Below are 58,491 nucleotides of genomic sequence, written 5' to 3' on the forward strand. Positions count from 1 at the left end.
AAACTCCGTCCACGTCAGTGTGGGCAAGTGAACTCCCCAAACTGCACCCTCCCACCAAAGGGCTGCATCCCCTCTCATCATGTACGTCGCACAGTTCACCCTGTCGGTGTCTGTGATCCCCATGTAATCAAAGATGGACTCAAGAGAGCGAATCCATCCCTCAGCCACCAAAGGATCGGTGGTCCCAGCAAACTCCTTAGGTCCCTTCTTCTGGAACCTCTCAGCCACGTCCTCCTCATGGGATAGTCTGGGACGTGCAGCCTGCTGCTCCAACAGAGTAGTAATCCCTGCCATCATCGTAGCACTGGCCTGCTCCAGTGCTGTCATAGGGTTCTGCGGAGGTGGCGGTGGCGGTGGAGGTCTTCCGCGTCTATTCATCTGTCTGGGAGGCATTCTGTACCACCACATATTTCTTTACGTAAATCGCAATGCATAACTAAGGGTTTCAAAAATCTTACTGAACATGAAATACTTAAAATTAATACATATGCTCCTTCTAAATCTTATTAAAACATTTAAAACTTACAGACCAGTAGCAGGATTTCTGAGCTTCACGTGGCAGATGGACACCCTCCGAGGACCGTGCTCTGATACCAAATGAAACGCCTAGTACTATTAAATGCGGAAAAACTTTTTTTTTTATTTTTTTATACTATACTATATACATATACGCCCATACATATATGTATAAACTTTAAAAATAATATTACAAATAATAACTCGCTTAATAAAATAATAAACCTTTATTTGATAAAATCTTGAGTCATGCAATAGATAAAATAATGTCTATAATGAAAATTTATAACTTATGTCTACTAAAATCATGAAAAATCAATAAGTAATCATAACCACTGAAAACATAAAAATATCCTGAATAAATAACTCATGCATAAATAAAACTCTAGCGAGACGGTCACGGGGCCACTGCCATGCTCGCTCATACGTCCTCGCCACCGGTAGGAACTACATCATACTCACCTGCACCATATAAGCGTAGTGAGCCTAGAGGCTCAACATGTCTAATCCTTTATAACAAGGGTTAAAATAATGCATCACGTAGATACTAATACATATACATGTACATGAGCATGCATGTAAACATTTTTCATAACATAAATGTTGAATCATAAATCATAAACATAACATAACAATCTTCAACATACATAACATAATTGAGCATGTCATAAACATAAAAACTGAGTATGGTCATATCCATGAATGTGACTAATAACTGTGCCGACTGATCAGTCTAAAGAACCATCGTACGTGGCGGTGGAATAATCCACCTCTATGCTGGTAGTAAACTACCCCTGTGCCAGTGGTAAAACCACTTCTATGCCGGTAGTAGAACTACCTCTGTGTCAGTGGTAAAACCACTTCTATGCTGTCACATCACTTCAATTTCCATAAAAATATTTTTCATGCTCAATTCTTAATCATAAACACATCATAAAATATTTCATGTATGCATGCACTTAAAAATATGTCCGTAATATATATTTAATTAATTTTAATAATAAATATACTTTTACTTAAAATAGACTTCATGCATAAAAATAATTAAATATATATTCCGGACTCAGTTTATTTTCATGGATTGGTCCCGACTGCTGGTCTCTCTACTAAACCCCTTAACTGACTTAAAGCCTGTTAACTAACTTAAAGCCCATAATTAAATAACTACTTTTAAAAAATATAATTTTTACTAAAATAAAATACTTAAATGTTATTGGGCTTAAATAAAAATATTTAGGCCCAATAACTAATTAATTCATAAAAATTCCTAGACTGGCCCAATAAAATCACTGACTAGCCCAAAAATTCCGATGGGCCCACGGGCCCATAAAATTATTGGGTTAACTTAAAATAAATTTAAAAAGCCCAAATAAAATTATTTGGAAGCCCAAATAATTTTATTTCTAATTAAATGGCCCAAAAATCCAATTAAAGCATTAAACATTTTAAAATTAAAATACTCGAGCCCGGCCCACCTAGCCCGGACCCGAACTACCTGACCCGACCCTAGACCCTACTGACCCGACCCACTACCCTGACCCGACCCGGAACCACCCAGAACCCCCCTTACCCGACGCCCCCTCTCCTTGCCCTCGGCTGCGCGAGCAGCAGCCCTTTAGGGGCTGCTGCCGCCTCGCTCCGGCCGCCTCTGGCCGGAGCGCCGCCGGCAGGACCTTCCCAGGGTCCTGCCGGTTCGAACCCAACCTTGGCTCGGCTGGGTCATGGCCTAGCATGACCAGCCGAGCCCTCCTTCCACTAAACCCTAAACTGTGAGCCACCCTTGACCAACATGTTTCCAGCCTTGTACCCGGTGAACCTAGCCTCTAACCAACCAACCAGACCATCTCCCAAGACCCTTACGCACCCATGACGGCACGGACCAGCAGCCATGCCCCCCTCCATGAGAGAAAACGTGATAAATGTGCATCTAAACCATCGAATACATATACCGCAAGGGAGAAATCATTATTTTCTAACATAAATCAGAAACATGAACGTAACAATCTTTCAAAATCTGTCCATGAATGCATACATAGCTTATATGGTGTTCAAACGAAGGAAAAAGACATGCCTTTGATAATTTTTAAAGAAGACTATCGCGTGTACGACACCCGGACGACGAACCAACGGACAACTCTAAATTTTTCCTTGAAGAACACGGCTATGGAGTGAATTTTCTGCTGTTGGATCGTGAGAATGGTGGTGAGGGAGAGGATGAAGGCGGCTTAGACGTGAGTTTAGAGTTTAGGGTTTGGTTTAGGATAATTTTTGTATAATAAATATTAACTAATTAATATAGATAATATACCATAGAAAAATATAATTTAAAACTCTCTAATAATAATAATAATCTGATAAGATATCTCCAAATCTCGAAATTATTAAATAGGCAAATTTTAAAAATTAATAAAAGTCAATAAAGAGACTAATTTTTGCTAAAAATAAACCCTTAAATAAATATATAATTAAATACTAAAATTTTCTTGATTAAATACCTTAAAATATTATTTTAAGGCTCATAAAACTCATAAAATATTTTTGGCTAAATATTTTGGCATCTCGTCCGTCCACGGTCCCGTCTACGCGATCAAAACCAATTAATTTCCATAAATCACAAAATCACTAATTTTGGGTTAAATGCTAAAATAACTTAAATCATGCATATAAATCACATAATAACACATAAATTCATTTAACCCTTATTTTAAAATTAATTTCTCCTAATTATGCATGCGAATTTACGTATTAAAATTTCCGGGTGTTACATACGGAAATACTGTTGTTGCAACATTGTCGTCTCCTTCATCGTCATTTTCTCCATTGTCGTCGCCGTCTTTCTCATCACCACCGTCTTCTCCATTGTCGCCTTCTCCGTGCTTCACATTGTCGTTGTCTCCATCTTTTCCATGGTCTTCACCTTACTGTTTTATATCGTAACCTCTCTTCTATAAGCGGCAATCAGTTCTTCCTTCTTCTCGGGGAACTTTTTCACCCAAAATGTGAGTTCATCTTTGGCTGGTGAGTTGAAGAACTCTTGATGGGCAAAGCAGAACCTTATGCTTAGCTTAAGAAGTTCTCGTAGTTTAGAACTCTCATCTGTTTGATGAAAAAATCTTTAAAAAACAAAGAAATAAAAAATCAACTCAACTACTCCCTCCTTCCCAATTATTGAGTGGAAAGGAAAACCAAGCAAAGTCAACTAGAGATGTTGAGTGGAAAGAAAAACCTTCCCGTAGTCCCATCTTCCTCCAACTACAATCGTCCGAATAATCAACCTTCCCGTAGTCCCATTCCACTAAAGTCAACAAGAGATATTGAGTGGAAAGGAAAATCAAGCAAACAAAATTCAAGCAAAGAAGCTTGTCAAATTTGTGGTCGAACTAATCATATTGCTCCAAAATGTTACTATAGGTACGACTACACTGAAGATGGTGAAAACACTCGGCATGCTTTGGCTGCTATGAGTCTAAACAATAATGATGATCTCAACTTCTATGTTGATTCTTGAGCCACTACTCATATGACTAATCAAGGAGTTAACCTCCAACATATAAAACCTTATTTTGGATCTAGCTCTATTTATGTAGGTGCAAGCTTTACCTATCACACACACAGGTAATGCGTTGCTCAATACCTCACAAGGTAAACTTTCTTTAATAAATGTTCTCATAGTACCCAAACTCAAAAAAAATTTATTATCTGTTGGTCAAATTATTGATGATAAATCATGCATCTTTGAATTTAATTCTTCTGGTTTTGTTATTAAGGATCACAACCAACAGATCATGGCCAAAGGACATAGACAGGAAAAACTCTACACCCTTGATGAAGGACAACTTGAAGCACTCACTGCTGTTAAATCTCAAGGATCTTCCTCAAAAATCTGGCATGCTCGATTGGGGCATCCAAACCTCCAATTTTTAAAAATTTTAGATAAGAATAAAGTTATCAATATTTCAACTTGGTTATCTAAGGACGTGTTATGTGTTAGTTGCAAACTTGAAAAGCGAAGTAAACTTCCTTTCAATAAATCAGATTTTATCTCTAAATTTTCTATTGAAAAAATTCACAGCGCTTTATGGGGTCCTGCCCCAATTTTATCTTCTCAAAAATTCCAGTTCATCTTTTCTTGTAAGCGGCAATCAGTTCTTCCTTCTTCTCGGGGAACTTTTTCACCCAAAATGCGAGTTCATCTTCGGGTGGTGAGTTCAAGAACTCTTGATGGGCAAATCAGAACCTTATGCTTAGCTTAAGAAGTTCACTTAGTTTAGACCTCTCATCTGTTTGATGAAATAATCTTTAAAAAACAAATAAATAAAAAATCAACTCAACTACTCCCTCCGTCCCAATTATTGAGAGGAAAGGAAAACCAAGAAAAGTCAACAAGAGATATTGAGTGGAAAGGAAAATCTTCCCGTAGTCTCATCTTTCTCCAACTACAATCGTCCGAATAATCAACCTTCTCGTAGTCCCATTCCACTAAAGTCAACAAGAGATATTGAGTGGAAAGGAAAACCAAGCAAACAAAATTCAAGCAAAGAAGCTTCTCAAATTTGTGGTCGAACTAATCATATTGCTCCAAAATGTTACTATAGGTATGACTACACTAAAGATGGTGAAAACACTCGGCATGCTTTGGCTGCTATGAGTCTAAACAATAATGATGATCTCAACTTCTATGTTGATTCTGGAGCCACTACTCATATGACAAATCAAGGAGTTAACCTCCAACATATAAAACCTTATTTTTGATCTAGCTCTACTTATGTAGGTAATAGGCAAGCTTTACCTATCACACACATAGGTAATGCATTGCTCAATACCTCACAAGGTAAACTTGGTTTAAAAAATGTCCTCATAGTCCCAAACTCAAAAGGAATTTATTATCTGTTGGTCAACTTATTGATGATAAATCATGTATCTTTGAATTTGATTCTTCTGGTTTTGTTATTAAGGATCGCAACCAACAGATCATGGCCAAAGGACATAGACAGGAAAAATTCTACACCCATGATGAAGGACAACTTGAACCACTCACTGCTGTTAAATCTCAAGGATCTTCCTCACAAATCTGGCATGCTCGATTGGGGCATCCAAACCTTCAATTTTTAAAAACTTTAGATAAGAATAAAGTTATCAATATTTCAACTTGGTTATCTAAGGACGTGTTATGTGTTAGTTTCCAACTTGGAAAGCGATGTAAACTTCCTTTCAATAAATCAGATTTTACCTCTAAATTTTCTCTTGAAAAAATTCACAGCGATTTATGGGGTCCTGCCCCAATTTTATCTTTTCAAAAATTCCAGTACTATAGAATTTTTGTTGATGATTTTACTAGATATAGATGACTATTTCCTCTCAAGAAGAAATCAGATTTCTATGATTGCTTTTTAAAGTTTCAAGCATTTGTGGAGAATACTTTTGACAGAAAAATCAAGATTTTTCAAAGCGACGGGAGTGGTGAGTTTACTTCGAATATCTTCACAAGTCATCTCACCAGGTGTGGCATCAAACAACAAATTTCATGTCCACATACACCAAAACATAACGGTTTAGCAGAGCGTAAGCATAGACATATTGTCGAGACAGGTTTAACACTTCTCTTTCATGCGAATGTTTCTCTCAAATTTTGGGTAGATGCTTTTCTAACTGCAGTTTACCTTATAAACAGATTGTCCATCTCATCTATTGGTAAGAAAACTCCATATTTCCGTTTATTTAACAAACAATCAGATTATTCCGGACTTAGAGTTTTTGGAGCTCAATGCTCTTTCCCTATTTAAAAACTCCAGGAATGCATAAATTTTCTAGAAAAACAATCCCTTGTGTTTTCTTTGGATATAGCAGTTTACATAAAGGTTATCGTTGTCTTGATCCAAATACTCATCGTATCTATATATCGCGTCATGTTGTTTTAAATGAAAACCACTTTCCCTATTTATCCCGACCATTTTCTAAATCTTCTACCTCTGAAAACTTATCTATCACCACATTTCCTCCCTCTGATGAATGGTTCACCAAAAATCTGTCTGCCCTATTGCCACCAAAACTACAAGCTTCCCAACCATCAATTACTTCACCACCAGCTTCAAATTCACTTTCTGAAAAATCAAAAAATATTATTTTTGATGAGGATCCTCCAGTTCCCTCCCAAAAACCATCTGCCAACCCAAAATCATCTACTGCCTCTATCAATATTTTAAAGTTATCCCCTTCAACTACATCAAATCCCACTTCACCTCATGACACCCATTCTCCGTCCCATCAAGATAGTGTAGACTCCTCCACTTCCTCTCCTCTGTCATGTGATATACCAACATCAAATCCTCATCCACGCCCTATTCGAGCAAAACGTCCCCTTTCCTACCTTAGGGACTATGTCTGCTCCACTACTCATCAAACTATCAACTTTAATGATGCTCTTCTTGTTCATATTGATGAACCAAAAACTTTAAGTCAGCCCAAAAATTTGACAACTGGAGAGCTGCCATGTTAGAAAAAATCAAAGCTCTCCATAAAAATCACACCTGGACGCTTGTCTCTTGACCCACTCATACTAATATTTTTGGGAGTAAATGGGTTTATCGTACAAAATTTAAAGAAGATGGTAGTGTGGATCGATTCAAACCCCTCCTTGTTGCCAAAGGCTACACTCAAATTTCGGTCTTAGACTATGGTGAAACTTTCAGTCCCGTTGTGAAACCCACAACAATTCGTGTCATTCTATCTCTTGCAGTCCAACTTCAATGGCCTCTTAGAGAGTTAGATGTCCAAAACGTCTTTCTTCATGGGGTTCTCAATGAAACCGTTTACATGGAGCAGCCACCTGGTTTTGTGGACCCACAATTTCCAAATCATGTTTGCCTCTTACACAAATCCCTCTATGGCCTTAAACAAGCACCGCGTGCTTGGTTTGCTCGCTTATGCTCTAGCTTGTTATCTCTTGGTTTCCGCTGTAGCAAAGCTGATTCATCAATGTTTATTTATCACACTTCTACTCACTTTATCATTTTACTCGTCTATGTCGATGATGTTATCATGACCAGAAATAACTCCGCATTTATCTCTCAAATCATATTACACTTGAATAAAGAGTTTAAACTAAAAGACTTGGGTAACCTTCACTATTTCTTAGGAGTTGAAGTCAAGAATTTCTCTAGCGGTCTTATGCTTTCACAAAGAAAATATGCTCATGATCTTCTCACCAAAGCACACATGCTGGAGTCCTCCAAAATTCGTACTCCTATTGCTCAAAAACCCAACTCGCTTTTTGATGATCATGAACTAACAGACCCTACCACCTATCGTCAACTATGTGGATCTTTACAGTACCTTACTTTCACTCGACCCGACATCACACATGCAGTAAATCAAGTTTGACAGCATTTTCAATCTCCTACAATGAAGGATCTACGTGCTATAAAACGAATTCTCCGATACATCAAAGGAACTCTTTTCTATGGTTTACGTTATTTATCTCAAAGTGCTCTTGTTTTAAATTCTTTTTGTGATGCAGATTGGGCAGGTTGTCCTGACACTCGCAGAAGTACCACGTACTATTGCATTTTTCTTGGTTCAAACCTTATTTTCTGGGCATCTAAAAAGCAACTGATTGTCTCTCGATCTAGTGCTAGCTGAATCTGAATATCGTGCCTTGGCCTCGAATGCTGCTGAAATTACATGGCTTCAACACCTTTTTCAAGATATTGGGATCAAGTTTCAACGTCGTCCTATGCTTCTTTGTGATAATAAGAGTGCCATATCCATGTCTCATAATCCTGTTTTCCATGCTCGTACTAAGCACATTGAGATTGATTATCATTTTATTAGAGAAAAAGTCACGATTGGTGCTCTCCATCTCCGATATTTACCTACTCACAAGCAAATTGCGGATATTCTCACTAAGGCGCTTCCACGAGACGCATTTGAAGATTTTCGATACAAGCTCGGCGTTCACTCACATTCACTGCCGACCTTGAAGGGGGAGTGATAAGAATCAACACTAGGATGATATCGCACAATCAGCAATAAGATACGGAAAGATTTCAAATTAACATGATTGTCTCTATCACACAGCTTAATATTAAGAATTGAAGAAATCACTCTTAATAGTCTATATTTAGCTTTATGTACGTGGAATTATTTATTATATATACTATTGTATTTTGTGGAAAAGTCAAGGAAGAAAATAATAGAGAATACGCTTTCTTCTTTATTGTCTGCATTATTAAATTCGATAGTATTTTTCCAGCTTTGTCTCGCCATCGGTGCTCTTCGGTGTAGTATTCTCTACTGGACACGTTATCCAACTCAAAAATGCATCGTCTAAAGGGGGCAGATAGTCTATTTTACCTGGGAAGGATCATTGCTTGCAATTAGGACACCAATTGACAAAATCCCTGTGCTTAATTTTTCATAAAAAAATGTATATTTATTTATATGAGATTTTTTTTTGGTAACTAATCCAAATGGGTGATACGAAAAAGAGTTGCATGTATACTATATACTATTACTAATTAGTTACCTGCAGTATTCTCCATTGTTGATACCACACAGCCCACTTGAGCTGTAATCTGACAGAGCATACCAGTATAAGCCCCAAACAATTGTGATGTATCTTTTTGGCATATTATGCATGTGTAAGTGTCGTAATTTGTGGCGGATAATGCACCAGAATACATGAGAGAAAGAGGATGACGATGATGTTCAACTCTTAGAAAGCTGGGCAATAAGGCATAATATAATCCTGATGAATCAAGAAATTACATTGGTGACAATGGAAGAAAAATCCCCTATGTTCTCTTCCACACACGTCACACTGCAACAATGATTCCTTGCAAATGGCAACCATCGGGTGTTCCTCGTGACTTACGTGTTTGATCCAGATATCCAAAGGGTGACCGCATAAAACGTGGAGATTAAATTCAGCACAAGTACTACTGTCACAGTGGTAGGTGAAACTCTTGCATAATTTCCCGCATTTACTTGCAATTCTCATGATCATGTGGCTTGGCAAGCAAACGAAGGTCGTGTAACTCTTAATTTCCTCACACGATGACTCAATCGGTCGGGAAGGCGGGTGGTGCATGGTTCGTGGAGATAAAATCTACTGCAACCTTCAACGGTGCAAATGTAACAAGGGCTCGACAACACACGCAACCCACATGCATTGCAGCAAAAGGGAATGATTTCCTCTGATTCGTGATAAATCAAAGGATGCTCATGAGAAAAAATGTTTAATTTTTATCTCCTCGTCTCTTTCCGACATCTCTCTATATATGTATCGATGTGTAAATGATTTTATTTTTGTCCAGTGATGGCATTTCACATTTTCTTAATATATGTATATACATAGGCTTGGATCGATCAACAGAATCATTCGCAAATTCTTTGAGTGTGATACCGGCAAATCAAATTCCTCACACTTTTCTTTTCTACTTTTTGACTGGAAAAAAGATTTTAGCTAGGCTGTTTTATTTGCCTCAAACTTCAGATACAATATTAATGGCTTTTCTCCTTTTTATATCTTCTTAATTTTCTTTCCTTCTAATTTAATAACTATTTTAATTTGGTTGTGATTAACAAGACAAGTGTTTTTTTTTTTTGCTCATATATTAATCATTTTTCAATTACTTGTATATCTTCAAATACCAATAAAATTGAGATTGACTGATTATATAATTTATAATTTGTGTTCTAATCGTGGTATATATATTTCACATTTTGTTGATGTATATAAATATTAAATAGGCCTTGAATCAAGGGTTTTTTTTCTTTTTTTTCCTTTCAAGTTTTAATATGGGCTAACCGAAAAATATTCCTTAATTAACTTGATTTATTTGTTACTTGTTGAATTGAGAAATATTATTAAACTTGTTTAATTTGCCTCAAATCTTCACTCACGTTAATGGATTTTCTTGTGCTTTTTATTTTGATTTATAATCTTTTTTATTTTATTTTTGTTTAACCTTCTCATCTGGAGGGAGAAAAAGAAAACATTGTTTTGCACATGAGATATAATGCTTATATACTAAGGCATAGTTTGGTACATAGGATAGGATAAGTATATGATATATAATATAAGGATAAATTAAGGATAAGTAAAATGATATGATATTATAGTGAATGTTTGGTATGATTTTAATAAAAGTGATTAAATTTATATATTTGATTTTAATGACAAAATTAACTCTACCGTAATGTGGAGGAGAATGAGGCGTGTTTAGAGTTTAGATGTTTTTATATGTAGATGGTAATCATGTCTTTTTGTAGTATTTTTTAGTTGTATTAAATTTATCACACCAAATCAAAGGGATACATAGTCCACTTGTCAAAGCATTTATCAAAGGCTCATTGAATTATCATGGGCTTTTTAAAAATGTACCAAGCATTAGATGGAGAAGGATAATTTATTAATCACTCTCTTATCATGTGTACCAAACTATGCCTAAGTTATTCATAAACTTTAAGATATAATAAAGTTTCACGAATTAATTCCAATGATGACTTCATGTCTTTATAACTTTTTACGTGAAAATCCGAAATTTTAGTTCAGTTTTGACCAAATTCTCAGTTGAGCTATAACTGCTGATTCAAAGTTATAAATGATGCATTAACTCGAAATCATAGCAAATAATGTGTTGAATTAAGTGTGTATAGGTGAGAGTAGTACTCGTATAAATGACCTCCTGAAAAGCTCTAAGGTGTCAAGTTGCTGACGTTGCGCTGTTTGATCTGGTTGGCTAAGTGGACCGTAAAAAAAACACTAGCTAGATTTTAACAGGTAATAATGTCTCTGTTAGAGACAAGTCGGCAGTAGAAAAATATATTTTTTGACAAAATATGTTACAATTGGGATTAAATTTAAATAAATGTTTTATCGAGCCACTCGGTAAAATATATTTTTTGACAAAATATGTTATAAAAGATGCAACAACCTCCTTAAACAACTATCTAATTATCATCTCGAATCCCTTCGAAATCAGTCTTATTATTTTTCTACTGTCGGTCCTGTCTCCAGCATATATAGACAATATATATATTACCCGTTCATATGGTGTCCCTCTTTTACGGCCCACCTAGCCAACCAGATTAAACAATGCAACATCAACAGCTTGACATACTAGAGCTTCCCAAGAGGTCAATCATCTCAGTACTACTCTCACTCATACACGCTTAACCCAACATTCTCCCCAAAGAAGTATAAAAATATGCTTCTTAGAAAACTCAAACTTATAATCATATTAAATTAAGCGTCGCAATTTGCGACGGTTAATTACAACCATTGCGGATTGTTGCCACGGTGTAAAATAACCGTAGCAAATTGTGATGGTTTAAAGAACCGTGGAATTTTTTTTGCCACGGTGATTAAAAAAACCGTCGCAATTTGCGACGTTTAAGTCAAATCGTGGCAAACATTGCCACGATTACAAATAAACCCTCGCAATTTGCCAAAAAATTTTGTTGTGCGTGCGACGCACGTGTATCCTACTAGTATATATATATATATATAAGCGTATATAAAAAATAATAAATAATAATAATAATAATAATAATAATAATAATAATAATAAATAAAAAGGATGAGTAATAGGTATAAAGACCGTAGAGCCCTTGAAGAGGATTTTGGTCCCTCTTATCTCCTTGCAACCAACATTAATTCCCGCGCCAAATTAACCATATAAGCATATGAATCTATCGGAATGTCCGAAACCTACGCTTTGCCTTCCATTTCAAGAAAGGTCGATCCTTCCAACAATAAACCCTAAAACCAACCGTTCGTTTTGGTCTTTAGTTTCCCAAAAAATTTCATCGAGTTTTCTGTCCAAATTTCCTGATTATCAAGGGATCGCTGCAAGGTTTCTTGATCTGCACTTTTGTGGGTTTTGTTCAAGGTTTTTTCTTTTCTTTTTTTATTTTATTTATGGTGAATTCATCTTCCCATAATATATTTGGCTAGAGAGAACAAACTAACTGGAAGGTGCATATATACGGAATCTTGATTCGCATGTTTCTTGATTCAGGTAATGTTCATTGATTCTGATGCGTCTCATCATGTTGCATATATGGTAAAAGAAGTACTTATGATTGAAATTGGCTTCTTATTATCAAAGAATAAGTATTATATTATGATCCATATGATTTTGCAACTTGATTATCAAGAAACCCCATTAATAGGCATTCTTATTATGACATTTTATATATTGCATGTGAATCCTGAATGGGTGTTCATTTGATTATTATCTTGTCATTTTTTGTTTTGTATCAATGCAAGTGTATATCTACTTTCATTGTGTATTCAATGTTTATTGCCTCATAATTAAACAAACTGACTTAAAAAGGTAAGATTTTTAATTTGTTTGAATTTGGAGTCTCTGTTCCTTTTTCTGCAACAGATTTATATTTAAGCTCGTGAATGTTACTAAAAATGGAATGTTACTTGACTATGCATGCAGTGTTACAATGGAATTTGAGCATGTAAAAGTAAGCAATGACCATGGAAAGAAAGACTCCGAGGTTAGGCATGATGAAGGAAAACCAGTTGTAGGAAAGAATAATGAGGTCTCCTCCCCGCGTTCTTCCTCTTCTTCTTCAAGATCGTCACTAGAATTTATTACCGGTGTAAAGGGCCGCGGTCTTGATGATATATCAGCAAAATCTAAATCAGACGGGAACTTGCCGTCTTCGCCTGAATTCATTTCTTCACCAGATACTAGTACTCATAGTATTTCCCAGACGAGCCCGGCAGGCTCTTGGCAAATGAAGTCTCCTCCAATCCAAACAATGGGGCAGCCGGCGAATTATGATCCCAACCGCATTCCATCCCATATTTTTTCGACAAAACCTACAACTCCCACAGAATGGAGTGTTGCCTCGAATGAGTCGTTGTTCAGTATTCATATGGGGAACAACAGTTTCTCCAGAGATAATGCCATTCTTTTTGGCAAATCCGGAGAACTTCCACCTTGGCTTGAAGAATGGAACAACAACTCATCTTCCAATCTTCATTACGCTTCTGAACCAAAACCTAGTGAATTTAGCAGCAGCCTTCCACCAGTTATGGAAGTCCCGGCACATGAAGAGAATGATGTGAAATCTGTTAAGGTCTCCAAAGTACTCGAAAAAGGAGACTCTGATAAGGCTCCAAAGGTTCCCGTTGGTGCAAATGTTGAAAATCATCACCAAACAATAGCTCCAGTTGAAGAAGCTCGTCCTTCTGCTGCGGCCACCTCTCCGAGCCTGCCCCGCCTTTCTGATGAGAGTGGAAACAGCGGCAGCTCTTTTGCATTTCCTGTGTAAGACTACTGCATTTTCTTGAGTGATCTTTCTTTGCTGATAAAATGTGAATAAGAGAATCTTTAGCTTACTTTTCTGCATCAGATTTTCAAGAAAACGATCGAACTGGATGTGAAACCAATCTATTCTCTTTTAATGTCTCAGATTTGCAAGTGAGAGCGCGAAATCGAGGTCCATGAAGTCGAGGTCCTTGAAGGTTATAACGGAGAAAGAAGAGAAAGTTCAGACGCAGTCGCATGGTGCCTACGCAACGACCCCGAAAGCATCAGAAACAAGATGGTTTTCTTGCGTCTTTTGTTGGCCTCGGTGCTGTTAAGTTTAGCTTCTGATGAATTCATCTTGCTGAAAACAAATGATCAGTCTAGCTTACAAAGAATAGTTTTTTCAACTGTCATGTAAAAGACAGATTTCAAGTCTTGAACCTGATTGTCTATCTTTTCTTTAATAGATTCACGACACGGTATAAAACTTGAACTCCGCCGAGATCAACAAACCAGACAAGACAAGAAGGAAAAAAAACTAGATCTCCAACTGTTTGAAAAGAATAATCAAGCTGTCTCCAAAATTTGTCAAAATTACAAGGTCAACTATTCTCGTAAATCAAGACGAATACGAAGCTATTAACCATTTTCGCAGCAGTGTATTTCAATAAACATCAACTACAAATGATATCTCTTCACACCCTTTTAGAGGATCATGAAGAATTTGGTGGAACATCTTGTTGTATGAGAAATATCTTTGAAAAAATTATAAACTGCAAATGGAATGAAGTTACATAAAGATAAGTACACGAAGACTGCATGATGGTTCTCAAGTTTCTGATGTTTCATTTGTTTCTTCACAAACATGAGTAGACGTCCGACGCGATGTCAACATTATATCCTAATTAAATCTATGAAAACTAGAGTTTAAAGAAAAACCCTTTTTGTTAAGGGTGTTGCGACAACTAAAAGAAAAAGGTCCAATTACAAGAGAGGAGAAGGATTAACAACTATGTGCTTCAACGGGTGCTCCACATCGCCGCCGCCGCCGTGTTTTACGAACTCAGCTGGTGAAAGAAACATACCATGGCAAACGCAGACGATTCTAACATCCTCTCCCTTCTTGTATCTGTACAAGAATCCATCTACTTTTGTACCATTTGGTCCATATGCCTTTGTGGAAACGAAGGGCATATCTTGCATTGCATTCTGATGCGCTATGTTTGGTCCTTTTGCTCCCCTTACAGCAGCTTCACTGGTATCTTTTTGTTCGTTTCGTTCTTGCACAGATTTACTGCCGGAAGAGCTCTTCACCTCAGCCACTTGTTTTGCTCCTGTCGAATGTACGAGGAAAGCGAGTGTTTTTAGCTTTCATTGTGCAACTCCGACTCTTCTAATAAAACTAAGTGCATAATTCCACACACAGAGAAAATGGAGGTCTGGTAAGGAAAGACACAAGGCGCTAGAGTTAACTGCTAACCACATACTCTGGGGAGGCAAAAGAGTTAAGCAGTAGCTCGTATCAACATTTCTGGCAGTTTAAGACACAACTTATATAGCTTTCATAACAAAGTAAACCGGTTTTTAGGTGCCCGCTAATCTGTTCTCAAGTCTCATTAGAATGGATCGACTACAGAGAGCAGCCACTCGATTAACGACAAGGGAAAAGCTCTAGATTTGATAAGTGGGAATGTTCTCCATCTTAAATTGTGTGTGTTCAATGAGGGAACAACTCGAGATTAATCGATTACGCATTATCGCCACCTATATTCATTGGAAGATAGCAATCAAAATGAGCCATGCACATTTCACTGTGAATGTGATGATATAATTCCAAAAACACATGTTTCTTCATATTCAAAAGGGAGTACGCGGATACAATTAATGCAAAAAGATAGATTCTTGATATCAATCCCGGAAACCAATGCGGCATTTGATGCCAACAAGATAGTTAAAACTGCGATCTCGTAAAACCCAATTTACATAGACATAGTAAGCAAGGCAAAACTGTTCAATAAGCATAAAAAACTCAGATCACAGGTTTTATCACAACAGAGCTTCAAGAGCTATGTTTACAAAAAAAGATCTTTTATTATTTTATTATTTTTATTTTTATTTTTTGCAATTTTCCCAAATAGCGCCATAGCCAAAGCCTAAGATGAAGAAGTTAAGGTGAGAAAGCAAAGAAAATATACCCTCTGTGGATTGACTCTGACCATCGGAAATTCCAGAGGAGCCACTCCTTTGTGATCCAATTGATCCTTGCGATGCTTGCTTTACATTTTCGACCAAATTAAGATTCCCATTACCAATAATTCGAACATTATCTTTCACGGTCGCAACATCATTCGATCCATTATTACCTTCTTCCGCATAAATCTCCACATCTTTCACCATTCTCACATTCTTCAACTTCTCCATTCTCTTCTTTCTAGCCTCCATGCTCCTCGTCGACTCCAACGCCTTCCGGTGGCGCCAATCCTCCGGTTGGGTGGGCAGGGAGCATGTCCTGGCCAGCGACGCGTGGGCCTCAAGCGCCGCCACACGCCCTTTATGGCGGCTCCCATTATCAGCTACGCCAACTGCGAAAACCAAATTCGATATAGAGGAAGCGCGTCTCAGCTTTTTCCTCGCCGGGTCGACTCCGAATCTGCCGTTCATGGAAAGCCCCAAACCCAGCTCTATTTCCCCATCTTCTTCCTCTTCCAGCTTCACATTCTCATTCGAAAAACGATTACGGCTCACGAATTTGTTCTTTAACAGATCTATCGAAAACCCATCCATGTTTTCTCCGTTCCCTTCAGCTACTATCAATTACTCGCACAAAAAAAAGGCGCAAAATCACCAAATTCCTCGGAACCCAGGTGAAAAAAAAAATTCAATCTTGGAAGTAAAAACTCAAACGTGCCCCCTCCTTTCCCTCAGAAAAAGACACTAAAAAAAAATCCCCAAGAAACAAGAAAACTTGGCAAACTTAAAAACACCTCATGAACAAATCAATCATCACACGAGGAAAATCCCTCAAATCCGCATCTTTTCCGGGTTATTTCGCAATTCGCAACACAGAAACAGCAGGTGAAATGGATAAAAAAAGCCATGGAACAGGAAAAGGTTGTCAGTAAAAAAAAAAAAAAAAATCGTTGGAACAGAGATGAACAAGAGTTGGAAAAGGAGGGGGGAAAGATGAAAATGGTAGCGTGAAATTGACACGTGATGAATGGAAAAAGGTTGGGTTCGTCCACGTGGTTGAGACAACCAGTTTTCGAGGATGACTTGCAAACAACTGTCTCCACTCCCATTCCAAATGTCCTTTTTAAGCTTACCCCCCTCCCCAACTCATATTTCATTTATTATTATTAAATATTAATTAACTACAATATATACATATATATTAAAAAATAAGCAACCTTCTTTTATTGAAATATAAAATTTAATATCTTTATCTTCTAGATAGTGATTAAAAAAAATACTATAGTAAATCCACCACCGTCCACCATCAAAATTTTATCAATGGAATAAACTTCACCTTCTGGTTCCATCTATTCGATAACAAACTTTAATTCCAATTGAGAGAAATTGGGAAAAAAACCTCCCCTCAATTTACTTCAATTTTGTTATAAAAGGAGATCCCTTGACAGAATTTTTAAATATGGAGAGCGAAATATCAAATTATATTTTAGTACTTAACTAGATTTTAACAAATACTTTAATGTTCTTGCTTATAAATTTCGCATACTGTATTTTAAAACTGTCTCCAGTCTCATCCTCGCTCAATCAAACACTATCCAGAAATTTTTAAAATTAATCTCATTGTTATCATAAAACTATATTATAAAATTTAATTATCGAATGATTACACTTAAAATATCAATACATGTCTCGGACAACCTTAGTTTGAGATTATAATAAAATATAACCTCTTCTTTTATTATAATTAAATTCCCATCAATTAGCACGAAAGATAATATAAATAAAATAAATAATTTATTTATAACATGTATTTAATTTCGTGGGGAAAAAGGAAGGACAGTCGGATCAAGTGGATGTGATAACTTGATTAACTAATCAATCTTATTAATAATGCCATTTTGACCAGCAAACATTAATTAATCCCAATTAAAAAATATTTAGGCAGGTTAATGCTCAACTTGCAACACTAATTGCGTCTTCAGCTATCGAGGTACATCCTTTGTAGTTTGTATAATGATTTATTTGGATAATATTTATTTATTTTAAAATAAATGGAGATCTGCATTTGGATTGTTGTGGTACCGTTAATATTCAATATACTTTGAAGCCGTTACAATTATTTATATAAGATGTTAGCAGCTATTTTAGATCTTCCTTAATCAAAACACCAATATAGTTACAATAATATTTTGTACAACACAATATTTAAAAATTTGGAATCTAAGTATTTAAAATTATATTTTCGAATAACTCAATTCAAATATAATTATTAATACGTAGATTGGTAGCTAGCTGGGCCACATAAAAAAGGTCGATTAAATTTATGTTTTCATAAATCATATCTACCACCATTTAATTTCTGAAAAATAATAAGCTCAAAGCGGCCTGTAGATTATAACAGGGGATCGCATTGGGTTATCGATTTCGAGCTCAAGCATTATGCTCTATAGTATAAATATATTTCAGCCTTTTATTTCCAAGTAGATGTACACAAATACATTTAGTTGAATTTGAATTCGAACTGAATTTTAGTAAAAATAATAATTTAAAATATTGATATCAGAAATTTCGAATCAAACACGAATCAAAATACATATAATTCAAGTTTTAAAAAAAAATTCTTATATTTCAACTCAATTTAATTATTTTACGATCGTGATCAAAAGCGAGTTCGAGCTCGAGTCTGCTCGAGTTTTGTGAAAAATCACGAGCTGGAAAGCATTGTTTGATCGAGCGGTTTGGGCAAGGGCAAATTAGATTTTTAATTGAATCTCCCAAACCTAATACAAATTAAGGGTTTGGCCACAATTCATGAGAGAATCTCCGGAAAATACGCAAAGAAACAGCCGTAGAAAGTGGGGCCCAGATTATTGATTGGGTAATTACAAGTTGCATTTAAAAATGGAGGCAAGTTGTTGGACACGTGTCGCATTCTGGCGATACAGCCGATGGGGTGACGTGTAAATCAGAGAAACCAAATGATTACGTCATGCGTCGTGCGCACGCATGTGACGTGTCAGATATATCTCCGTACGAGGATACAGTCGTCTATAATTGTGAGGTGACTTGGATATTTTCTTCCTTGAACCATATTTGGGAATTGGGATATAAATATATATATATATATATATACTAGCTAGGTGCACACGCATTGCGTTTGTATTGTAAAATTTGAATTTTATAATATGTTAGGAAAATATAAGATAAATTTTCTTCGCGAGTTTCTGAAAAATAATAAAAAAAGAAGATAAATGTTGGAGTTGCATAGGTTTATGAGAATAAGAAAAAGGAAGATATCCAATGGACCTCTGACTCATGTGAAATGGAGTTCCCTTCGGGGTCAACCCTTTTAGAAAAAAAAAAAAGAAGATAAATGATGGAGTAGTGGGGAAGCCAAAAGACGTGGGAGAAAGAAAATGAGTTGTGATCTTTCAGAATTAGTTTTTTTTAATATTAAATTTTTATTATGCTTTTTTTTATTTTCAAAAAGATGACAAAATAAATAATGGTATTTTTGTCCACCCACATTTTGGACTAAATTTAGTTAGTCTAATGGGTTCGTGTATTATAAGATAGTAAAGATATATTATGGCTAAAATTTAATTTAATTATTATTACAAAATACAAACTACTAAATTGAAAATTAATTTAATTATTATTTTATTTTAAAAACAGGCTTAATTTGAAACCATACATGCAATTTTACGTGGTATGAAGGTTGGTTTTTAATCGGGTTTATATATATATATATAGGGAGTTGATATTTACACTCCAACTTGTGTTATCTACACTTCATTTCATGTATAAAATATGTGTCCAATTTACTCACAAATGGAATGCAAATAACAAAAAATAGAGTCTAAATATTAACTTATATATATATATAGCATGAATTTAGTTTATGGTAACAGGCCATTGAATCGGGCTTGCGTTTTTTGTAAGCCCGAGTCTATAGGGTTTTAGGCTATTGGCCAGTTTTGTCATTTCTCGTTTACGGCTCCGCTGTATTGTATGGTCCAAACTCCAATATGGGCTATTAGCCCGTTTTGTCTTAGCCCTCTTAAAAGAATGCTGTCTGTTTGTAATTTTTAGATAAAAATGTTATATATATTAAAATTAAAGAAGATATAAATTAAAATTAAATTTTTGAAATTTATATGACGAAAATATATTCCACGGGGTAAAAAAACCAGTGGAAAAATGTATTAATAAAATTTAATTAGGAAAAAAATTGGCCCAGTTATACATCTATTGAACGAAGTCCAGAATTGATAGCAGCCCATGAGTTTGCAAATGGGCCCATTACGTATTGGGAGTGGATGTGAAACCAGTCTACTGCACTCTAGTTTACGACCAAATGTATTACAAAATACTATAAACTGATCTTATAAAAAAAAGGAACTAATTAATACTTTAAATTCAATATACAATATTTTTAAACAAAGAATATAGTCAAATACATATTTATATATTACCAAATCTATTTTTCCACCAAACGCTAAAACACAAGAAAGAGCGTGGGAACCCCAAAGAAATCACGCCATCTGAGTTTTGTTAAAATCCGTGTATTCCAATTATATTATATATCTCACGCATGCATCACCATCGGTGAATTCATTCTTATTTTTCGAATTTAAATTGTATATTTTCTATCAGATTTTGTTTTTATTTCTGGTTCTGTACATGCTATTTTTCGTCATTTTTTTTGAGGTTTTTCCGTCGATTAAAGAGTGTTGCTCGTTGTGTTCGAACCTTATGACCAGTGGCGGAGCTACATGGTCCCGAAAGTAGGCGACCGCCTCTCATGAAATTCTAAAAAAATTTGGTACTATATATGTAATATCTTTTTAAAATACAAATTTTAATGAGTGATGCTACAGGTATAACGAAATTTGTACATCAAATCTTACGAAATAAAAAATCCAATACAAAAAATTTAATTTATCAAAATGTCACGATACATTAAATAAAAAATCTCGCGATAGCAAAATCTCACGCTATTATTGTTATAAATATCGTTTTACACGATATTTGTTGTACCTTTAGCATTTTCAAATTTTAATTGTGCAACCTTCTCCTCAATAACAGAAGAGTCACATCTATCTTGACTATCAGTGAAAAAAAATCATCTTAAATAATATTGTTTTGAAAGATATTATGAAGTGACAGATTTTCAGAGATTTAAACATATATCCCTTTAACTGGATGAACACAATTTTTTTTTTGTCATGTATAACATGTTTTGATCCATCAAATTCAATTTTTTTATTTATGATAAGAAAAATTATTTCAATTTTCTCAGTTTTATCATCTGATTTATCTTTAATAGAGTTAGCGCATCTTGAGCACCAACATCATATCTTTATTTGAGATATGAAGTATCAATCAATTTTCTGATTTCGCATAAATTAGAGAGATTGTTAAAATAATTGTTTAATAGAAAAAACATCAATTATATCATTTGATATATTTACTTTAAAAATTGGCATTGTTATATATCCGTTGTAACTGCAATTGTAGAGAACATTTTTTGAGTATTGAAAATTATTAAAACATCACTTCGTAATCGGCTGAAAGATGATCAAATAATTGTTTGGTATCTTATGTGTTTGATACAGTTGATAAAGAAAATATTATTCATTATTTTCAAAGCATGAAATTTAAGAGAGTTCTATTGTAAAAAAACATATAAAGTTAATATATGATATTTATTGTACAATTTTTAAAATCTATTGAATTCGCCCCCTCTGATCGAAAAATCTGGATACGCTACTGCTTATGACACATTATTTCTGACTCTCGATTAATCAGTGCTATTTGTTTTCGCTCAATTAATTATACTATATTGCTGCCTATACTAAACCAAAATTCTGACTCCGCTTCTGGACTGAATGATATATATACAATATTATAGTTTATATATAATATATCATATATATAAATTTTGTCATTATAAGTTGTTTTGTTTTGACTTTTGATCTTGTAAGTTAACAAAATCTAATTAACCTGTATTAATATAATATAATAAATCTTTCATTTAGTTTTAGCAATTTTTCATCATAACAATGTCATGAAAATCATATATCAATTTGCAAGATCTAAAATTTTACAAGAAGAACTTATTTTGGAGCCGACAATTGCTCTTTGCATCGCGGCACTATCTTGTGTCAGAGTACAGAAGAACTTATCCAAAAGTGGCAAGGTAGTAAACTGATGAGGGTAAACTGATGAAGTCAGTTTAGCTAGGTAAACTGATAAAGTCGGTTTAGCGTCTTCGGCCAGTTGAGCGAGGCAGTTTAGCGTGAAGCAGTTAGCTTCATAATTCAGTTTAGTGCTTTTTAGTTGCTCGATCAGTTTAGCCTTTTTTAAGCTTTGTAATTGTAAACACCAAAACTTAATTTTTCAACAGGTTCAACGCGTCTTATCCAGTAATAACAACATGAAACCACATGCAAGCACATATCGTATAAAATATCATGAATATAGCTTATACATGCACTATCTTAAAAAACATTAACATTCTACTGAATCATGAATATTATCATCATACATCATCATAATCATCATTCTTAATACATATCATAATATGACATGTCTTAAATTCTTGAAACATTATAGGTTGTATCCATGATGATGACATTAAACATTAATGATTGATCGATCATAAAACCAACGTACGTGGCGGTGGAGTCTCCACCTCTTTACTGTCACTTCACCAGTCCTTATCGTTGGATCCATAAGATCATTATAACATTAACAGGAAGATCACCGGACCCAGGTATCCCGGCCTCCAACCACATCACTTTTCAACTTCACTTCACCTTCCTTAAAAAAATTATTTTCTTTACATGCACTTAAACTTTACGTTAAAAATACTTGCATGATGCATGAACTTAAAAATAATCATTATTTCATGATTTCATGAAAAATGGCCCGTAAATATATATTTAATTCATTCATGTATTTTTTATATATATATAAGTATAATTTTTATGAAAATTAATTAAATATTAGATTGTTTTGTATGTTTTTAATTTTGTAAAATTATTATGTTTATTATTATTTAATGTCTTAAATTTCCTTGTCAAATGCAATCAATTGTAGAAAAAAATAAAGTGCTATATTTGTAATATGCAAAAATATCACGGGTCATGAGATAAAATTAGGTTAATAAAAAAAGAAGACAAACACGAAATGAAATAAAAAAATTTTAAATTAACTTGTGATACTAATTAATTTGATACATGCACCCGATTCTCCATGAGTTTCTCTCGCACTATCAGCCTTCAAGGAGAACATTTAATGTATATAGAATTTAAAATATTTAAAAATGATGACTATGAAAACGAACTAATTTCGGATTTTTAAATTCAAAATCAATGCAAGAAAAGCAGGGCCCGCGATATACACAACTCGCTCACTATCAGCATCGCCTTTACAAATTCGGAAGTCTTGTCCAGTTAGCATATTTAATGTGAGGCGAATAGGATGATGTGGTCTAAACCGAATTAAACGAAAATCTAGATCGAGGAAATCGAAAAGCAAATCGAACCATAATCAGAATTTATTAGTTTGGTTTAATTTATAACTTAAAACCAAAATTATTATGTTTGGTTATGACTTTATGTACTTCAAAACCAAATCGACCGTTTTAAATCGTATTTTAATAAAATAAATTGTTTATTCATAATTAGTCTATTATTAAGCAATATAATTTTAATAATTCAAATATAAATTATTGTATATATATATATATATATTTATTTATTTATTAAATGTGTATAACTACTTATAATTTTACTAAAAAGTTTATTTAAAAATATTTGCATACATTTTAAAATAATTTAGTGTATAGATAGTATATAAATTAAAAACACATTTTAAATAACTTAGCTTTACTAAAAAAATTAAATTGAATTAAGACAATTCAACTATCAAATTTTATAATATGGTAAATTCGAAAAACCTAATGAAAAATATAGAAATTGAATTTAAAATTTATATTTACACATGGTATATATAATGCTACTTGATCAATCAATTGAATTTGCTTTTAAAACCGCAAAAACCGACAGTATAAACCATAGTATAAACCATACCGTGGTGTTGTAAAATCGAACCAAATCATAATTAAATAGTTTGATTATCGGATTATACATTTAAAAAATTATAGACTGAAAAAACCAACCATAGATAAAACCGAAACAAACCAGTTGTTGCGCATTCCTGAAAGCGAAGGTTTAAAAATATTGGATGTTAGTAGTTGTTTTTTCGTTTTATATATAATGTTTGTCTCAATTATATATGTTGCTTTCAATACGTTAATTAAATATTTAAAAACGTACAATAATTTTTTAATTAATTAAATAAAGCAGTACGTTATTTAAATATTGAAAAGCACAACAATTATTTAATTAATTAAATAAAAACAAGAAATTCATTTATTTGTAAATTTTACTTTTTCAATAATCCGTGTTTATGTGAGTTCCTCTTTTTGCTCTCGAAATAGAGGTATACTACATGTTTTGAAGTATGCTTTTTATTTTTCCCTCTGAAAACGAATTATTACTTTTCAATATATATATATATATATATATATATATTATATAAGTATATATTTTGAAATATAGTATATTACAGAAAAATAATGAAAAATTAAAGATCCAAACATGTGAGTTAGGATATTTTACAAAACCCACAAATGAGACAAAAAAATTGATCCCTTCATTCGAGTAATTTGGCAGAATTGTCTCATCTTCTGTTGATGAAAAAGACGTAAATTTATTTATGTATATTTGGGTGTATATATACACACACTGCCACACACACATATGTAGGTATGTATGTATAATGTATGGGTATTTACCTGATATATAATAAGTATTTGAATGCTAGCAGTACTGAATATCAATGCGTCACTGATTGGCAGAGAAAGCTGCGAAGAATTGCAGATCACCCTTCACCATGCCAGTCAATTTATACCATCATTATGATAGCGATGAAGATTAAAAAAGATTAAAAAAAAAGGTTCGAAAATGATTATTTTTCGATTTTTAAAAAATTGTTATCAACAACGACAACAACAATAATAATAATATTGTAAATTTAATCTCATATAATTATCTCTTTCTGCTTCGGTTTCTTTATAATGTAAAATTTCAATATTAATATCATATCTTTCAATTTTTAACAATTTTAATATTTTTTTCTCGAGTCTTCACGACGTATCAATGCATATATAACCACGGATAATTTCATCCTATATCTACAGGTACTAGCCCATTAATCATGCATTTGAGGGTGAAGATTTATCAATATTTGTGTGGTCTACTGAAAAATTTGTTGGACTCACATGTATTGATATATCTCAACCCTTAAAACTGCATGCATTCAGGCAGTGCCTCTACAGGTAAGAGGACGACCATTTCAAAAAAGAAATAATTAAATTGAAACAAAAAAAAAAACAAAGATATGTAAACTAAAACTGAGAGTTAAAGATACTCAGCGACAAATACACATAATTAACTAAAATGGTTTTTCGCTCTATAAACAATTAAGAAAAAATAAGTTTTTTGGTCCAGTAACATTATCCCATTTTGGTTTTGGTCCATTAACTTTTTCGATGTGAGTTTTGGTACATTAACTTTTCACTTTCAATGATTTTTGGTCCAACTGCATACGTGTCAACTTCTGATTGGTCCAAAATGATGATGTGGACCAATCAAAAGCTGACACGCATGCAGTTGGACCAAAAATCATTGAAAATAAAAAGTTAGTGTACCAAAATCACATCGAAAAACTTAATGGACCAAAATCAAAACATGAACAAGTTAATGGACCAAAAAAAGTATTTCCCCAACAATTAATTAATTAGTTCGTTCTTACATACATCCATGAAACATTAGAATTCAAATGTACGCAGCTCGCACGCAACGATTAGATATATAATTTCTACAAGATCTTGGTTTGCATGCGATCGCTTTCCAATGAAAAATATATATTAAAAAGCTAGTTTGATGCTTTAATTTTATTTAATTTTCACAAAATTCTTGTATGCGGATATCTTATTCATCTATAAAAAATATTATTTTTATATAAAAATTATTACTTTTTGCCCTTTAATTACACAAATCTGATCGTTCCCGTTTTATAGATAAATATTCATGAGATCGTTTCATATAAACCTAAATTTTAATTAGTTTTATGTCCAACAATAAATAATAATATTATTTTTAGTTTATTTTAATTTTAGGGCCATCGATTGATTTTTTTTTTCTCAAGATTATATTATTGTTATATCTCAACTTATCACATGCACGTACGTACATGCCAAACAATATTCAGTATTTATTTTTGTTGATGTTACTATTAGTTTTAACGAGAACTACAATATTAGTTATTTATTTTCTATATTGTCAAATTTTGAATTTAGTATGTCAAATTTTGATAAACTTTAATTTTTTTTTTTACTTGACATTGACGTGGTGTCCATATGACACTGCTATGACATCGACTTGACGTTGATATACGTTATGCCTACACCATTAAGAAACATATCAAAAAATTTAAAAAATAGAAACGTACATGATTAAAATTAAAATTCGATAATAATAATCAAAATAAAAAAATAAAAAAAATAAAGAGTAGGAATGTATCTTAATTTTGAGATGATTTTACAAATTTATATCTGTGAGATTAATCGATCTCAATCCATATCTATCGATCGGATTGGAAAAATATGATCGATAAGACCGAGCTGTAAGAGTTTTTGCAGGCAATTAAACGTGAAGTATAAATTTACAATTTTACCTTAATTTTATTTTGTTTTTCTCACATCTTATACAACATCTAATTCCCACTTTCAAATAGTTATTTCAGCATTTTTTTTAAACGTAACAAGAAATGATTCGGTCGTGTAAAAGTGACTGATCGAACTAGTAAATACTTCAAGTTCTGATTATATATTTGAAAAACACAATAGGAGATTAATGTATAGAAGGATAAAAAATTAAGGGACTTCTAAAAATTAAGAAGTTTGCTAAAAAAAAAAAGAAAATAAAAAGTAGAGGAAGAAAACTAAGAGGTTGGAAACAAATGCTAGGATTTAATTTATCACTTCAGTCATAATTTAAAAAATAAAAATATATATGCATGTCTAGGATCTGCGGACCATTTATAAGTAATTATGCAATTGGGGCCTCTTATAAAATAAAAATATATATAGCTTATACAATTAAATACGCTTCAAATAAAGGGCCAGAATGGTCGTCAGTTTTAAACAAGTGAGCATTTGAAATTTTATAGTATTTAAAATGCAATATAAATACAAATTTTATACGTATAATTTGAATATTTTCAAACTTGTAGTTGGGCTAATTAAGTGATAAACTCATAAAAGAATAGCTTTAATTAGGTGGGGGTATTAAATTTCTTATATTAATTAGCCAGAGACATTAAATATGCCAAAATTAAACAACGGGCAGCTTGTTCAATAATTTTGGCAATTGAAGATTTTTTGTTTCGATATTTTATTATATTAAAATCATTATAATATGCTAAGCAATTTTTTTATTACTATTTTGTTGTCGAGGGAAATATTTATTTTTTGAATATTTGTCGAGGGAAATATTGATTGGGCCATTTCTAACAAGAAAACCAATAACATAATATAAAATATATTTGATTTTTAAAATGTGGTCCATTTTGATAAAGAAAATCTTAGCTGCAAAAATGTTTCATGTAGCAGATTTTTTAAAATACATTTTTTTTTTTGAAAAACCATCCAAAAAGCATGTTAATTTATTTTAGATAATATATATGTTTTTTTAAAAAAATAAATACATAAAAATGTTTTATAATTACTTATTGGCACAATAAATTCAGCTCATAATGAAGCGTGGCATAAACAATATATCTGGTTGATATACATATATATAGTATGTGTAAGTATATATATATGTTTTTTTAAAAAAATATATACATAAAAATGTTTTATAATTACTTATGGGCACAATAAATTCAGCTCATAATGAAGCGTGGCATAAACAATATATCTGGTTGATATACATATATATAGTATGTGTAAGTATATATATATATATATATATATATATATATATATATTTAATGACACCTAGGACCCTTACATCTGACATCTGTATATACAAATTAAATTTAAAATAAATTATAACTTAAAGTTTTGTAGAAAAAAAATATAATTATTTCGGAATAATTTCTTTGCCATCAAATATTACCCTATTATATAGCGGTAAAACTGAAATTTTATTATATAAAAGATCAAAATCATAATATAAATATTAATATAATTGGAATATTAAAAGGGTGTGGTCCTCTTGTAATTAATTAATGAAATGGGAGCTGCAAACAAATTGATGGTTGGTTGGTCCCTCACCACAAGTGAAAAAATGATAAACGTGACGGTAGTCTGGACAAAGTCCACAACTTTTAAAGCTTTATTTAATCGAATTATTTGAGTCTTCACATGTATGTTTTCTGTCACATTAAGTTTATATACTTGTATATATACATTTTAAAAATAATTTACATATGCAACGTAACTGCTATTTATGCCCTAGTAATAGTTATCTACCACATAATTAACATATCTGCTCTATAAATTTTCCAAATTTCACTTTCTAATTTGCAATCCTCTTGACATCTATAATAATATTTGTCAAAACAACAAACAATGAATCACAAAAGAGGAATAATTAAGAGGAAAAGATCGATCCGAGCCTCCTTCGAATTACAACTAGCCATTTTTAGAGAGTGTTTGCAAAAGATTATGGTTTTGTAGAAGTGATTAAATTTATAGATTATAAAAAAGTTAAGAAAATCAAAAGTTGGTAGTGTTTGAAAACAAATATGAAAATCTAAAAATCAAAGTTGGGTAGTGTTCGATAAATAAGTGATTGGAGTGATTTTAACATTAACCTTTCTATTAGAATCACTTTTGGAGATTCATAATCATCACATAATTAGCTTTTGAATTTCAATTAAGTTAAGTATAAGCTAACACATCTGGTCACACACAAGTGATTTTTTAAGCCAAAATCTAACGATCACTTTTTTTTAAGTAATTAGAGTGATTTTAACATTAACATTTCTATTAAAATCACTTTTGGAGATTCATAATCACAACATGACTAACTTTTGAATTTCAATTAAGTTAAACATAAGCTAACATATCTGGTATAATAAAACACAAAAGTGATTTTTTTAAGCCAAAATCTAACGATCACTTTTTTTAGTGATTGACTGATTGCAAAAACTTCCTTAATGGTAGATTAAGATATAATTATTGTAGGCACAATTTCCACCACACGATCAAAAGCGAGCCAAGAGTTGAACTCTTTTTCTTTAAGACAAATTTTGCCCCGCCTAGGTGCTAACGGGATTGTGCAAAGTGTCTCCCAAGATAGAACGCTTCCCAACTTTGAGTAGCAGCACTGCAGACTCAAAGAACTTCGAACAGAAGTGCTTTAAGAAAACTCAGACTCGATATGAGTATGCAAGAGAGAAGAAAGAAAATCTGAATGAGCGAGTTGAAATGAATGCAGGGGCCATCTATTTATAGATGTTGGACGGCTGCCTCGGACGGTTGCATCCCTTCGATGCATGCATGGCCGAAAAGTTGCAATGGTTCGGTCTGAAGAGATGCACTGGTTCGAGCCCAAAAGTCACGTCCGTTCACAAGGAAAGATGCACTGATTCGGATGAAAGGACACACTGTTTCTGCATGCACTGTTCTGACATGCAAAATAAATATTTAATTTATTTGTCTAAAAATTTAAACATGTGCCAAGCCCAAGCCCAAGCCCGTGACCGTGCCGAGCCGGCCAGTCGGACGGACGGCGGCGGTGGCAGCGCGCGCGCGTGTGGCTAATGGTTCGAAACTAGCCTAGACTAGGTCCGCTTCCTTTAACAAACATGGGTATCCCTTGGGACCCCAACCCATTGTTCAAACTTGAGCATTATATATTGTCATCCTTTCCCTTATTTTACCAATGTGGGACAATGAGCATTTATCTCATTCACCACTTTCCAACACATTTTCCAACAATCCCCCACATGAATGTGATTTATGCGAATATGTATGCAGATGCTAAAACAGAGTTTCTTACGAAAAATTATTGCATGGGGAGAGGTAGCTTGCGGCTTTGAACCTTCCTTAGTGAAATACTATCGGATTTACTAAGCTGCCTAGTGAACGTGATGTCTTGAACTATTCAGCCGTTGATGTAAACCAAGACAACAGTATTCACACAATAATTTTTCTCACACTTTATTTGTTCTCATGGTTTTGTCCGTTTTGGCCCTGGACAACATCTTGGATTTTTAAGTGTTTCGTTGAAGCGGCCCGTCTTCACACTTAAATAGGTGACCTCCTAGTATATGAGTATCCTGTCATACCCTATTTCTTAAAGAAATATAGGAATCATTAAAAGTTTTGTTAAAACTTAACCTCACTACTTGCACAGGTTGCACTTTTATCCTAGGAATGAGAATAGAACAAAGTTCTGAGTGCACGTGAACGTTCATAACTTGATTGTCCCATTGAACCAAGATCTTGGGATCTCCAATCTACAAGGTTGGGTTTCCGCTATGAATATTCTTTAATTTTGTAGGTTTTAATCCCATTCCTCTTGATAAGCAGTTAACTTGATCTCGTCCTAAACCTTTTGTCAACGGATCGGCTAAGTTATATTTTGATTTTACATAATCAACTGCGATAACTCCATTTGAGATCAACTGCCTAATGGTATTATGTCTTCGACGTATGTGTCTTGACTTACCATTATACATACTACTTTGTGCCCTACCAATAGCCGCTTGACTATCGCAATGTATCATAATTGCTGGCACTGGTTTCATCCAACACGGAATATCCTCTAGGAAATTACGAAGCCATTCCGCTTCTTCTCCCGCTTTGTCTAGAGCTATGAATTCCGATTCCATAGTTGAACGAGCTATACACGTTTGTTTAGAGGATTTCCATGACACAGCTCCTCCACCGATGGTGAACACATATCCACTTGTGGACTTAGAGTCTTTTGTGTCGGATATCCAATTTGCATCACAGTATCCTTCTAGTACGGAAGGATATGTGCTATAATATAATCCATAGTCCATTGAGTACTTTAAGTATTTAAACACTCTTTCTAATGCTTTCCAATGATCATGACTAGGATTACTTGTAAATCTACTCAATTTATTTATTGAGTATGCAATATCAGGACGAGTACAATTTGTAATATACATTAGACTCCCAATTATCCTTGCATATTGCTGTTGAGATACGGGTTCACCTCGATTTTTGGATAAATGTAAACTTAAATCCACTGGTGATCTTAACGGTGTGACGTCATATGCGTTGAATTTCCTAAGTACTTTCTCAATATAATGAGATTGTGTTAGGACAATTCCTTCAGGCGCTTTTACAATCTTAATTCCTAAGATAACGTCTGCTTCTCCCATATCTTTCATATCAAAATGTTTTGTCAACATTTTCTTAGTTTTCATGATTATATCATGATTACTACCCATTATGAGCATGTCATCTACATATAGACAAACAATTACATATGAGTCATGTGTGCCTTTTATATAAACACATTTATCACACTCATTAATCTTGAATCCATTTGACATCATTGTTTTGTCAAATTTTTCATGCCATTGTTTAGGAGCTTGTTTTAGCTCATACAACGATTTAATGAGTCGACACACTTTTCTTTCTTGACCGGGAGCAATGAATCCTTCAGGTTGTGCCATATATATTTCTTCCTCTAACTCACCATTTAAAAAGGCCGTTTTAACATCCATTTGATGTATTTCGAGATTATTTAAAGCAGCAATTGCTATAAGTACTCGAATAGACGTTATTCTTGTAACAGGTGAATATGTGTCGAAGAAATCCAACCCTTCTTTTTGTCTAAATCCTTTGGCCACTAACCTTGCTTTGTATTTTTCAACAGATCCATCAGCTTTGTATTTTCTTTTTAGGATCCATTTGCATCCTAAAGGTTTGCTTCCCGGTGGGAGATCTACTAACTCCCAAGTATGATTTTGCATGATGGAATCTATTTCACTTTTTATGGCCTCTTTCCAAAGTGGAGCATCAGGACTGGATAGCGCTTCACTTAAAGTCCTTGGATCATTTTCTATAGCATAACTTAGAAAATCAGGACCAAAAGTTTTAGCTATCTTAGCTCTCTTACTACGCCTTGGTTCTTCGTTTTCATGAGTTTCCTCATTTGTAGATTCATGAGCTCGTTTAATAGAACTCGTTTCTTTCTCTTCCTTAGAAGGAAAGATGTTCTCAAAAAATGCAGCATTCCTTGATTCAATAATTGTATTTTCATGTATATCAGGAATCACTGACTTGTACACTAGGAATCTATATGCACTACTGTTGTTTGCATATCCAATGAAAATGCAATCTACAGTCTTAGGTCCAATCTTCACTTGTTTTGGCTTTGGTATTTCTACTTTCGCCAAACACCCCCACACTTTCAAGTATTTGTATGAGGGCTTATGTCCTTTCCACAATTCGTAAGGAGTTTCATCCTTCTTTTTATGTGGAATTTTGTTAAGTATATGATTTGCCGAAAGTATTGCTTCCCCCCACAAGTTTTGGGGAAGTCCAGAACTTATTAGCATGACATTCATCATTTTTTTCAGAGTACGGTTTTTCCTTTCCGCAATGCCATTAGATTGTGGTGAATAAGGAGCAGTTGTTTGATGAATAATGCCAGATTCATTGCAAAATTCTTCAAACGGAGCAACATATTCACCTCCTCTATCACTGCGAATTTTCTTGATTTGTTTGCCTAATTGATTTTCGACTTCAGTCTTATAGGTCTTAAATGCTTCAAGAGCTTCATCTTTACTTCTTAAAAGAAACACATAGCAGAATCTTGTGCAATCATCTATGAATGTAATAAAGTACTTTTTCCCACCTCTAGTTTGTACAAACTTTAAATCACAAACATCGGTGTGAATTAGTTCTAGAGGTATTGTACTTCTTTCCACTGTGTGAAAAGGTACTTTAGTTAATTTAGCTTTAACACATACTTCACATTTATAGTTTGAATCAATCATAGTCCTTGGAATAAGATTTAGTTTTCCAAGTTTTCGCAAAGTGTTGAAGTTAACATGTCCTAATCTAGTATGCCATAAATTAGAACATTCAATCAAGTAATTCAAAGCATTAACTTTATTACTTTCAAGATCACGAAGTACAGTCATTACATTCATTTTGAACAGTCCCTTTTCTATATATCCTTTTCCTAGGAACTGTCCATTTTTCATGATTACAACTTTGCCGGCTTCAAACACTATTCTAAATCCGGCCTTGACCAGTCTAGACCCCGATACAAGATTCTTTCTTATGTCCGGAACATGGAGGACATCGATGAGAGTAAGCTCTTTTCCCGAAGTCATTTTGATCACCACTTTGCCTAGTCCAACGATCTTAGAAGTAGCATTGTTACCCATATAGAGCTCTCGTCCACTTATAGGAGTATACTTCGAGAATAGATCCTTGTCAGCACAGACATGTCGTGTAGCTCCGGTGTCGATAAACCATTCTTTGGGATGATCAACCATGTTAGCCTCAAAGATTACTGCTGACAAATCTATCTCGGACAAATCAATAGGCACAGATTTGTGTAGGACCACATTTGCCCGGTATTGATTGTCCTTCTTCGGTAAGCGACAATCCTTGGCTTTGTGGTTCGACTTTCCACAGTTCCAGCATGTTCCTTTCCACTTCTTATTTTTCCCTTGCATCACATCTTTCCCAAACTTCTTCCTTTTCTTCATAGCATTCGGCTCTACCAAGTTTGCCTTGGCTTCCATCGGCATCTTACCAGCTTTGATCTCCGCTTTACGATTGTCTTCTTCAATTCGCAGTCTGACAATCAAGTCTTCGAGCCCCATTTCCTTGCGTTTGTGCTTCAAATAATTCTTAAACTCCTTCCATAAAGGTGGCAATTTCTCGATTAATGCAGCCACTTGGAAGGACTCACTGATCATCATCCCTTCAGCCATTATGTCATGTAGGATGATTTGGAACTCTTGCACTTGGCTAATCACCGTCTTGGCATCAACCATTTTAAACTCGAGAAACTTACCGACTACGAACTTCTTCGTGCCAGCATCCTTTGTCTTGTACTTTTTCTCTAAGGATTCCCACAGTTCCTTAGCAGTCTTGGTTGCAGAATATACACTATACAGCATATTGTCCAACCCATTCAGTATGTAATTTCGGCACAAGAAGTCGCTGTGACACCATGCATCAAAGGCAGACCTTGTTTGTGTGTCAGCATCCGGTGCCGGAACAACAACAGTTTCCTTCAAAAACCTTGCAAGATGAAGTGTTGTGAGGTAAAACAACATCTTCTGCTGCCATGTTTTGAAGTCAGAACCGGAGAACTTCTCAGGTCTCTCGGCATGTGCATTGGAAGCAGCAGGGGCCGTGACAACAGCCGGTGGCGGCGTAACAGGGGGTGGTGGTGGGTGGGGGCGGCGTAACAGGAGGAGTTGGAACATCAGCCATGATCAAAAAAATTGTCTTAAACTTGTAGGCACAATTTCCACCACACGATCAAAAGCGAGCCAAGAGTTGAACTCTTTTTCTTTAAGAAAAATTTTGCCCCGCCTAGGTGCTAACGGGATTGTGCAAAGTGTCTCCCAAGATAAAACGCTTCCCAACTTTGAGTAGCAGAGAAGAAAGGAAATCTGAATGAGCGAGTTGAAATGAATGCAGGGGCCATCTATTTATAGATGTTGGACGGCTACCTCAGACGGTTGCATCCCTTCGATGACGGACGGACGGCGGCGGCACGCGCGCGTGTGGCTAATGGTTCGAAACTAGCCTAGACTAGGTCCGCTCCCTTTAACAAACATGGGTATCCCTTGGGCCCTATTATTAAATTACATTTATCTGTATAACTAATTCCCTAGGCTACAGATATGGGAAGAAAACTTTTTTCATTAATTAAAACCCTTAGCTTCACACATAGATAACATCGACAAAAGTTGAACCAAAGATTAACGACTAATTAATTAAAAGTCCACCATATATAATACATAGATAATTAATGTGACAGACGATTTCTTCACTATTTGTAGGTATTTAAAATAAACGAAACAATCTTATGAATCAATTTTATTAGACAAATATAATATTTTATTCACCCATGATATTATTTTTTTTATGTATGTCAAAAAATATTAATTTTTTTAAATATATATGGAGCTCCTCATGATCATGAGATCGTTTCATAAAATAACTATTTTTTAAAATACGTTCAAATATAATAATAATCCTTTCTAATTGATATATATCAAACTATAACGCTTGAGCTGTTACACCAACTTATTTTGAGTAAGGCATGATTTCATATCTAATGTACTACGCGTGGCCACCTCTGCACCATTCTTTTATTCTTTCCAATGGACAATATTGGTCGGCTCAGGCCGAGCATCTTCTTTGCTCCTCCCACAGAGCAAATTGATTATATATAATATAATAATAATAATATATATAAATACACAGTTGCAAATATGCTCCCTCTTCGAAGCACACGTTTCCAGGCTGATTTCTTAATCAAGAAATGCTTGCTGATTAGGTTCTCCGATCCGTAAATATTCCATTTTCTTGTATGTAAGTGTTTGAATCTCACATCATTTAATTTGCAGTTCCACATATGTTATACTTATATATGTATCATGGAAAAAAGATTAATTCTTTTATTCATTATATATATATTGATCATATAGTATTTAAACCAGCTTTTTCATCATCAATATACATATATATATAATTTGGGAAGATTAATTTCTGCAGTACGAAAGGAGGGTTTTTCAAGATTTCCTTATAAAGGTTATCAGATGAGAGACGTAAGGGAGGAGGAGGAAGAAGAAGAAGAAGAAGAAGATTTCAACACAAGTACTACTACTTGTATGGCCGGGTCATCGAATTCGACAACATCATCGTCTTCATGGTCTAGGTTTAAGGATCCCCGGATCGTGCGGGTTTCTAGAGCATTTGGAGGTAAAGATAGACACAGCAAAGTGTGTACCGTGAGAGGATTGCGAGACAGGAGAGTGCGGTTGTCGGTTCCGACAGCGATACAGTTGTATGATCTTCAGGACAGGTTAGGGCTAAACCAACCAAGCAAGGTGGTTGACTGGTTGCTTAATGTTGCCAAACATGAGATCGATGAGTTGCCACCGCTCCGGTTCCCAGTCGACGGAAGCGGCTTTGGCCAAAATCTTCATCAACATAATAATCTTGCACCAGCTTTTGATCTTGAATTTGGATCAGGCTCTCATGAATCTAGCAAAGAAGGCAGATTGAAGATCGGTGGCAGCGCGGTGAATTGGGACGATTCGATGAAATATTCCAAGGCTGATGTTTTCTTGGGGAAATCTAAGGATTTCCCAGGTGGGAAAAGTGAATATCATAGAGATGGGAGTTGGCCAAGAAATCATCAGGAAAGGCAATCATTCAATTACTTCGAAAACCAGCTGGGTGCATTTGTTAATGTTTCTAGACCAAATATGATTATTAATCCTTCTTCTTCTTCTTCGTTGCCGGTTTTTCTTGATAGTAATAATGCGTATAATAACCAAGTTTTCAGATGGGATCCTAATTCCCATTTAACTCTATCTCAACCGTCGGATCAAGCACGGCAAGATTTGCACAATATCAGCCTGCAGATGCCAATAATGGCCGCAGGTAATTCTCATCAGATTCTGGTGTATCAATCTGGAACGTCGAGTGCAATGTTACAAGAATCTCATGATCATTTCCCTTGTTCGAATTCAGAATTCGTCCCGAAACAACTGAATTAATTTTCAGGCTAGCTTCGCAGTTAGTTTTCGGTTTCTCCTAGATCATGACTTCAACTGTTGATGACTCCCATATATAGTACTGCTCAACCAGTAAGGTCACCTCATTTCATGAGTAGTACTGTAACCGCAAATCTTCTCCCTTCACAGAAACATTAATAGCGCTGGTGAATTATAAAGCTTTTCTTGATTTAAAGTAAAGATTCGATTCGAATTCATCGTTCTGGGCCGGAGAGGTACGTACTTCGAACCACTCGATACATTTATACTTCTTTTATACTTGATGAATATATAAAGCTTGTTCACAGCTGATGAAAATATTATAATTGTAATGTGTTACGTACACTGGTGTTCACATTGAATTATATGGTTTACAAATGACAAATTATCATGTTGTGATTATATTTAATTTCTAAAAGACTTGAATTTCAAGCCTGTTATAATTAAGCTGCCTTTTACAGGCTAGCTCCTGCAGTATATATAATATTGTTGAATTAATATTTGATTTATGGTACTGTATATGATACAATATATAATTGTCCAACATTTTCATCCATCCGGGACTTTCGGAATCGAAACAAAAAAACCCTAGTAACCCTTCACACACACACATATATATATATATATATCTCCTTATCCTTACTTATATAAATATTTCATTTGATATTGATCATATATATATATATTTGCAACATGAGGAGTAGAAGAAGAAAATGAAAAAGGGTTTTAATTTGTTTCTTGTGCGGATAAGATAGGCGTGGAAATGTCAACTTTTACGCAAGATCCAAGGAAGTAATTAACACGCAGGAAAAAAAATAATAATAATAATAAGCGTAATGTTGAAGGACCCGTGGCATGAAAGAAAACTGGAAAAGATAGCTAACGTGTGGTCCAAATTAAGAAAAAAAGGTGAAAAAGATCGGTGAAGGGGTACAAAGTTAATTAGGGTTTGGTTTATTCATTTGGAGTACTGTGTGAGTGTGTGTAAACTTGTATATATATATATATATATGCATATAGTTTTGATCACATGAGCAACAATCATGGTCAATTATGTGAGCAACAGCTAACGTGACACCTTGTATATCCAAGAAGTGATTGTCACGTTAGCTGTTCTTCGCGTAGTTGCCCATGTTATCGAAATTATATATATATATATATATATATATATATATATATATATTATACGTATACATGCATGGGATGGATATATGGGACCACATGCAAAAGGGGGTTCTGGTCTGGTAGAAGGGTCCCCATGGCTAGCTGCTACTGTTAATGTTGGGTCTCGGGGGGTCTCTGTCTGTTATATTCAGTCAGCCTAATAAGCCAATTTACTTTAGGGTTGAGTGAGTTTCTTGCTTTGTTTTTCCATCCCCAGCCTGCTACGAGAATAATAATTACTTTTCACAAAGAGCTTTAGAATATAACCATTTATACGCTTTTTTTTTTTTTTTTTTTTTAGAAACACAAAGATTTTGGACTTCAAACTATTCATATATAGCACTAAATTGCCATCATTAAGAATATTTTGCTGGTGTGATAGTGCATACAACGGTGTCATTTCGGCATCAATTAAATTGAAAAAAAATAAAATAAGAAAAGATAATAGACTAAAATTTAAATTTGAATGACACTCATGACAAAAATGATCATAAGAAGGAAACATGTACGTGGGACCAAATTTCTTGCTTTCTTTAATTCGAAAATTTAATTTCATTTTGTGAAATATTAAACCTGCAGCGGTCTACGAATTGACTTATAAACTTGTTATACGAATCGCTAATATATTTACATAATTGTTACATATTTACACTGAATAATTAATACATTATAGTCTTGTAAAGAAATAACAATATTAATGTGAAAATAAATTTCGTAAGTTAATCACAAATTCTAATAAATGTGAAACAGGACTTCTAGCTACAATATTTTACCTATTTTTCACATGGTGTACATAATTTTTCATCTTACGATCTTTCGCATAGATACATATTCTCGTGCCGTCAAGAAAGGACCATACGTACGGGAAGAAGATGAACGTAATTATATATATTTCTTGACATGGTCATGGATTTATTTAATTTTTTACATTTAGAGGAAATTAACTACCCCCTTCACTGCTGAATCTTTTACCATGGTTCACTTAGGGTGCAAACGAATCGAGGGATTTCGAGGCGATTTAAAAATTATCTGATGCGTGTTTGAAATTATTGATCCAAATGAACTCAAACATGTTTGAACTCTTTCAAGAAAAAAAATCAATTTTTGTCTAACATATTTCAGTTTTCGATTTTTTCAGTTGTGTGGCATTGCACATGAATTTGTCATGTTAGAATCACATCAATGCTATGTGGAAAAATTGATGTAAATTTCAAAAAAAATAAAAAATATGAACTAAAACTGAAATTTGATAATATAAACGACCAAAATAATAAAGAAGGTACGTGAACCATATTTGACCAATTAAATTGTAGTTTTTCCATTATATGATCAAACATGATTTTTCTTCATAATCGAGTTTGAATTTCCTTTAATTAATATCTTATCTAATTAATACTCCCTTCGTTCCAATTATATTGTCCATGTTTTCTTTTTTGTTTGTCCCAAATATATAGTCATATACCATATTTAGTAATATGTTTTTACATTTCTTTACTAATATATCCCTATTAACTACACCTTGAATGCTATCTTACGATATATCTTTAGTCTGAATGCTACATTTTCGTCTGCCCTCAAGAATTGACCACATGGGGAGAAAATGGACTTATATTTCTAGACACATTCTTCAATTTTTTGAGCTAGCTGGTTCTTGAGCTTCTTGAGCGGCGTATTTGCAAGACAATTCGAACATGTTTGAAATATTTTTCAATCCAAATTATTTTTTTCAATAGCTTCGTAAGGTGTTCGTGAACTTTAATATTTTATTAAAATAACATAATAATTTATTATACTATATTTCGAGCATTATTTTCTACTAAATTATCAAACATGTTAAATAGTGTGAGTTGAGCTCGTCCCAACTCGAGCCAAAACTGTTAAAACTTTTGAGTTCCGAATTGTTTTATTATTAATTAAAAATATTTAATTGAATGGAATATATAATGGAATTTATTTTCAAGTTCATGTATTTATATTTGTGAGACTGATCGACCAGACTCAGATGTATAATAAAAAATATTATTTTTGACATAAAGAATAATAAATTTTTTTAAATTAAATCAAATAAAATATCCATTTTTTGTGAGGATTTTACGTTTGTAAAATGCTTAAAGGGTCGCTCCAAATTCAGTTTGCCAAGTTTAGGATGCATGGATCAGAGATTCAGAATTCAGATGGGTTTTAGTACCGATTTGAACTGCGAAAACAAATAAATAATGGACCCATAGGCCCAGTTACGATAGCGAAGAGCAAGCCCATGTTCTACGAAAATAATGGATCCATTGGCTAAGTTATGATAACAAAGTGGAAGCCCAAAATATGTAAAAAGTTTTGAAAGCTCCCGGCGAGGATCGAACTCGCGACCTTTCGCTTACGAAGCGAACGCACTACCACTATGCTACGGAAGCAACCTTATTTTTGAAGCGATATTTAAATTTAACGTAATCAAACTTTGTAAAATGTTGTGCTAAATAAAACTCTACATAATCATTATTATCATTTTTTGTAACAATCGAAAGGAAATAATTTAATTATGATTTAATATTTTGTAATTAGCATTTTCTTATATCATAAAAATTTGATTTGAAAACCAACTATTTGCTGATGGTACTTTTGCCCGACTAGTTCTCAGATTTTGTTCTAAAAAAAAATTCATTCCTAGTAGTAGAATATGATATTCTTTAAACCTCATTTACTAATTATAAATTTTATACTAGTTTTCAAATAAAATGTTCTTACAATAACCGTAAAAAATGTAAAGTTTAATTATAAAATAAAGAAAAAAATAAAATAATCGAAAGGTTTAAAATCTTTTTGGACTTCAGACTATGCATTTTTTTTTTTTAAAGAAGCACAAAGATTTTGGACTTCAAACTATGCATACTAAATAGCAATCTTCAAGGATATTTTGATGGTGTGATACTGCATACGATGGTGTCATATTAGCATCAACTAGCCGTATATGAAAAAAAATATGAAATTAAAAAAAATAAAATACTAAAAGAAAACAGATTAAAATTAAAATTTGGATGACACTGATTACAAAAATGATCATAAAAAGAAAACATATAGGACCAAATCTCTTGCTTGCTTTCTTTCGAAATTTAATTTCACTTTGTAAAATATTAAACCAGCAGTGTAAGAATTGACTTAAAAAACTTATTTAAGAATTGCTAATATATTTACATAATTGTTACGTACTTACATTGAATAATTATAATAGATTATAGTCTTGTAAAGATGATAATATTAACGTGAAAATAAATTTCCTAAGCTAATCACAAATTCTAATAAATGTGAAACAAGACTTCTACAATATTATATGTATTTTCCACATGGTGTACATAATTTTCAATCTTACGATCTTTCGCATAAGCAATTTAAAAAATATTTGATGTGTATTCGAAGTTATTGAATCCAAATAAACTCAAATATGTTTGAACTCTTTCAAGAAAAACATCAATGGTTGTATAGCATCTTTCAATTTTTGACAATTTTAATATATTTTTTAAAAGAGTGTGTATGGCATTGCACATGAATTTGTCATGCTAGAATCACGTCAATGCTATGTAGAAAAATTGACAAAAATTTCAATAAATAAAACTAAAATTTGATAATATAGACTACCAAAATAATAAAAAAGGTGGAACTATATTTGACCAAAATTGTAGTTTTTCCATTAATTATCAAACTTGATTTTTTTTATAATCGAGTTTGAATTTCCTTCAAGGTCTAATTAATATTTAGAAGCGTGTATGTGTATGCATGATATTGCGTGTGCGTGATAATTAATAATAATATAAGATCATGACAATACAAGTTTGAATATGATTGTTTTATGATTGTAAATTTATGATTCGTTTCGGAATGCTTATTCCTTTATCTAGATCTCTTGCTTTCTCATGAATTTAATTTCACTTTGTAAATGTTAAATCTGTATTTCATCACAAATTCCGCCATTGATAGAGATGAACCGAGCTCGAAGAAGATATGCTAATTAGGAGAAAATTGATGCATTGTATTGATAGGAAAAACTTAATTTTGTTTGTGAATACATTGCTTTATATATACAAGTAATGAGAAGTTTTAACTGCTATTTAACAGCTAACTATATGCTAACAAGTAACTCAACAATCTAGCTTTAGCTATCTTTAACAGTAAAATATAAAACCAACAGTTTACGAATTGGCTTTAAGTAGAGAGAATATTAATGTGAAATTAAATTTCCTAAGCTAATCACAAATTCTAATAAATGTGAAACAGGGCTTCAACAATCTAGTATTTTCCACATGGTGGACATTTGAATTTTCAATCATACGATATTTAGAATAGATACATTTTCGCGTGCCCTCAAGAATTGAGCACATGGGAAGAAAATGAACTTATATTTCTAGACACATTCTTCTATTTTTGAGCTGGTTCTGTTAGATTTTTGAGTCGATTTAAAAAATATATGATTCGTATTTGAAATTATTGAATTCAAGCCAAACTCGAGCATGTTTGATTTTTTTTTTCAATCTAAATCATTTTGTTCAGTAGTTCGTGAGTGCTCGTTTAACTTTAATATTTTATTTATAATAATATATTATACTAAATATATTTCAAGCATTATTTTTGACTCAATTATCAAACATGTTTAAATAGTTTGAGTTGAATTTGTCCGAGCCGAAACTATTAAAATTTTTGAGTTTCGAAAGTGTTGTTATTAATTAAATATATTTAATTGAAGAAAATACATATATAATGAAAGTTATTTTCAAGCTCAAGTTATATTTGTGATCAGACTCGTCGATCCGACCCAGTTATACAATAAAAAATAATAATTTTAACATAAAAATAAATATATTTTCACAAATTAATTCAAATAAAATATCCATCTAACAAAATTTTTGAGGATTTTACGTTACTCGAAATTCAGTGTGCGAGCTGCCAAGTTTATAATGCATATTGCATGATCAGATGTGGTTTGTACCCATATGGGCTACAAAATAAATAAATAATGGATCCGTAGGCCCAGTTACGATAACAAAGATAAAGCCCATTACTCATGAGCTACGAAAATAATGGATCCATTGGATTTGTTATGAGATAAGAAAGAGGAAGCCCAAAAATCAGATAATTGATATTTCGTGAAGCTCCCGGCGAGGATCGAACTCGCGACCTTTCGCTTACGAAGCGAACGCACTACCACTATGCTACGGAAGCAACTTTATACATGAATTTTTATTCGTATTATTTAGCTAACTATATCATTATTATCATCATTTTGTGCAATCGAAATGCAATAATTATGATTGGCTCTTTTGTAATTAGCATTTTCTTATATCATAATTTATTAATTTGATTTGAAAACCAAATATTTGCTGATAGTATCTTTGATCGACTAGTTCTCAGATTCTGTTCTAAAGAATATTCATTCGTAACAGTAGAATATGATATACTTTAAACCTCCTTTACTAGTTATAAATTTTAAACTAGTTTTCAAATAAAAGGTACATACATGAATCGTAAAAAAGTAAGTTTAATTATAAAATAAAGAAAAAATAAAATAAATCGAAAGGTTTAAATCTCGGCCGGAATTAATAATGAAAAGAAAGGTGCCGTTTTTACGTGTTATGGTTTTTTTATATAATACATTAAAATTAATCTAATTAGTGTTGGGATTGACAATGTCCTAAAGTTTAATCTATTGATCGAAATTTATTAACACTAGCGACTTGCACACACAATGTGCGTGTTTGCTAATTTATGTATTATTAAATTATCATTTTAGAAGATAAAATATATGTAATAATTGTTATTATTATTATTTTTTTTAAAAAAATCTCAAACAGTTAAACACATAGTGAAAGTTATTTTTCAAAATCTGATTATCACATTTGATTTTTAAAAATTGTTTTATTAGGTGGAGGGTAATTTTGAGAATTCACATAAAAGTATAAAAAAAATTATTATAACATCCTCTCATTTAGGAATAGATACGTCGAGTACATTAATTTTTCAATTGAATTTATATCCATTATTAAATATTTTACTTTAATTTTTCGTTGATTTTATATCTATTATTTTAAAAGGGTTGATCTGAAGGGGATTCCATTCCACATGAGTCAGAGGCCCATTGGCTCATGCGGGGGTTAAACCGAGGGATGTGCACGAGTAGGCAGAGACCTGAGGGAGGGAACAACATGGTTCAACCCCCAGAGCATACCCCCAAATATTTCAATGAGGAATATGCTCCACACGAGGATCGAACCCGCAACGCTTAGAAATTTCTTTCCACGTTAGCTCAGGCCTTATCAACTCGCCAATGCCCCTATGGGCTTATATCTGTTATTAAATTCTAAAGTAGTAGCGTATTACTCTTTCTGTTTCGATTATATAATCCTATTTTTTTGCTACACAAATTTAAAAACATTTTTAAAAAAGTAAATTATATACAAACTTTTCATTTTATCCATCTATAAATTATAATGTATTAAAAAAATTATTTCATAATTTTCAAAATATAAAAAATATTACTAAAAATTATATACAAACTTTTCATTTTGTCCCCAAAAAAACGTGATTATAAATTTGGGAAAAATGAAAAAAAAAAAATCTATAAAATCGGAACGGAATGAACGGAGTATTAGGTAACATGCAAATACACTATGAAACTTCGAGATGAAGTAGAAATACAGGAAATAACGAGGAAGCGAAAACATGGAAAACAAGTCTTAATTTCTCATTTATTATCCTGAGGAGAAGGAAGACTCAGGAGTGGACTTGAGACGCGCAAAGTTGATATTTCATTCCAAGATTCTTCCATCATTCTGAATTACAATTCAATTCAAAATGGATCACCATTTTTTCCCATTTCTTCAATCTCCTTCATGTTATGTGTATGCTATTTCATCAAATTCACTGTTTGTTTCCATGATCCAGCTTACCTCCCCGACGACGTTTCCATTACTTGCGGGCCTGTTGGGACTTGGGCGGCACACAGTGGCAGGCAATGGCTCGGAGATACAGACCCAATGCTTGCTTCCTCGGTACAAATCAAAGGCAAGTCTATCATCTCAAGTGTTAAGCGGTTTCTGTTTCTGCTAGAGTATCTCCTTCAGGATTCTCCTACGTATTTCTTGTCAGCCCAGGTGAGAAATTTATCCGCCTTCATTTCAATCCCATTTCGTATAAAGGTTTTCAAAAGTACAAGGACTTGTTCACTGTTGAGGCTGGCCCTTTTACCCTGCTCACCAACTTCAGTGCTTCGCTAACTGCTGATGCTCTTGGCTTGACTTCTGTGATTAAAGAGTTTTGTATAAATGTGGAAGAAAATCAACCATTGCATATAGTTTTTACTCCTGCAACTAGTCTCTCAGGGGATGATACTTATGCTTTCTTGAATGGTATTGAGATTTTCACAGTACCTTTAGGCCATTCTTATTTTCATGCTCATGGACATATTGGTGCCCAAGTGATCGGACGTAAGTCTCAACATATCTATGTAGATAATAGCACCGCCCTTGAAATCGTACGTCGAGTGAACATCAAACGGCCTGGTTCTGTTTCATCGGGTGATGATATTGCTGATATTTTTGGGATGTGGGGAACTGTTCCCAGAGTAAAAGCCAACCAGATCAATAATATTACCTGGGAAATACCAGTGGATGTGGGATTTAGATACTTGATTAGGCTTTATTTCTCAAATTCAGGGCTTAAGTTAGTGCAAGAGACAGGTTCTGTGAGTTTCCAAGTCCTGATTGATGAGGTGACTGTAGATTTGGTTAGTGAAAGAGATACCAATAATGCCATCTTGTACAAAGACTACATGGTGACGTTGAAGGGACGCAAACAAGGCGTTAAACGTAATATTTTAGTTTCTTTGCAATCGTACGGTGAATCTGTAGATGGATATGATCCTTTCACCGGATTTGAAATGCTAAAGCTGAGCAACCTTGACAATAGTCTTGCCAGTCCAAATCCGCCGTCTCTTGCTTTGGATTCACCATCCAGCACTGTCCAAATTTTACGCCGAGTTCTTGATCATAAATATGCCGTTGTGACTATTTCAATGAGTATAATTGTTCTAGCAGACATAATTGTTTACAAGCTCCGAGAAATTTGGGAAGATGGTTGTACAGAGGAGGAAATCAAACCATCAGCCAGGGCTGAACGTTTCTGTCGTCGATTTACACTATCTGAGAAACAATTAGCCACCAAAATTTTAGCTATAATCTTATCATTGGTAAAGGTGGTTTTGGTAATGTTTTTAAAGGCCTCATTGATAACGGGAATGAGATTGTTGCAGTAAAGCGGCTAAAGTTTGATTCGAGGCAAGGGGCACACGAGTTTTTGGCAGAGATTGAAACACTTTCCGAGCTGCGACATAATAATATAGTCTCTTTGATTGGTTATTGCACCGAGCAAAGGGAAATGATTCTGGTTTATGAGTACATGGCCAGTGGAACACTGGGGGATCACCTTTACAAACTTGTCAAAAAAGGTATTAGCTGTGGTTCTCTTACATGGAAGCAACGTCTTAACATCTGCATTGGGGCTGGTCGAGGACTAGACTATCTTCACACAGGTCACGGAATCATACATCGCGATGTCAAGGTTTCAAACATCCTGCTGGATGAAAATTTTACGGCTAAGGTTTCAGATTTCGGCTTGGTAAAACATGAAAACTTGAGAAACTTGCAAAGCCATGTGAGCATAAAGGGAACGTTTGGGTACCTCGATCCAATCTATACTAGCTCGGGAAAATTAACTAGGAAAAGTGACACATACGCCTTTGGTGTGGTGTTGCTGGAAGTATTGTGTGGAAGACCAGTACTTGATCAAAGGGTTCCTGAGGATGAGCGAATTCTGACTAAGTGGGCTCGAGGCAAAATTAGAGAAGGAGAAGTTGAACTGATTGTGGATTCGAATCTGAGACAAGAAATTTCACCAAATAGCCTGAAAGTGTTTGTAGAGATTGCTGAGAGATGCTTAGATGAAGAACCAAAGAAAAGGCCAAAGATGACTCAAGTTGTGCTACAACTTGAGCATGCCCTTGAGCAGCAAGATATCCTAGAATCGCCCCTACTGAAGGAGCCTTCTTCTACATCTCCACCAACAGAACAAACTTACATGAGTGGAAGCGATTATGAGATTCCTCCATCTTGGATAAAAGAAGAAAGGAAAGCCGCCCCATCTAACAAGCTGTCACGGATTCGGCCTTGGGATGGCTTATGGAAAAAACATAAGCCATTGAGGACAAATGAAGACAGAATATTATCAGGTACTAACAATGAACAAAAAACTCACACCACGTACCTGAGCCTGAATGCGTTCAAGCTCAAGAGCACTCAATCAGTTATGAACGCCAAACCTGACACACATATTTTCATAATGGGCTTACATTGAAAGATATTATCTTGCAGAAATTTATAAATTAGGCATAAACTTGCCTGAATTTGACTGGGCCATGATTGCATCTGCCACTGATGATTTCTCATCTTCACATAAGGTTGGACGAGGGACAAATTTTAGCTCTGTTTATAAGGTGAGTTTCTTGAGATTGACCATTTTATCGATTTTCACCTTAAAAAATAAATGACTCGGAGATGGACTAAAAATATCCCACACATCTACCTAAACTCTGTTTTTGCATAGGCTGTATTTCCATCGGGACAGACAGTTGCTGTTAGAAGACTTTCTGTTGCCAGCCAGACTGGGGTACTGAGGCAGTTCATTAATGAGATTTTTATGGATCATAGACTTCGGCACCGAAACATCATTAAACTTCTGGGGTACTGCATTGACGAAGAAAGTATGTTACTTGTACATGAATTCATGGAAAACAACAGTGTAGGTGGCATGATATTCGGTCAGTGCCCTTCTCTTTCGTTTTTTTTTTGCACTTTTATTCGTAATCAGCACTGAGATTTACCAACTGATCTTACACGTTAAAGATGGGAAATTTCACTGCGTTCAATGGCCACAACGTTTCAAAATTATAATGGGGATTGCCAGAGGAGTTGCTTATCTTCATCAAGATTCAGGAATGAGTATAATACACGGAGATCTGACAGGAACAAATATTTTACTGGACATCAATATGAATCCTAAAATATCAGGTTTTGGCTATGCAAAAACTTTGGAAGAATATCGCAATGAGTCCAAAACCATAACTACAGTTGGGACAAGGTATAAGCGAGGGATCCATTTTCCTGTTCGGTCCCTTTTTATTTATAAATAATTTCTCATTTTTATAACATTTCAACAGATGTTATATCGCCCCGGAGTGCCAGACACTCGGCAAGTTTTCGATGAAGACGGATGTGTATAGCTTCGGAGTTGTGGTTCTAGATATTGTGAGTGGCAAGAGATGCTTCGATTACGTCAAGCATATTGTTCCCATTGTATCTCAGGTGTGTGCAATGAATTCAAACGTTTGTTTATGGCTGTACGTATATCGACAAATGTATGGTGATTATTCGTGTTCAGACTAGGATGCTCTGGAGAGAAGACAGAGCATTGGAAGTGGTGGATGACTCACTTGGAGGCCATGTGTTAAGTTCTATGGTAGAAGAAGAGGTTCTTAGATGCATCAAAGTTGGGTTGTTATGCAAACACTAAGGGAACCTGATGTCCGACCAACGATGCATCGTGCGATCAAGCTCTTGGAAGGAGAGGAATACTTGGACTGGCAAGAGGTGGATTCGCTTTTGCGACAAGAACGAGAATATGATCATGAGCAGACACAAGACAGGATGGATTGGTTCCTGTACGGTTCACCGGACGCAACATTCGAATATGATATTACAATGGTGAGGTAGATCATCAGTACTTTGTACATGTTCCTGTTTTGTTTTGTTTTGTTTTGGTTTGTTTTGTTGATGTAGCTTCAGTGGCATGCAGAAGCCTAGCTATTTATGTGTTTTTGGTGCAATATTTTTTTTTGATCCAAAACTAATAGAAGACATGCATGTGAGTTAATTACTTTCTTTAGCATATGTTAGAGTATTAATTGTATGTTATGAATTGCAGCAAGGATTATATCTTAACGGAAGCTGGCTTATTGGAATGAAACTTCCAAAAACAAAGCTGAGAGCTAAGAGCCTTAAAATATTTGAAACATTCTTGCACTATACTTAAATAAAATAAAATAATTAATATTTCACTCACGATAAACAAACTAATATATGAAACTGTACGCTTTGAATTTTTAAATTTTCTTACTTATATCATCGATTCTTTTGTTGGGGATTTTCAAACTTCTGAATTTGCTATAGTTAATTTTCTTTATTAAACTCTATTTGTAAGCCATGAGTTATTTGGTAGTCATTATATAAACTAATAATGTAATCAAACAAATTTGCAGACATAAGTAATTAATTTCCTAATTAGCAAATAAATTTTTAATAGCCAACTTTATAATTCACATTAGTAAAATTAAATGTTCTTAATAAATAAATGAAATAACTGGTGAGTTTTTTTGTGAATATTCTTCTTTGTAATTTTAATTATTTTCTTTGAAATTTAGAAAATCTAAAACTTATTATGAAATTTTTATTAATTTATAAGATTAGAATTTGAAATGAAATAACGAATGAGCAAAGAATACCTGATGTTGTAAAAGTCAAACAAATTTGTAGAATGATTTTAAAAAAAGGAAAGAGTTACTAAATAAAAAATATTTATACATTCCAAAATTTCAAATTTAATTTTGAACATTCCAAAATAAATTTTGCACCTTCAAAAGTCGTGTAATATTTTTGAGCCACAATAAATATATATATATATAAATAAAATAATGATCCACTGCACACTAGTGTGCAGCAATTTTGTGTGCACCGAATATTCGCGCGAACATCTAAAAATAAAAATCAGATGTTCGCGCGAACATCACGCGATTCACACAAAATCCCTGCACATTAGTACTACATCTTGTATTGTTTTGTACTACATTTTGTATTATTTTGTACTATATTTTATGACTAAAAACCTTAAAATAAAACATGTTTGCATTTGAGGATTTCTCAGCAAATTGACCTTATTGAAATCCAATATTTTCAAAATACAAGAATAAAATAAAATTTTGGTCATAGAATAGAATTTAAAAAAAGCATTGCAAAAGGTCTGGGTCCCCTTCATTAAAAGTGGACTCACTCAATTATTGAATGCCAAGGCCAACATTAATGGCCACCCATTTACTTAACTCGTTACTTTTTATCTTCCTCACCGGAGAAATCCAGTCAACGCCCGTAATGGCAAAAATCACGGCCAAGCAGCTGAAATCCCTTCGCACCACCGCCGCATTAGCCCTCGCGCTCCTATTATTTCTGAGCATGAATATCAAGAAATCCGACTGCCTGAGCCACTCCGCCGAATGCAACGCCACCGTCGTCGGAGACTGCTTGCCGGAAGACGAGGAGTTCATGATGGAATCAGAAACAAGCAGAATGCTTCTGGCCCGGCCACTGAAACCACTCACCCTTCCAGCACAAAATCCGCAGAGACCCTTCTGTGACCAAGTCACGTACGGCAGCTGCGTGCCCAGGCCCAACAAGTTCTACGACAATCGTCCCTGCAACTACAACAATCTCTGTGGTCGGAAGGTTTGATCGGCGCCGCCCGCTGGTTTGTCAGAAATAATAATTAATTCAACTCCTAGATCTATTACTTAATTAATTCCATGTATAATGTTATGATTCCTCGAATGTTTAATTGACTTAAAATCAATTGCTCTGATTGATGAATTTGTTTCTGTTGATTAATGCCTTTTGGGAATGTATTGTTTCACAAGTTATTGATTATTAATTTACTGCAAATCCATATTTCCAGTTTAAGATCAATCACCTTTCAGTCTGCCAAAACATGTTCTCAAACCAAACACACCCAGATTAATTTCATCTTCATACCACACTACGAAGGTAAAGTTTACAAAAGATTGTGTTTTTTTAAAATTGATTAAATCTTTAGATTATAAAAAAGTTAAAACAAAAATCAAAAGTTGATAGTAGTTGGAAACAAATCTGAAAATTTAAAAATCAAGTTTGTTTGATAAATAACTTATTAGAGTTATTTTAACATTGATTTTTTTATTAATTAGAATCGCATTTGGAGAATCGTAATAACTATAAGACTAATTTTTAAATTTCAATTAAGTTAAATATTAGTTGACACATAATTGGAATTTTTTTTTTTTTTTTTTTTTTTGCTAATTGGATTTATCTATATATACACTAAATTTTCCCCCATGCAATTATTTTCTCATGTTTTGGAATGTGCAGATATATATGCGCTAACAAATAAATATGTATATTTGAGTTTTCCCCCATGCAATTATTTTCTCATGTTTTGGAATGTGCAGATATATAAGCGCTAACAAATAAATATGTATATTTGAGTTTTGATACAGTAAATACATTGTGCGATCCTTTGTGAGCACCGGCTAAGGTGATGACCACTTATTGATTATAACGTTGTAAAATTTGTTCAACTTTTTGCACAGTTTCATAATACGATTAATCAACGTGAATCCAAAGGAACTAATGCTAAATAGATACCTTTTGCAGTTAATCCTCTTGAGAGTACGATAGTAGCATTTAAATGTGCAAATGTCGTATTATAGAGTAAACCACCACAAATATGAGCACAATAGATATTCATCCGTCCCTAAAGGATGTCAAAGTTGGTGGAGTAGTTGAACTCTTGGCCAGAGGTCAGAAGTTCGATTTTCCTACCAATATTTTCTTGGACTAGCCTGTCACACAGGGCTTGCCTAGTGTGGCTTACCTGACTAACGTAGTTGGCAGAGTTAGTCCGAGAGTTTATCCAGTGCACAACAAAGGTAGGGGTTGCGGACTCTCCCACGTAAAAAAAAAAAAAAAAAAAAGATACTCAGCCAATGGAAACTATATATATTTCGTTAGAATTAGAATGGAATAATTTTTATATATGTTAAAATAAAAATATGGAGGGCATATATATGTAGAATCATTTAGCTAGCTGAAAGCAACTCAAACCTCCAACCACTCAATTATTTCCCAACAACGTGGATTACAATCAATTATTAATGGACCCGAAGCCAACCTGCAAATTAATTCATCAATAAAAAGGGTGAACCGTAATTCATTAATCTTCCGTCCCTGGCCCTGCAGTGCGTGCCTTCTTTGGACGAACGAAGATGCGTAGTGGTAAGCAGCTGCTTCATGCAACACATGATCAGTTACTCCTAATAGTCGTGTCGCTGCTAATATTTCTCATGATCCAGAAATCCGAATGCCTGATGAATGCTAGTGCCAGAGTGGGGGACCTGCTGCCGTACGAGGATGAGTTCTTGATGGAGTCGGAGATAAGCAAAAGGTTCCTGCAGGCCGGTGCACGACGTACTCCAATCACTCCCCCAGCGCAAAATCCAAATAGACCCTTCTGCGACCGAGACCGATACGGCAGTTGCATACGGAGATCCGGCATACCCCCCAAGCCACGGCCATGCAACTTACGTAATCAGTGCGATCGCCCAGGAGCATTAATATCAGCATCAATATTGAATTAAATATAATTAAATAATTCCTAGCATATATTATATTTTTGTGATTTGCTTGTTTCTTGTGCCCCATCTGTTTCGTTGTTTTATTGGAAGAGCTGCTATCTAGCTAGTGTGTTAATTTATATATGATTCTTATTGTGCGATAAGATCATGAGCCACGTATGTACGTAGATCATAAAGGTCTAAACTTTCATGAATCAATGGTGGCTAGCTCAGTCTTCGGCATGTTATAATAAATCATATATACATATAAATTTCATTTTCAAGAAACTTTTTACAAGATTTGGTTAGTATATATTCAAAATAATTGTAATCCCTTCCTTCCCATGGTAAAAATTAAATAAAAAAAAAATGATCAGTACTGATCAACTAGCCTGGACGCAGTAGGTCCCCTATTCAAGGGGGGTTTATCATATATATTTTTAAGAGTCAAAGAGTGGGCCGGCCCACCAGCTGCATGCATGTGCCCGTTTATCATCATTTATTAATGGAAATAACATATTACCGGCAAGAATTAATGAATGCACCAAATATTAAGGTAATGTATCTTTTTGGATCATGGAAAAATAGTTATATTTGTTATTTTATTATTGGACCTATGCTGGGTTAAGTAATCAAATTTGGATTTTTCGGTGCAATAAAGTTTTTATTTTTATTTTTTGTGAGATTAATGTTTATAGCTTAATCTTGTTTTGTTAGAACGATTTGCCTACAAGATATCGGATAATGTTGATATGTCACGGGATATAAATATACAGAGCTACTACATTAATAACAAATTTAGACAAATTAGAGGATGAAAAGATAAAACATTACATTTCAGAGGAATAAACTTTTGGATCATGTCGGTATCAATTGATAATTTGAATTGTCTCTGTGGATGACGATTCAGTCGATGGTGGCATATGGATGAGCAGTGCCTGAAAGGTAGCATCGATTGAGTCGTGGATGACATTAATCATGCATCCATTGGAATAGATAAGGTAAGGTGGACGTAGTTATTATTTATTTATCTTTTGGTTTGAATGATAGGATAACTAAATAATTAGTAATATATATGAATGATAACAAATTAAAATATTGTTATATAGATATTACGATATGATAAAGTATATTGTGTTTGGTTTTATTATAATATAATGGATGGTTTTGTTAATTTTCTTGAAATTATTTTCGATTTTTAAACTTTTCCATAAATATATACACACATATATACTTTTCAAAATAAATCCAATTATTATTATTATTATTATTATTATTATTTATAAATACTTCGTAAATAATAATTTTTTTAAAAATAATTTGTAATCATTAGAATACAATAACTTATAATTTTTATAATCAAAATTTTGACTAAAAGTATGAAATATAATATTATATACGATTTATCATTATCAACATGATTACAAAAAAAAAGATATATACTTCAAAATTTGAACATTATTTATGTATTTATTTTTTTAAAAAAAAAACTAATTCATTTTTAAACCATGCATGATTTCAAGTTCAACCAACAAACCCATCATAATAGATCAAAAATTAAAAATTTCTCAAATCCATAATTACTGAGATCAATTCAGGTAGAGCTAGGTAATCCCTAGGGCTGGGTACGGTACGGTATACCGTATACCGTACCATATTATACCGATATGGAGAATTTCATACCGATACGGTATGGAGAATTTCTATACCGAATACCGTACCGGATATAAAAAAAATTCGGTATACCGAAAAAAAACTCGATATACCGAAATAAAAACTCGCTATACCGTGAAAAATTTTAAAAAAAAAATTAATTCGGTATATTCGGTATACCGAAATAAAAAAAATTTGTATACCGTGACCGATAACGAAAATTTCGGAGGAAAAAGTGGTAATTTCCCCGTCAATGATAAATTAAACAATCATATTAATTCATATCATCACGGGGCCAATATATAATGCAAATTAAAAACGATACAGCTAGCTAGGATTTTGTGGTTTCTTTTTAAATAATCGATGAATTTAAGGGGCTGCCTTCAGCTTATAAATATTCCTGTTGTGATTCTCATATTCCTCGGATGCATTTGTAATTTTGTAGCATCCGAAAAGCCGAATACCTCAACGCAGATGAGTTGAACATGATGGAGTCGGGAACAACCACATGCACAAGGGCAAGGGAGACCGACTCCCTTAGGTTATATATATATGATGCGGTACGAAAAGGTAATGCACCCGCCGTCGACTGCAACGCCTACGGCAAGTGCATAAAGAGATCATATATATGTACCCCACAAGACACGCTAGCTCATGCGGCTACAGTAATAAATGCGGCCGATGGTTACCAGGTTAAAAATTAACATATATATTTATTCATTATTATTACTTTCTCAATTTTTTTTTAACAAATTGCTTGCATCCGTTTGCTGTTTATTAATTATTTTATCTAAGTCTGTGCTTGTATAAGGGTACATTACGTTGTTTTGCAGCTTCTTTTATATAAAATAAGATTTTTAATTGCAAAATGTGTTGAGTAGGAAAATTAAAATTAACGGAAAATATATACATATTTTGATATTCAGTCATTAACCACCAAGTTGCAAGTTTGCAATTATTACTGATCTGTTTCTATATTTATTTTTCTAGGAGAAATAAAGAGATAATAATGGTGTACGTATGACATACATATACAATCCTTGATTTCATTATTAGATTCAAATATGTGATACTTTTTAACAAAATGTTATATGTATAATGAGATTTACAAATTGGGTAACCAATTGCATTTGGAATTACAAAATTATCCTTACATTGGATTTGGAAAAAAATCTTTCAAAAATGCATTTAAGATATTTCTGAATTTTAAACGTATTTTGTAACCCAATGTGTAAGCCTATTGCTTTTTATCATTTTTTTTCCCATAATGAGGAATTTATGGATCTTTTCCTTAACATTTTTTTTAACGATATTAACAAAGAAAACAATATAATTTTCTCTATTAAATCCTAATTATATAAAAAAAGGTGAAATATTTCACCCTATGTAACCACCGGAAATTATAGGTTCGTAATTTTTCAATAATAATAATAATAAAATGATTTATTTTTATATACAAAATTATAATAATGACGAAATAAAATTTGCACGTCTTCGCCTAAAATTTTATAGTCTATACTAAGGTAGCTAGTGTTTAAGAGAGTTTCTATAAAGCATTTCTCAACTTTTTTTTAACACTGTATCAAGTTTAAGTTTTTCCTACCCGACACACATAACAATAATAAATAAATAAATAAATGATTAGACCTAACTAAGCGTTCATGAGCAACCAAATGAGAAATGTTTTTTTATGTTCATTAACTTGTTAATTTTTTTTTTCATTAACTTTTCAAAGTTTGTTTTGATATATTAATTTTTCAAAGTTTGTTTTGACACATTAACTTTTAATTTAATGCTATTTTGATCTAATTTTTTATGTGACGGCTTGATAAGTTAGTATTTTCCAAAGTTATGTATCATCTTCTAGTGTCATGTCAGCATTTTAAGATGTCACGTCAAAAGTTAGACTAAAATAATCGAAAATTAAAAGTTAATGTATCGAAACCAAATTTTAAAAATTTAGTGAACTTGTCGTAAAAAATAAATAAATTAATGAACCAAAATCGAAGTGGATAAAAAAACTAATTTTCCCAAACGAATTAATGATCGAGTACCAACTTGCTTGCGATGCCCCGAACCATGTGGACGGACAGTTACACTTTTCTTCTTTTTTTTTTCTTTTTTTTTGAGAAGCCAGTTACACTTTTCAATCGGGAAGTGATTGCGAAATTTGTTAGCTTTTGGGATTCGCAATAATTTATAAAGAAATTTAAGGTAAAATTATTATAATTCATTTTGGTATGCATTTTTTAATATATATTCTTACTATAAAATTGAAAAAATTACTAATTTGTTTGCGATGGTAATGCTTGATCACTTGGATTAATTAATTCGCAAATTTGTTGGATGTTGGGTTAAATATGTATGGGTGATAAAAGTACGGAGATAGATAACCTCTTGATAAATCTCATACATCAAGACGCTGATGCTACGCTATATGATCTTGTAAATTGAGCGAGTCATGAAAAAAGTGTTGGGTAAAATACTAGTAATTTGGGGATATATTGAGTATATGCGGGTGAACAAAAATGGCTACCGGAAAATTAGTCGAGACAAGAGTTTGACTCTTTTTTCTTAAAACATTATTGTCCTGCCCCGGTGCTTACGGCTAGACAAAACGTTTTCCAAGATACAACGACTATCGACTTTAAAATAGTAGCACTACAAATTTTAAAGTCACATGAACTTTGAAATGTTCAGAACGCTAAGAATTCGAATTTTACTCGTTCAACTTAAAAATCCAAACCCAAGATTTTATGTCTTGTAAAATTTAAATCTATGTATTTTGCTTAAAATTCGAAACACCTTTCGAATTTAATTCTAAAGATCGAGTCTAAGTGCAAAAAGTTTAGAAAATCCGAACCAAGATTTTATGTCTTGTAATTCGAATCTTAAGCGGTAAAAGCTTAAAAAATTTGCAGAAGAATTATTAAACAAGAGATAAGAGAAAATGGTGTGTTTTAAATACAAATAAGTGATCTTATTTATAAATGTTGAAAAGCCTTGATGGAGAGACATAAGTCTTCCCAAACATCACTTCATGTGAAGTGGTGCAACTCTTCTCAATCACACGACCAAAAGGCCGTGTGACTAATTTGAATCACTCGGCCATGTGGCCGGGTGGTTTACTTATTATATATCTTGTTTTTCATCAAATTTTTAAATCGATAAAATTCAAACTAAATTAATTTCTCATTCACCCTATCGAGAAATAATTTTCTTACGAATTTTACTTGCGATATAAAATTCATTCATAACTTGTTCGAATTATTTATCAACTTTAAATGAGTACATAACTCATTTTTCTAACAAAAAGAACACTAGATTTTTATAGTTAAAATTGATTTTTGCTAGGAATAGCGCCAGAGGCGAGAGACATGACTGATCTCCAAGAAGATATTAAATAACACCATAAAGCAATAAGCTATTTGCCTATACTCAAGGGCCTAAAAATTTGACCCACACCCATTACTCCCACTGAAGTACACCGTATGCCGCTCCTTGTATCCACTCGTCGCTATTTTTGAGGCTCTGCACTATGACAAATACAAAGAATAAAATCGCGTCACTTTTAGGTAATGTTTGATATAGCTTTTAAAAAACATTTTTTCTTTAAGGCTATGCACTATCACAAATACAAAGAATAAAATTGTGTCACTCTTAAGTTATGTTTGATAGAGCTTCTAAAAAACATTTTTCAGCTTTTTCTGTTAAAAAATAAAAAGCTGGGCAGAAAAACACATTTCAGATTTAATCCAGCATTATATTATATCAAAACAAATCTCGCAGCTTCAAAATACGAAATATTTTTTGTTACAAAAATTTTAGTACGTACTAATTAATAATTATCAAGCTTCCCGAGCCGACACACTGCACACACCAAAAATAAATAAATAATAAAATACAATAAAATGAATGAACCAGATGAATCACAAATCATTCATTAGCAAACGAAATATCGAGTACCAATTACTTGTCTAGCAATGCCCTCACCATGTGGATAATCGCCCTGCTATCGGAATGCTCGATATGACTGAATTGGAATTGTTTGTTTGCAAATTTGTGACAATCAACACCCTTATAATCATGTCAAAAATATGATTAAAATTACAAAAATAAAATAAAATAATGATAACGTAGTAAGATTGATTTTATCAACATAAAAAAACCATGATTAGAAAATTAAAAGGTAAACATACAGGGGGAAAAATGTGATTTTCCTCGAAATTAATTTAAAATCTAATTTGGTTGAGAGAGAACACATAATTTCCTTATAAAATCCTAACAATACGAACTCAAGAC

The 58,491-nt window shown here is 33.5% G+C and overlaps 3 protein-coding genes, 2 non-coding genes and 1 pseudogene across 7 annotated transcripts; 3 read left to right on the forward strand and 3 right to left on the reverse strand.

Moving 5' to 3' along the window:
* The first annotated feature begins 12,455 nt into the window (after window positions 1–12,455).
* LOC140867665 (uncharacterized) lies at window positions 12,456–14,149 on the forward strand. Of its 2 annotated transcripts, XM_073272719.1 has the most exons (3): window positions 12,456–12,539; window positions 12,972–13,811; window positions 13,957–14,149. In XM_073272719.1, exons 2-3 carry the CDS (start codon window positions 12,979–12,981, stop codon window positions 14,126–14,128), a joined length of 1,005 nt encoding a protein of 334 aa, XP_073128820.1. In that variant the 5' UTR covers window positions 12,456–12,539; window positions 12,972–12,978; the 3' UTR covers window positions 14,129–14,149. The 2 variants fall into 2 exon arrangements, with proteins under 2 accessions (XP_073128820.1, XP_073128819.1); XM_073272718.1 differs by lacking the exon at window positions 12,456–12,539 and having other exon boundaries at window positions 12,948–13,811.
* A 405-nt stretch (window positions 14,150–14,554) lies between these two features.
* LOC140865610 (ninja-family protein AFP3-like) lies at window positions 14,555–17,060 on the reverse strand. Its single transcript, XM_073270294.1, has 2 exons — window positions 15,989–17,060; window positions 14,555–15,127 (listed from the first exon to the last, which is right to left on the reverse strand). Exons 1-2 carry the CDS (start codon window positions 16,575–16,577, stop codon window positions 14,778–14,780), a joined length of 939 nt encoding a protein of 312 aa, XP_073126395.1. The 5' UTR covers window positions 16,578–17,060; the 3' UTR covers window positions 14,555–14,777.
* An 18,353-nt stretch (window positions 17,061–35,413) lies between these two features.
* On the forward strand, window positions 35,414–37,326 carry LOC140866233 (uncharacterized). Of its 2 annotated transcripts, none has more exons than XM_073271176.1 (2): window positions 35,414–35,676; window positions 35,860–37,326. In XM_073271176.1, the coding sequence occupies exon 2, from the start codon at window positions 35,904–35,906 to the stop codon at window positions 36,867–36,869; it is 966 nt and encodes a 321-aa protein (XP_073127277.1). In that variant the 5' UTR covers window positions 35,414–35,676; window positions 35,860–35,903; the 3' UTR covers window positions 36,870–37,326. The 2 variants fall into 2 exon arrangements, with proteins under 2 accessions (XP_073127277.1, XP_073127278.1); XM_073271177.1 differs by having other exon boundaries at window positions 35,414–35,672.
* A 3,040-nt stretch (window positions 37,327–40,366) lies between these two features.
* TRNAT-CGU (transfer RNA threonine (anticodon CGU)) lies at window positions 40,367–40,438 on the reverse strand. The gene has a single exon. It is a non-coding gene; the product is annotated as a tRNA-Thr (tRNA).
* Window positions 40,439–43,163: 2,725 nt separating this feature from the next.
* Window positions 43,164–43,235, reverse strand: TRNAT-CGU (transfer RNA threonine (anticodon CGU)). Its single transcript has one exon. It is a non-coding gene; the product is annotated as a tRNA-Thr (tRNA).
* Window positions 43,236–44,807: 1,572 nt separating this feature from the next.
* Window positions 44,808–49,045, forward strand: LOC140864838 (putative receptor-like protein kinase At5g39000; annotated as a pseudogene).
* The last annotated feature ends 9,446 nt before the right edge of the window (window positions 49,046–58,491 follow it).

This window comes from Henckelia pumila, chromosome 4, assembly GCF_033568475.1.
Source record: "Henckelia pumila isolate YLH828 chromosome 4, ASM3356847v2, whole genome shotgun sequence".
In the NCBI taxonomy this organism is placed as follows: domain Eukaryota; kingdom Viridiplantae; phylum Streptophyta; class Magnoliopsida; order Lamiales; family Gesneriaceae; genus Henckelia; species Henckelia pumila.

Bases quoted from the DNA above. Each gene is read 5' to 3' on its own strand.
- LOC140867665 (XM_073272718.1), top strand. From the start codon at position 12,949: ATGTTACTTGACTATGCATGCAGTGTTACAATGGAATTTGAGCATGTA. The intron at 13,812-13,956 runs GTAAGACTACTG...TTAATGTCTCAG, and splicing joins AGCTCTTTTGCATTTCCTGT to ATTTGCAAGTGAGAGCGCGA.
- LOC140865610 (XM_073270294.1), bottom strand. From the start codon at position 16,577: ATGGATGGGTTTTCGATAGATCTGTTAAAGAACAAATTCGTGAGCCGT. The intron at 15,128-15,988 runs GTATATTTTCTT...TACATTCGACAG, and splicing joins TCAGAGTCAATCCACAGAGG to GAGCAAAACAAGTGGCTGAG.
- LOC140866233 (XM_073271176.1), top strand. From the start codon at position 35,904: ATGAGAGACGTAAGGGAGGAGGAGGAAGAAGAAGAAGAAGAAGAAGAT.